The 72,089-nt window shown below is 40.4% G+C and overlaps 1 long non-coding RNA gene across 1 annotated transcript; it reads left to right on the forward strand.

The window, feature by feature from the left end:
* The first annotated feature begins 3,062 nt into the window (after positions 1–3,062).
* LOC123800703 (uncharacterized) lies at positions 3,063–57,551 on the forward strand. The gene is made up of 3 exons (XR_006781986.2): positions 3,063–6,068; positions 16,815–16,913; positions 57,474–57,551. It is a non-coding gene; the product is annotated as an uncharacterized LOC123800703 (long non-coding RNA).
* Positions 57,552–72,089: the final 14,538 nt, after the last annotated feature.

Raw genomic sequence — 72,089 nt, forward strand, 5'->3', positions numbered from 1 at the left:
ATTATGACTAACCAGTTGACTGTGACCTCACTGAACCAGCATTTTGCAAATAGAACAAAAGTCAACTTTAATACATAAATTTTAAATCATAACAAATGTTCTTTTCTATAGAGTACATTACATAACAATATATGTATTAACTTTCAGATATCAAGTGCTACTTTTGAAGATGAAATTTTATATTGGATATTTAAGTTTGGCTGTAAGAAGAAAAAACTTTTTGATCTTAAAAAATAAAAAAGCCAGTTATTTTACCAATAGAATGAGTTTATTTGAGAATACCCTAGGAATTGCAGCTTGGGATAAGCAAATTATGGCAAACCATAGGCAAGTCCAGAGAAGAGAGGAGAAGGTCTTGCTTTTACAGGGGAAAGGAAGAAGCTGTGTGGAGCTGTTTTGCTGCATTCTCGTTGGTCTGTTGCTGGGGAAAGAGAAATCCTTCCTTCCTCCTGCTGCAGTCTGTTAAGTAAGCTATTTCTTGTTGGGGAAATTGAGGTATTCTTCTTACGGCAAGTGGTAGTGCCTTCAGGTTTCCAGACTTCCATTTTAAATTATGTTTCCTTTTTTGATCAAGATATTTCATCAAAAGCATAGCTGATTGAGAGTATCTTTTTGTGTTTAGAGGTTTCATTCCCGAATGCCAGGAAAGACCTCTCCTGATTGTCATATCCCACATCAGGGGGGAAACGCATAGATTAGAAAGCACTAAAGCCACATTTGAGTAACGGGTAAGAATAGGAGGGAGGACTATCAGGCATTTCCCATCTGCGATAAGCACTGGAAATCATCCCAAAGCACTGAGCTAGCATTACCCTAGTGGGCTTATCATTTCTATTAAGTTTTGACAGGCAGCAGGTGTAAAGCTTAATAATGATTATACAGAATAAGATGAGAAGCAGACATTCTTCAAGGAACCATCCCAGGCCAACGTGTCCCTTCTAAAAGCCTTGCAACAGTTAAATGGTGAGCTCATTTGTATTTCTCTTGGATACAGGGGAACACTGTATTTAAATAGGGCAGACTAAGGGATCTCTGGCATTATGAATTGGAGTTTCTGGTGACAGATTGGAGTTTCTGGTGACAGATCCAATAGTCAGGAAGGTTTTCCCCTTTTGCACTATGTTGGGCCAAGAACGAAAGGGAAGAAATAAGGTAAGAAGCGACAGTGAGGAAAAGGTATATAGGCCTAGTCCAGTCATCTTGGGAAAGCTGTCCCCTTCAGCTGTTGTTTGCTTCAGTTCTTGGAAATCTTAGTTTTCAGGTCATCAGTTGGTGTGTATGTCAACTCAGGGTTTAGTGCTTTCTCTAGATGTGACACAGGGATCCAAGAGCCTACTTCTTGGAGTTTGATAGCACAAGAGTGGGTTAACAGTACCTGATAGGGGCCTGTCCAGTGGGGTTGAAGAGTCTTTCTGGAGAGGTCTTCCTTAATAGATGAAATCTCCAGACTGCAAGATGTGGTGTTTAAGGTCTTTGTCTTTTGGGAACATGCTGCTGATTCTTCTACTAAAGCGTGGTTATTCTCAACAGAAACTATTAGGCCTTTGCAATACTGAGTTATATCCCCACCCTTTACCATCTGTAGATTGGAAGAAGCAAGAGCCAAGTACACTAAGCATCCTATGGTTATCTCAAAGGGTAAGAGTTTATGGGTTCCAAAGAGGGTAGACCTGAGATTTGAGGGAGGTTCCACAGCTAGGGGTGTTCTTTCCTAGCAGGAGTTTAGCACAGAACTAGCAGTGGCTATCTCATGGTAAGACTTCAGTTCAATGAGAAAACATACAAACCATTACCAAGACATATTTATATCCATGAAATGGGGGTAGCTGAATAAAATGCACTTGCCAAATCTCAAGTAGTCTGTTGGACAATTTAAAGTGTCTGGGAGCAGTGTGAACAGGTTTTCCTGAATTGTACTTCAGGCGGGGGGTTAAGCCAAGTAGACACCTTTTGCAGGCTTGTTAATATATCCCCACCAGTATTAGTTCAGGAAGTTTATCATTTTATCAATAGACCAATGATTCAACGTATATACAGTAGTAATGGGCACTTTAGATAGTCTCTGGCAGAACTGGATTATTATTTGATCCAAGCCAGAGTTGTTTCTTTTTTAATTGAACCAACAGTTATTAGATTTCCAAAATTGTTTTTCCTTTTTGGGGGCCAATTTGGGCATCTCTAGTCAATTTTTCTAGATTATCACTTGGGGGAACATTCCTTTGGACCATGGCATAGGCTTGGTTGTTCATTCCTTTGAAAGCATGTTCTTTGAAGAAATATCAGCAAGATGGTTTCCTTTAGCTTCCAAGAAATCATATCAGGAATGCCCAGGTACCTTGAAAATGGGTAAAGCAGCTGGCAAGGATCTGACATCTAATAATTCATGGACATAAAGGCTGGTTTTTGGTTTTTTGTGGGTTTTTTTTTTTTTTTTTTTTTGTCCTCACTGGAAAGGAGGAAGCCTCACTAATTCCATGTCATTCCAAAGTCACGAGCTACTGCAAAGGCATACCTTCTATCCATATTAATGTTTGCAATTTTTGCCCTTGCTGAAATGCAGGCCTAAGCTAGAGTGTACAATCCAGCCTGGTGAGCCAAGGTAGCCGAGGTTAAAGGTTCTGCCTCAACAACTTTGTAGGGAGTTGCCATAGAATACCCAACATTTACCATTTTCACCTTTTAAATAAGAACCATCCGTAAATCACAAAAAGTCAACATTATCCGAAGGAGTTTCCTGTAAATCATCACAGGGGCCGGGAGGTGATCTGTCAGTCATGAGGAGTGTCATCCATAACAGAGGGAGGAAGGGTGACATGGTTGAGACTATTCCAGTGACAAAGAGTTAAATGAGGAGTGGTTAGCAAGAGGATTTCATAGGAGGTGAGAGGACTGGCCAAAAGGTATTGAGTGTGATGAGAATTCAGGGGGGGCTTCCATTGCAGGGGGTGCTAGATTGTTAGAAGGGATCCCATGACTAGCTCTCCAGTGACCTTGACTAACAGGGTGGTGGCAGGAATAGTTCTGAGGCAAGGGGGGGGGGGTACCTTTGTGCCACAGGGTCTCGCTGTTGGCTATAATACCCTATCAGTAGTTGGTGGTTCCATGTTTTGGGTGAGCACCCCAAGGCGGTTCCCTTCCCTTTCCGATACAAAAAGAAAAAATGGAAGTTGATAATGGGTATGTCCAAGGGCAGGGGAATTTATCAAGCTTTCCTTTAGAGCTTTCAAGGTTAAGTTTACCCTGATCTTCCCAAATAATAGGGTCAGGTTTTTTGTTTTTGATAAAACATATAGGGGTTGGGCCATAAGAGGGAAGTTTAGAATCCAGTTTTGGCAGTGGCCCACTAGCCCAAAACCTCATAACTGGCACTTAGTTTTGGGTTTAGAAAAGTTTAGGATGCCATGAAACCCATTCGGACCTAAATATAGCCCTTGCTCTAAAAGCAGCTGCTCCAACTATCAAACCTGAGTATAAGCAAACCACAGTTTCTCTTTGGAGGCTTTGTTGTTCCCGTAAGGCTAGAAATTTTAACAAGTGGATGCTGTCTTCCTGCCGAGGCCTGAGAAGGGGAGCAAAGAAGTCATCTATACATTGTCATAAAGCAGAGCCTCTAGGTAACTTTATACATCTAAATCTGCTTTTAAAGTTTGGAAAGGACTCTTGGTAAAACCTTGAAATATTACTGTTAGGTGTATTGTTTTCCTTCCCCAATAAAGGCAAAGAGATACTGGCTGCCCTTATCCACACGGATGCTAAAGAACGCACTACGTGAATCTAATCTAACAGAGTACGGGGATTTGGAACAACAGGGTGATGAAAGATAACAGTATTGTTTATGGCTTAGAGATCCTGGACAAATCTCCATCTGTGGCCATTGGGTTTACTCACAGGCAAAATAGGAGTATTACAAGGACTAGTACAGGAAGGAGGAGGCCCTGAGCCTTATAATATTCTGTTGTGGGCTTGATCCTTGAAGGGTTTGTTTATAGGGTATTGATTAATTCCGGGTGAGGTTTTGAGGGATATATTTGGATCTGAATAGGAGGTGCACTGTGGATTCTACCACTATCAGTTGAAGAGTTTGCCCATAATGAAGGTGAAAGTGGATCCAATAGGAACAAATTGTTAGTGTCCTTAAAATTAGCTCCAGTGCCATCAGAGAGGGAGCAAACAAAAGATGTTGAAGGGCCATTTGATTCACCTGGTTGGCTATTTGGTTGCTGCTATCAAATTCTAAAATTATCTCCCCCTTTGGGGAGAAACAAATTCCAGCAAGATAGTTCTCTAAGAAATCACAGCTCAATATATGAATAAAGGTGGAGGAACAAAGGATAAAATGATGAGCATCTTTCAGAGGGCCTGAACAAAAGGAAAAAATGGGCTTAGAGATTGGAACCTGTTGAGGTTTGTTAGAGACCCCCACTATTTGAACCATGTCAATATTTTGAGGCAGGAGCTGTTTAATAACAATAGGGTTGAGTACCAAGAGTATGACTCCAGTGTTAATGACAGAGAAATTAATTCCCAACCTTGAGAGTTATCTATCCAAGCTGGTTATGAGGAAGGATTGGAAGAAGGCTCTGTGATTCCTTGGAGTCCCCAGATAGGAAGTTAGGAGGCCACTGGAAAAGCTGGTTAGAGGGCTGAGGGGACCTGGAGTGCTTAAGTTTGTAACAATCTTTCTTCCAACATCCTGAATTTTTGCAATAGTGGCAGACACATTGGGAGGGGTTTGGTTTTGTGTAGAGGCCTCCATTTATTGGAATTGAAAAATAAGGATTTTAGTGGCCTTCCTGTTAATCGAATCCTCTAGGGTGCAGCGAGATGATTTGCATTTTCACTAGAAGGGAAAGATTGCAGTTCAGCCCATTAACGAACGTAGAGTGGGAGGCTACCTGAGTGGACTCAACATCCAGAGGAAGGCCAGAATTTTCCTTGAAAACAATTTGGAGTTGACGCTAACAGTTACGCACAGCTTCACTGCTTTTCTGAGTACAAGCCTGAATCTTATTTCAATCAAAAGGTTTTGGAAAAGTGCTGGGATTTCCCAGGTGAAGTAGTTTAGTGCTTGCTGAGCCTGATCATATAACAAGGCCGTGACATGCAGAGCTGTAGAGATTTTGAAAACAGAATCCTCTCAGCTGTTTCATCCACTGTTGGGCTTGGCCTTCACCACTGAGCGTGTGAGCAAATTGAGGAACCTGGTTAGTAAGTCTGGGTGACTAATTAAGTCCTTGACAAATTTATGAGGATTTTCAGTAATTCTAGGAAAATCTTTGACTATGGCTTATAGTATGGCCTTAGTCCAAGGGACATAGGAAATTAGGGGCTTAGCATGAGAATCCTCAGAGGATCTAATTTTAAAAGGGCAGGTTCTAATGGGTTGGAGGAGGAGGGAGCAGAGAGAGGTTCCCCAAAACAGGAAAGTTCAGTGAGAGAATTAGAATGAGGAATTGGATGGTATAAAGGAGGTAGAGATAAAGACAAATGGGATGGGAGGGGGGAAAGGCCTGAAAACCTTCTTAAATTTCTTTTGTTTGTGTGCCTTGCTTAGTTTAGAAATGGTACTTTGTAAAGAGGTGATTTTAGAGTCCTGAATATCACACTTGGAAGCCTCAAGATAACAAATGAAATAGGCATCCCATTCAGTGTGTCTTATTTCACAGTCACGGCCTTCTAACTTGGTTCTAAGAAAAGCAAGTTTGAGGAGATCAAAAATCCCCCAAAATGGCCACTCGAGTTCTAAATTATGTATTGTTACATTGGTCCAATTAGTTAAAAATGTGCATGAGACTGAACTGTAATTTTTAAGTGTAAAACCCAGACAGAGGATGCTCCTGAGAAATTTTAACAGATTGGGATACCATTACTCAAAACCAGATCTTCAGAAAGCAGAAGAGCACTCACCAGGAAGGACAACGCCTTCATAAAAATGACAACAAAAAAACAGATCCTGAGTAAAGTCAGACCAAAAGCCAACCAGAAGGAGCTTGGATCTAAGAGGAGACTCCCTGAACCGAAAGGAAAGAGATGACCCATGGAAGCAGAGAAACAGCTCAGGAGCTCATGTGAGTACCTCACACAGTTCTGGGGGTTGTTAGTCTCATAGGGGTTATCTATACCTTTGTGGTTGCCATGTAATGTTGACCTAAAAAACAGAAGAGCCAGTTATTTTACCAGCAAGATGAGCTTATTCAGGAATAACAAAGGAATTTCCACAAGCAAACTCTGACAAATTATAGACAAGTCTACAGAACAGAAAAGAGGGACTTGCTTTTATAGGGCAAAAGAGCTGGGAGGGGCTGTTTTGCTGTATTCTCATTGGCTGAGCTGTTGCTGGGCAAGGAGAAATTCTTCCTTCTACATGCTGTGGTCTGTAAAGTAAGCTTCTTCCTTTCGGGGAATGTGAGGTATGCTTTTATGGCAAGTGGTAGTATGTGACAGCTCCCCCTTCGGGGCTTCCAGACTCCATCTTTAATGGAGTTAAGCTGCATGGTTATACAGTTACACAGTTACACAGATTAAGTTAAATTATACAGACCTATATTAAATTGCCTGGCTTATCTTCCATTTTAAATAATTGTTACACCATTTTCCTTATTAAAGTTGAATTGATGGTTGAAGACATCACCTTACAGACCTAGCTATATAGTATTTACTACTCGTTGCAATTATATGTAACTCTAAAGAGATAAGTAGATGAGATTTTAATAAACACTTAATAAAAGGGGAGATTAAGATGAATCAATAAAATAAAGATGAATCAATAAAATAGAGAACATAGAGGAAAAAGCAGAAAAGCTTAAAAGGAAATAATTTAGTGATCAATAAACAACAGGTAGAAAGTTTAAATGATTTAAAAAATGCTTATACCAATAAGATAAAAATCAAAGTGAGGTTTGTCTCAAGTATGGAATTCACTATTTCAGTTTGGGTCTCCAGAAAAGCGGGGGCCAGTCCTTTTCTTTATATCTCTTTGGCTCAATTCAGGCTTTGTTAATGGTAGAAAACTTAAACTTGTCAATTCATTTTGATTCACTACCTTCTTTTTTAAAACATAACCACTTTTGTCTAATGGCTCCGTTCATTTGGCATTGTCTCTCTCCCTCTTTTCCTTGCCTTCTCCCTGGGATGGCCTGAGGCCCCAGCGGCTGGCATGGTGTCCTGACCCTGGAGGTGGGACACCTGGGGGTAGTCCTGCCTCTGCCGTCACTGGCCTCTGCCCTTTGGGCTCAGCCATGTGCTATGTCCACCCAACTCCATTGCTGATGTCTTCAGCTCCACTATGGCTTGCCATCAGCAAGCCCACACACATTGCTGCTTCTTTGTCGCAATTGTGAATCTCTCCCATCTGTAGCTTTCTCTCAGTCTACCTCTGTGTTCTTCTTCAGGGAAAGTGACAATTACAGAGGCTTTCCATGCCACCTGGGCATGCATGGGTCTCTGTGGGGTTGCTGTCAGGTCTGCTTACCCAGATAGTGCCCTCAGCATTGCTAATTCATTACCTTGAGTCAGGCTGGACTTGGTGCTTCTCTAGGGTCCTTCTCTCAGTTTCCTCAGGCCACATCTGGGAAAGGAGGTAAAAACAAAACAAAACAAAACAAAAACAAAACCTCCTCTGTTCTGGAGGCCCTCAAACTCATCAGAAAGATCTCATTGACCCTACAACATTGGGGCTCAGCCTACAGAGGAAGCAGCCTGCCTCTAGGCTCTTTTCAGAAACCATGCATCTCTGCTCATGTCCTTTTTACATGTCCCTCTTCAGCCACTGGTCGAATTCTTTTTTTTTTTTTTAAGATTTTATTTATTTATTTGACAGAGAGAGACAGCCAGTGAGAGTGGGAACACAAGCAGGGGGAGTGCGAGAGAAAAAAGCAGGCTCCTAGCGGAGAAGCCTGATGTGGGGCTTGATCCCAGAACGCTGGGATCACGCCCTGAGCCGAAGGCAGACGCTTAACGACTGCGACACCCAGGCGCCCCCACTGGTCAAATTCTTATCTCTTTCTAGGAGGGGAAACAGCTCTGATATCATCATGCCCTTCTCCCCACAGAGGGACATAAATGGCTTTCTCTAGAGCCTCCAGACCCCCAAATTGGAACAGAAATAAGGCACCTCTGATTCTTGACAAGTAGGAGACTAGCTTAGGCTGCTGGTCTCCTCCAAACCTGATGGGAGGCCTCAGGGAAGAGGAAAGTGTGTGGAGCTGAGAAAAAGTAAATAAAAGAATAAATGAATAAAGTAAATAAAAATAAATGAATGAAATAGTTAATGACCAGAAAATAAATGAATAAAGTAAGGGAAAATTTGAGTGAAACCTTCATGGGCAGTTATAAGGGTAAGGTAGCCTGGTATGAGCAGGATAAAAACAGAAAACCTGGTTGGATATAGGCAGACCTCTAACCCCTGAATATTTCTCCTCTCCTTCCATTCCTTGAGACCTAGGGGAATAGAACAAGGAAGAAAACTTGAAATAGAACACCTTGGGGTAGAAGACTAAGTGGGGGTTCCTGAGGGACCCAATTGCCTTGTGAAGAGAAACATAGGAATGGTAATTCCAATCTATGTCATCCTACGCGCTGGCATTTGCCCTGAAACCTACCTCTTAACCTACCTCTAAACCTTGCCTCGTAAACTTACCAGGAGGACACAAACTAAGTCCCTGGCATCAGCCCATCTCCTGGAGCATGTTGCTAATCAGGGAAGCCATGAAGATGACTATAACTTGTCTACTAATATTCATTTTTAATTTTTCCTAAGTTAAGAAAAATGATCCATTTTTAGCTAGACACATGATTATCCAGAATAAAAACTATGTTCCTCAGCCTTCTTTGTAGCTAATTGTGTCCATATGACATAGAATATTTTTTACAACTAGTTGCTAATAATACATTTGAAACCTATAAAAGTGAATTTCTAGTAAAAATAGAAAATACTAATATTGTCACAAAAAGATAACTAGAACAGGCTAAAAATAATCAGTAAAGAAATGAAAATGGTAGTCATCAGGATCTCCCCCAAACACCCTAAAAGCTCCAGTCTCAGAGAGTATGATGGTTGAATTCCACAAAGCTTTTGGGGCATCGATAATACTTGTTTAATATAAGTTATTTCTGAAAATAGGAGAAAAAGATACCCCAATTCTTTTTCTTTTCATGAGGTTAGTTTAACATTGTTCCCAAAATTGAATAAGGAAAGGAAAAGGAAAGAAAGTTATAGGCCCATTTTCACTAATTAACAAAGAGTTAAAATTTTATAAATAAACTATTAGTTAATTAAATCAAATAGCATATTAAAATATATTGTGATCAAGTAGCTTCTTTCAAGAATGCAAGGACATTCTAAAATCTGAGAAATCTATTAATATAACTCATTACTTAAATAAGAGAAAGACTAAAATGACATGACTGTTTCAATAGATGTGAAAAGAGCATTCGATAAGTTCAACAACTAAAATAATTAAAAAATAAACTCCAAGGAAACTAGGAGTAAATGAGAGCTACCTTAACTTCATGAAGTCTATACACCGAAAACTAATGGTAATCAATTTTCTAAATGAAGAAAAGTTATACACATTCCTTTTTTAGATCAAGAAACAAAAAAGGGGAGAGGGATGATTGAGAGAATCCAGAAGAATTGACTGACACCTTATTGGAATTAGTAGTGGAATTCATCAAGTGTATTTGATAAAATATTCTTAGGCAAAAATCAATTACATTCCTTTATACCAGAAGTTAGGTCTGTGTATTTTTCCTTTTATTTTTAATTGAAGTACAGTTGACATGTACTATTAGTTTCAGATGTACAACAGTAATTTCACAATTATATACATTACAAACTGCTCACCACAATAAATATAGTTACTCTCTGTTACCATACAAATTTATTACAATATTATCTACTATATTCCCTATACTGTACTTTTCATCCCTGTGACTTGTTTATTTTTTATTATTTTTTAAGATTTTATTTATTTGACAGAGCACAAGTGGACAGAGCAGTAGGTGGAGGGAGAGAGAGAAGCAGGCTCCCCACTGAGCAGAGAGCCCGATACGGGGCTCAGTCCCAGGACCCTGGGATCATGACCTGAGCCGAAGGCAGACACCCAACTGACTGAGCCACCCAGGCACGCCGTGTGACTTGATTATTTTATCAATGTAAATTTCTAAAATAAAAACCAGGTTTAAGGGCAATAAGAAACAAAGTGCCAAGTAACAAATATAACTGAATATGTATGAGATCTTTGAAGTGCTTTGACATTTTATCAAAAGATATTAAAGAAGACCTAAATAGATGGAAATATTTATATCTTTTGTGAATAGGTACTCCACATTAAAAGGTTGATTTTTGCCAAATTAATCCATAATATTAATACAAATCTTGGGTTGATAAGTGTTGATACAATAAAAATTCCATTTTTTTGTGGAACTTAATAAGCTGACTCTAAATTTTATATAAAAGAGCAAATTACCAAGAAGAGTCAAGAGATATGTTAAAGATAAACAAGCAGGGAGACATGCCTTATCAGATACCAATATTTATAATGAAGTTAAGTAATTAAAACAGTGTGATGTAAATGCAGAAATAAACACATGGAATAATGAGACAGAGTCCAGGGACAAGCCTATGCACTTAAGAAAACTTGCTAAATAAAAAAAATGGTAATACAGATCAGCAGATGGACGATGTGGGAAGTGGTCCTGGGGAAAACTGTGTATGGGGGAAAGATACAACTAGAGTGCCACATCTCACCATACACAAATGGGACTCCTGCTAATTTAGAACTGGATGTCCAAAGCAAAATTTTAACTCCTTTGGAGAAAAATTTAGGAGAATTACTTTGTGTCAGGACATAAAAACATATTTTTAAGGTAAGACAAAATAAGTTTAACCATAAGTAAGAGATTGGAAAATTTGACTAGATTAAAAGAAAAAAGAATCTTTATTACAGAAGATACCATGGAGGAAACGATAAGCCACAGGCTGGGAGAAGGTATTTACAGCGCAGGTGATAGACAAAGGATTAGTACTTAATATGTAAAGGATTCCTAAAAAGACAAAAGTAACAGATGACACAGTATAGAAATGGTAAAGGGTATAGACAGGCCATTCATAAAAAACTTTAAAAAGGAGTTTAACCTTAAGAGTAATCAAGGAAATGCAAATGAAAACCACAGTGAAGGTTCTATTTCACATCTATCATATTAATAAAAATTTTTAAGTTTCACTTGTCTAGAAGGTGGGAACAATATTAGTTAACACTGGGGCGCCTGGGTGGCACAGCGGTTGGGCGTCTGCCTTCGGCTCAGGGCGTGATCCTGGCATTATGGGATCGAGCCCCACATCAGGCTCTTCCGCTGTGAGCCTGCTTCTTCCTCTCCCACTCCCCCTGCTTGTGTTCCCTCTCTCGCTGGCTGTCTCTATCTCTGTTGAATAAATAAATAAAACCTTTTAAAAAAAAAATATTAGTTAACACTGCTGGGACGGGGCTGGGGAGTATAAATTAGAATCATCACTTGGAGCAATTTGGCAAAATGCAGCAAAGTTGAGAATGCTTATTCCCTATAATGCTGAAATTCCACTTGAAGGTGTATACCCTAGAAACTTGGCACCCTAGAAGCAGAGGCACAAAGAGGCATATACAGGATGCTCACTGAAGCATCATTTATAATGGCAAATAACTGGAAATCTCATCGATGCCTGTGAACAGAAGAACAGATAAATAAATGATGTGTCTTCACACTCATTCATTGGCCACATGTGTTTCTGCACCTAATGATGAGGATCACAAGAGTACCTATCTCAGTAGAAAAGGTTTTTGAGGATAAAACGAGTCTGTGTTGTAAAATACTTAGAACAGTGTCAAGCACAAAATAAAGTCTATTAATAGCAACAGCAGAGCAGTGGGCCAAAGTGGTAGAGACAGCATTCCCAGGGAGGAAAACAGGATTTCATCAAAAAGATCCAGGCTGACGCCAGAAAAATGACAGGCTCTAAAGGGCAAAGTACTACAGACCAATGTCAAAGATAAACAGGGTCGAAGGCTCAAAAGCAAGAAAGAAACTAAGTTGTTCAAAATCAAGCCTGTTGAGAATGAATTTGTGTTGGAATTCTCACTTGGGTGGCTTAGGGGAGTTCACTTATAGACAGGGCATCTGGAAGGAATTGCTTCTTAAATTACCAAATGCTTTATCTTTCTTTCTTTTTTTTTTTTAAATTATGTTATGTTATTCACCATACAGTACATCATTAGTTTTTGATGTAAAGTTCCATGATTCATTGTTTGCGTATAACACCCAGTGCACCAAGCAATACGTGCCCTCCTTCCTACCCATCACCGGCCTAGCCCAATCCCCCACCCCCATCCCCTCTGAAACCCTCAATTTGTTTCCCAGAGTCCATAGTCTCTCATGGTTCATTCCCCCTTCTGTTTATCCCCCCTTCATTCTTTTTTTTTAATAATTTTTTATTATATTATGTTAGTCACCATACAGTACCTCCCTAGTTTTTGATGTAAAGTTCCATGATTCATTACTAGCCCCCCTTCATTCTTCTCTTCCTTCTCCTGCTGATCTCCCTGCTATTCCTTATGTTCCACAAATGAGTGAAACCATATGATAATTGTCTTTCTCTGCTTGACTTATTTCACTTAGCATAATCTCCTCCAGTCCAGTCCATGTTGCTGCAAATGTCGGGTAATTGTTTTTTCCCAAAGATACAGACATAGTGAAGAGAAGGGCCATATGCACCCCAATGTTCATAGCAGCGTTGTCCACAATAGCTAAACTCTGGAAGTAGCTGAGATGCCCTTCAACAGATGAATGGATAAAGATGTGGTCCATATATACAATGGACTATTACCAAATGCTTTCTCTTTCTATCTGGAACATGAGATCCATCCCTTCATCCCTTTCCCATTCATCTCCTTTTTCTCCTGTCTTCTCTTTTTTTCAATCTGGAGAAAACTTTATATATGTTCTGCCACTCAGAATGTACAAATGTTAATATATTATTATATTTACTTCAAGTATTTTTAATCAACGGGAATTATAAATAAACTTGTCCCTCTCCTCGGTCCTGTTCATCTCCTTCCCTGCCCAAGCACATCTACAATCATGAATTTGGTGTAGATTCTTCTAGTCCACTCTTTAAAAAATTGTGTTATTTCATTCATTATCAGGAAAATACAAATCAAAACCATGATAAGATACCACCTCACACCTGTCAGAATGGCTAAAATTAGCAACACAGGAAGCAAGTGTTAGTGAGGATGAGGGCAAAGGGAACCCTCTTGCACTGTTGGTGAGAATGCAAACTGGTGCAGCCACTCTGGAAGACAGTATGGAGGTTCCTCAAGTGGGTAAAAATAGAGCTATCCTACAATTCAACAGTTACACCACTAGGTATTTACCCAAATGATACAAAAGTACAGATTGGAAGGGGTGCATGCACCCCGATGTTCATAGCAGCATTATTAACAATAGCCAAACTGTGGAAAGAGCCCAAATGTCCATCGATTAATGAATGGATAAAGAAGATGTGGCATGTATATACAATGGAATATTAACCATCAGAGAGAATGAAATCTTGTCATTTGCAATGACGTGGATGGAGCTAGAGTGTGTTATGGTAAGTGAAATATGTCAGAGAAAGACAAATACCATGATTTCACTCGTATATGGAATTTAAGAAACAAAACAGATGAATGTAGAAGAAGCAGGAAAAAGAGAGAGGGAAACAAACCATAAGGGACTTCTTTTTAAAGATTTTGTTTATTTATATGAGAAAGAGAGAGAGAGAGCATGAGCAGGGGGAGGGGCAGAGGGAGAAGCAGACTTCCTACTGAGCAGGGAGCTCGACCAGGGGCTTGTTCTCAGGACTCTGGGATCCTGACTTGAGTGGAAGTCAGACGCTTAACAGACTGAACCACCCAGGCACCCCACATAAGAGATTCTTAATGATAGAGAATGAACTGAGGGTTGATGGAGGGAAGTGGGTGGGGGATGGGCTAAGTGGATGATGGGTATTAAGGAGGGCACTTGCTATGATGAACACTGGGTGTTATATATAAGTGATGAATCACTAAATTCTACTCCTGAAATCAATATTACACTATATGTTAACTGAAAATAGAATTTAAATAAAAATTTGAAAAGAAAAAAATAATTTGTTACTATACATTTATTTGCCCACAAACAATATAATGTATTGTTGTGTGTTTTAAAAATAGAGTAGTGGGGGGCGCCTGGATGGCTCAGTTGTTAAGCGTCTGCCTTCGGCTCAGGGCGTGATCCCGGCGTTCTGGGATCGAGCCCCACATCAGGCTCCTCCTCTGGGAGCCTGCTTCTTCCTCTCCCACTCCCCGTACTTGTGTTCCCTCTCTCGCTGGCTGTCTCTCTGTCAAATAAATAAATAAATAAATAAAATCTTAAAAAAAAAAAAAGAGTAGTGGGGCACGTGGGTGGCTCAGCTAGTTAAATGTCTGACTCTTGATATCAGCTCAGGTCTTAATCTTAGGGTCCTGAGTTCAAGCCCAGCATGGAGCCTACTTAAAAAAAATAGAGTAAATACGTCATACTGTGCATATTGTTGGACAGCTTGCTTTCGTCACTGAACATATTTTTCAGCTCAAACCATGTTTATATATGTTGATTGAGTTTGTTCCATTTAACTGTGTCTATTCCATCATACATTATACCACATTTTATTTATTCATTCTTTTCTTGATGTGTGTTGTGTTTTCCAAGTTTTTGCCATTATAAGCAATGCTACAGTGAACATCTTAATATCCAGTTCTTCTTTAGCAATGAAACAACAGTTTCTAGAGCAAAAGAAGAATAAACTATAATTCTGATCTTTTTTGTGTGCATTTTGTGGTAAAGGACTAAGAGGCATCCAAAATTAAATTGTTATGAGTTAGATGTGTCCAGATTCTACCAATTTGTTGGCCCTAGATAAGATCCCTTATCTTGACAGAATTCTCTAGTGTGTAAGAATACAAGCTTGAGATCCAAACTGCCCAGGCTTAAATCGTGTCTTAGTTTCCAATTACTGAGGCTCATTGGCTAGTCAGAAAAATCTTTCTCCTTCTAGTGTCAGCTACAGAGTGGACTCAGGTCCGTTTCTGTTGGCCATCAGTACCTTTGAACATTTTTCTCAATGTTTAGGTAGGGGAGTCCCCATTTGAGTCCCTATCTCCCCCTACAGGAGCTGGAGCATTGTCATGTGTCCTGAGATCCACCAGTCAGATACCAGAGTTTGAACCCTAGAGGAATGGAGGCGTTAATTCTGGCAAGGTTGGGGGAGGCTGTATCCTGTTTTCAGAGGGGGTGACACTGCAGGTTCTAATGTGGTACCCAGGCCTGTTGTCTAACATCAATCATCTTGGTGATGCAAGCTGCATTGTCTAGCATCGGTGGTGAGCTCTGCAGTGTGATTCGGGGCATGGTTCCTGGTGAAGTTGCCTCCAAATCCTGTTTCTCTGGCTATCAAAGAAACTTAAAATCCGTTAATAAATTATTTTCCTATTTAAAAGGATCAGAGGTGCTTTCAGTTTTTTGCAATTAAGACTCCTTTCTAAAAGAGGGTTGATTCCACAGAAGACTGTTTTGGGTCTTCCCATTATATCATGCAACCTTTTTTTTTCTCAGGATGCATTGGCACTCTGGTAAGGGTGAGCTAGAAGAATTCAAGACCGAATTCCTGTGGCTCCCAGATACCCTGTGTGTCTAACATTCAGGTCTGGCAGTGTTCACTGGGTTAGATTGTCCTTCTTATTTCAAAACAAAACAAAACAAAACACCCACCTATTTCCTCCTCTGTGATTTGGCTTCTGTGGCTCCTTCCAATCCCAATCAACTATACCAAGGACATGTACATGTTATTTGAATTCCAATACTCTAATTGTGGAGAGAGCTTAGATTCTCTTGCAGTAGGGCTTCTAGGCTCTAGAGAAATTAGAGGAGTTGGTTAGATTCCTGTTTAACCCTATTTGAGTATCTCATGCCCGTTAAGGAGTGTTTCATTAAAGGTCACCGTGACCACGAGATCTAGAGCTACCCAAGTCTTCCTTTGACCACAGCTCCCCCTCTTCTTGTGGTCTCTAAAGGAAGTACATATACAAGGAAAAATAGCAAGAAAAAGAAAGTCACGCTTCAATTTTTGTGTGTCTTAGAATCTAATCCCTATTTTAGAGAATTCTGGTAAGGTGGGCTGCTTTGTGGAGCTCTCTTTTATATAAGCTATTAGGCAGTACGGCCTCAGGCCGAAAAACCTGTGAGACCTTTCTTTTTTTCACCAATTACATCCTTCTCTACCATTCCCCTTAACACCGTTGGTTATCTTGGAGACTAACTCAACACACATCTGCCAGCACCTGACCAGATGACACCACAGAGAAAATGACATCCATGTGCTTCCCCATAGTGTGGAGCTGAGCAAGGCCACAGCTGGGGCCTAGTTCTGGCCCAGCCATGTGGAAGGTTGGGGTAGAGGGAGAGAAGTTGATTTTCTTCCATGTGGGAACAGATTCTGACTTAGGATTCCAGCCAAGAGGAAAAAGGAGTTGAAAGAAAGAGAGCCATACCCTATATGGCTTCTAAACCTTGTGACTGTACCCATTAGAAAACTAGGTCAGGGGCGCCTGTCATGCAACTGTTGATCTCAGGGCCATGAGTTTGAGCCCCACATTAGGTGTAGAGATTACTTAAAAGAAATAAGTAAACTTAAAAAAAAAAAAAGAAAGAAAGGAAAGAAAACTAGGTCAAAACAGTGCCCTGACAACTGACCAAACCAGATCCATATCCTTTCTCCGTAGGGTGCAAGAAAAAGACTAGAAGAGCTAGAAGAGGAGTTTTGCAAGCTTCTTCTGCCCGGGCCAGATGCACAGAAAGGTGTTACCAATTCCCAGATCCTGGTGAGTTTGGGTCCCAGCTTCCTCTCAAGTTAGGACACCTGTTATAATGGTAGAGTTAAATCTCTCACCCCAAACTATCCTAGGAATCTTCAGGATAGAGAAAATCGAATATGCTTATAGGGACACTGAGAGAAAAGGTAAAGGATGTTAGGAGTTTGGGTTTTAGTTCAATTCTATTTATTTAAGGGGGTGGGAAGTTGGTGAACAAGTCTTTCATTCTCCTATCTACATGGCAGTGAACTGAATTAACTAGCATGTTTGTATGAATCACTAACCATAAAATCACATCAAGATAGGTAAAATCAGTCTTAAAATATTAAAAAGGGGTACCTGGGTGCTGCAGTAAGTTAAGCATCTGACTCTTGGTCTGGGCTCAGGTCATGATCTCATGGTGGTGGAACTGAGCCCCAAGTCGGGCTCTGTTCAGCAAGGAGTCTGCTTAAGTTTCTCCCCCTCCCTCGGTCCCTTCCCACCTGACCCCTGCATTTGCTTGCTCTCTCTCTAAAATAAATAAATAAATCTTTAAAAAATATATCTTTAAAAAATGACCCCTTCATGTCATTCCAGGATCATGTTTTAAAGACTTGGAACTGTTCTACTAGCTGGCTCTTTCAAGTCCCCTAGGATTTAGACACAAGATTCAAACCTTTAACTAGTGACCTGATAGTGATTTATAATCCTGTGGCTAGGATAATTAAGCTATCATTGATATAGAGATGGGAAGCAATATAAATTCTTGGATATTACAATGATCTTAAAATAATTTTAAAATAATACATAAGGAAAAACTTCTGTTTAACGTTTACTAACACCAATGGTCCTTGTTTTTCAGAATGTCAGAATTTTCCTTATGTTTGTTTTTGTGGGAGTTTTTTTCAATTTTTTGAATGGGTTTAATTTTTAGAACAATTTTAAGGCATAGCAAAATCAAGCAGAAGGCACAGATTTCCGATATACCCCCCTGCCCTACATACGCACAGCCTCCCCCATTATGAACCTTCCCCACCAGAGAGGTACATTTATCTGTATGTTTTCCTATTGCTTCTCAAGATTATGAATCAACAAGGTCAGATCTTTTAAAGGCTTTGCCATCTAGTTGGGTCATCACCAACCAGATGGCAGTTTTCACTGACAAGCTTCAAATACTCTCAGATCACTTTACCAACCCCCTTCCCTGCCTCCATCTCTTCTCCATATGATGGTGAACTCATTATAATCCTCATATATGTACATACACATTATAAATACACATGGAAAATATACATTTTACTATGTACACAATATATGTATGTTATGTGTCTTTTTTACATGCATACGTGTATAAAACATGCATGTTATTAATCTGTGATATATTATTTGTAAAATTCTCCCCCATCCATTACATTTCCCCTACCTAAACTCATAATTCTTGTCTTGTGAATTTATGGTCAACTGCTGGCGAGGGGGGCGGGGATGTAGTGGTTGTAAATTGCAGATAATGACTTTGGGGGGGCTTCTGAACCCTTAACTGGAACTTTTGTTTGGTTATTTTGCTACTACTTTAGACTCCATTTTTACAGTTCTGAAGCTTTAGTAAAATTTTATTAGCGTTCTGGGAAGGGATGGGTTAATTAGAAATGTTGACAAGGAAGAACTAGTCAATGTAATTTATTTAGATTTTCAAAAGGCTTTTGACCAATTTCCAAAGCAAATACTGTACTAGAAAGATAATTATAAATTGATGGAAATATTTTGTTATGAAGTGAATGTTGGCTTAAAAATAAGCTCCAGCAGTGTATGGACATTTTCAACATAGATAACTATAAACATTTTAATAACATCTGTTTCCTGAGCCACATGAATGTTTTAAAGTGCATTGAGTAATGAAAATAGTGTTATTTCCAGAATGTGTCTACAAGCTTTAATTAAAAACGAGAGTACTTTCTTTAAATGCATGAGAGATCTGGGGACTGACCTTTTCTCCCAAATCTCATCCTGTACAGGCAATATGTTTTCATGTGGTTACCATTGTCAACTGTGAGCAAATCTACCAATGACCTTGATCTACTATTACCAGATCTGAGAATTAAGTCTTATCTTTACTTTCTTTACCTATACTGCCTTCTCTTCCATCAGTCTCCTGTTTATTTTTCCCTGTTTATGTTTTGAGTTTTAAAACATCTTTTAAAATATTTGAAAAAAATTTAAATAAATCTCTATAGTATATCTTAAGATAATTTAGGGATGAACTTGAAGATTTCCATTTCTCTATGGTAGCATCAGTTTATGTGTTATTAGCAAAGTTTTGTTGGTTTCTTTTTGTGATATTCAAATCTTCATAAACGGGCATGAGAATATAGCCAGTGCAATGTCCACTTAGCAGAGTGGTCTTAAATAAAGTGCAATGTCTTTTATATACTAATAGGACTCTGATTTATATTAACTCACAAGACCAGAAATATGAAAGGATAATTTGGCGAACATACCTTTCTGATAGGTATAGGCCTAGATGAAACAAAGCATAATCACTATACACCATCTGGACACTTGCAGCTCAAGAGCCTCACCAACTCTCTGGGGGAAGAAGATATCATTTTTCCCTTCACAAAACTTATGATTTGTTTGGGAAGACAGAATTGGCACATAAGGAACACAAGGGAATTGTGCAAGGGGTTATGTAATTTAGTATTAGCTCTGTGGAATATACAGAACTGTCCTGACACAAAATTTTGGCATTTGCTTAGCCTTATTTCTCTCAAGTCCTTATTTCTCTGCTCCTCTCCTCCTCCCTGGGTCTTCCTCTCTAATTTCCCAGACACCCAGAGTGTACTTCCCAGAGCGTTCCCACCACATCTGAACTCAAGTACCTATTTATTGAATTCAAGATGCCATCACTTATAAAACATACTACAATTCTTTGTACCACTATGAAAAAAATGATGCCAATTAAGTTTTATCACAATGCTTTCTTATTTAAAAATTGAAATCATTAGAATTACACTTGTTTTTACATATAATGCTTTTTTGCATACAGAAAAAGGGAAATAAAGTTAATTAAATAGTTGAATCATTAAGATTTTCCCAAACCTTCACAACTTCCAATAAAATGTTATTAAACTAATTTGTATTGAGCTATACATGACTAGTCCTTGATTCAATTTCATTTTAACACACTTCTTGATCAACCTGAAGTCAACACACCTACGTATTTATTGAACGTTACTACATACCCAGTACTACATACAGAGGGTCAGGCAAGTGCAGATAACGTTAAATAAAGAGGGTAAGATCTGAAATGGACACTGTAGAATAAATGAGATTACACATTGGGGGGTGAGATGCAAGTGGTGGAAAAGGGGGAAAGTTGAAAAAATAAACCTCTGTGATGTTCGATTATTCAGCTGTAAATGAGATATTACAAGAACCAGTTTTAGATCAGAAACAGTTCACTCAAGAATAAGTAAAATAAAAAACATGTGAACTCATGGTTTCCCATTAAAACTACCTATTAATATCAAAATATCCAGACGGAAATAAAGCTCCTAATCACAGGTAATAGAAGAAAGAATAAAAGAATAGAAGCTGTCACATGGAATGTTATGCAGATATGTGAAAGTGGTATCATTTAGTATTGAGTAAAAAAGTTGGATACGGGACACCTGGGTGGCTCAGTCGATTAAGCATCTACCTTCGGCTCAGGTCATGATCTCAGGGTCCTGGGATTGAGCCCTGCATTGGACTCCCTGATCAGCAGGGAGCCTGCTTCTCCTTCTCCAGCTCCCCCTGCTTATTCCCTCCCTCCCTCTCTCTCTCTGTCAAATAAATAAATAAACCTTTTTTTAAAAAAGTGAAATACAAAATTACACATACAGTGTTGCTACAATAAAAAATACATTTGCTTGTAGCCCAATTTGCATAAAGGACTTAGGTAAGACTATGTATGGTTCTCCCTTCTATATTTTCTTTAATATAATCTTATAACCTCTTTTTAATAATTGGTTTGAAGGTACATGTGAGGAGAAGTGGCATGAACAGGTTGGGATGGAAGAATGATATAATATGTAAATCAAAAGGCAAAGATTATAAAAAGAAAAATTACTATCAAAATATTTTTTCAACTTTAACATGAACTTATGCTTCTGATTCATGTTAATGGAAGATTCTAATAAGTCACCAAAGGAAACAGAAAAAGTGAAACATTGGATAATAGAGGTTGCATTAGTTAAATACCATATATTAGTACTTCATAATCAGTTTTTTTTTTATTCACAATGCTCAATTTTTTTTAAAACACAAAATTAGAAAGCTACAGTGGCCATTGACCTACTGACTGCCTGAAGCTTCTACATTTGGATTTTCAGATATATGTTATGTTTTCAGAATCAAAAATGAATTTTCCATATTATATATTACCCTTTTGCATAATCTTTATTCCTTTGTATGAATCTAAGTTTCCATCTGGTATTATTTTCCTTCAATGTGAACATTTCATGCAGTGCAGGTTTGCTGATAAGAAAATGTCTTTATTTGGCCTTCATTTTTGAAGAATGTATTTGCTGGGTATGCAACTGTAGGTTGATAGAGGTTGATAGATTCCACTCCCTCCCTTCCCAGAAATGTTTAAATGTCATGCCATTGACTCCTGACTTGCATTGGTTTTGATGACATCAGCCATGATCCTTATCATGTTCCTTGTATGTAATGTATCTTTCTCTCTGGTTGTTTTAAAGATTTTCTCTTATCGTTGATTTTCAACAATGTAATTACAATATGGCTCGGAGTGGTTTTCTTTGTGATGATCCCTCTTAGTGTTTGTTAAACATCTCAGACCTGGATGTTGATAATTTTCCTCAAATTTGGAAGAAGTTTCAGGCATTATTTCTCCAAGGATTTTTTTCTTCCCCACTCTTCCTAGAACCCTCAACTATGCATATGGTACACCACTCAATATTGTTTCAAAGGTCACTGAACTCTTGGTCATTTCTTAAAATTAATAAACCATTTTTAGAGCAGTTTTTGGTCTCCAGAAAAATCGAATGGAAAGTACAAAGCGTTCCCGTATACCCCCCTCATTCATGCATATGGTTTCAAGTATTATTAATATCTTGGTTTTTTTTTTTTTTTAAACTATGAGACTTTATTATATTATGTTAGTCACCATACAGTACATCCCCGGTTTCCGATGTAAGGCTCGATGATTCATTAGTTGTGTATAACACCCAGTGCACCATGCAATACGTGCCCTCCTTACTACCCATCACCAGTCTATCCCATTCCCCCACCCCCCTCCCCTCTGTGGCCCTCAGTTTGTTTCTCAGAGTCCATAGTCTCTCATGTTTCATTCCCCCTTCTGATTACCCCCCCTTTCTTTATCCCTTTCTTCCCCTACCGATCATCCTAGTTCTTATGTTCCATAGATGAGAGAAATCGTATGATAGTTGTCTTTCTCTGCTTGACTTATTTCACTTAGCATTATCTCCTCCAGTGCCGTCCATGTTGTAGCAAATGTTGAGAACTCGTTCTTTCTGATAGCTGAGTAATATTCCATTGTATATATGGACCACAACTTCTTAATCCAGTCATCTGTTGAAGGGCATCTCGGCTCCTTCCACGATTTAGCTATTGTGGACATTGCTGCTATGAACATTGGGGTGCATATGGCCCTTCTCTTCACTACATCTGTATCTTTGGGGTAAATACCCAGTAGTGCAATGGCTGGATCATAGGGTAGCTCAATTTTTAACTTTTTAAGGGACCTCCACACTGTTTTCCAGAGTGGCTGTACCAACTTGCATTCCCACCAACAATGTAGGAGGGATCCCCTTTCTCCACATCCTCTCCAACAATTGTTGTTTCTTGCCTTGTCTATTTTTGCCATTCTAACTGGCGTAAGGTGGTATCTCAGTGTGGTTTTGATTTGAATTTCCTTGATGGCTGATGATTTTGAACATTTTTTTCATGTGTCTGTTAGCCATTTGTATGTCTTCATTGGAAAAGTGTCTGTTCATATCTTCTGCCCATTTTTTTATTTATTTGTTTCTCGTGTATTGAGTTTGAGAAGTTCTTTGTAGATCTTGGATACCAGTCCTTTATCTGTAGTGTCATTTGCAAATATATTCTCCCATTCCGTGGGCTGCCTCTTAGTTTTTCTGACTGTTTCCTTGGCTGTGCAGAAACTTTTAATCTTGATGAAGTCCCATAAATTCATTTTATCTTTTGTTTCTCTTGCCTTTGGAGATGTGTCATGAAAAAGGTTGCTTTGGCCGATGTTGTAGAGGTTGTTGCCTATGTTCTCCTCTAGAATTTTGATGGATTCCTGTCTCACATCGAGGTCTTTCATTCATTTGGAGTTTATTTTTGTGTATGGTGTGAGATAGTGGTCAAGTTTCATTCTCTTGCATGTAGCTGTCCAATTTTCCCAGCACCATTTATTGAAGAGACTGTCTTTTTCCCACCGGATGTTTTTTCCTGCTTTATCAAATATTAGTTGCCCAAAGAGCCAAGGGTCCATTTCTGGGCTCTCTATTCTGTTCCATTGGTCTATGTGTCTGTTTTTGTGCCAGTACCATGCTGTCTTTGTGATCACAGCTTTGTAGTACAGCTCGAAATCCGGCATTGTGATGCCCCCAGCTTTGTTTTTCCTTTTCAACAGTTCCTTGGAGATTCGGGGCCTTTTCTGTTTCCATACAAATTTAAGGACTGTTTGTCCCAGTTCTTTGAAAAATGTCCTCGGTATTTTGATCGGGATAGCATTGAAAGTGTAGATTGCTCTGGGTAGCATGGACATTTTAACTATGTTAATTCTTCCAATCCATGAGCATGGAATATCTTTCCATCTTTTTATGTCTTCCTCAATGTCTTTCAAGAGTGATTTATAGTTTCTAGAATATAGGTCCTTTACGTCTCTGGTTAAGTTAATTCCAAGGTAACGTATGGTTTTTGGTGCTATTGTAAATGGGATGGATTGCCTAATTTCTCTTTCTTCGGTCTCGTTATTCGTGTATAGAAATGCAACTGATTTCTGAGCATTGATTTTGTATCCCGCCACGTTACTGAATTGCTCTATAACTTCTAATAGTTTGGGAGTGGCTTCTTTTGGGTTTTCCATATAGAGTATCATGTCATCTGCAAAGAGAGACATTTTGACTTCTTCTTTGCCGATTTGAATACCTTTGATCCCTTTTTGTTGTCTGATTGCTGTTGCAAGGACTTCTAGTACTATGTTGAATAATAGTGGCGAGAGTGGGCATCCTTGTTGAGTTCCTGATCTTAAGGGAAAGGCTTCCAGCTTTTCCCCATTGAGAATATTTGCAGTAGGCTTTTCATAGATGGCTTTTATGAGATTGAGAAATGTACCTTCTATTCCTACACTCTGAAGGGTTTTAATCAGGAAAGGATGCTGTATTTTGTCAAATGCTTTTTTGGCATCGATTGAGAGGATCATATGGTTCCTGAGTCTTTTCTTGTTGATATGATGTATCACGCTGATTGATTTGCGAATATTGAACCATGCTTGCATCCCAGGTATGAATCCCACTTGATCGTGATGGATAATCCTTTTAATGTACTGTTGGATTCTATTAGCAAGTATCTTGTTGAGGATTTTGGCGTCCATATTCATTAGGGAAATCGGTCTGTAATTCTCCTTTTTGATGGGGTCTTTGCCTGGTTTGGGGATCAAGGTAATATTGGCCTCATAGAATGAGTTTGGTAGCTTTCCTTCTGTTTCTATTTTTTGAAATAGCTTTAGGAGAATAGGTATTATTTCTTCTTTGAATGTTTGGTAGAATTCCCCAGGAAAACCGTCTGGGCCTGGAGTTTTGTTATTTGGAAGGTTGTTTATCACTGACTCAATTTCTTCATAATTAATTGGCCTGTTTAAGGAATCAATTTCTTCCGGTTTCAATCTTGGTAGTTTATAGGTTTCCGGAAGGATTCCATCTCTTCCAGATTGCTTAGTTTATTGGCATATAGCTGTTGATAAAAATTTCTAATAATCCTTCCAATTTCAATGGTGCTCGTCGTGACCTCTCCTTTTTCATTCATAATTTTAATAATCTGGGTCCTTTCTCTTTTCTTTTGGATAAGTCTTGCCAGTGGTCTGTCAATTTTATTGATTCTCTCCAAGAACCAGCTTCTAGTCCTGTTGATCTGCTCTACTGTACTTCTGGTTTCTGCTTGATTGATTTCAGCTCTAATTTTGGTCAACTGCTTCCTCATGCGTGGATTAGGCCTGTCCCTCTGTTGCTGTTCCAGCTTCTTGAGGTGAGAATATAAAAACTGCATTTTAGATTTTTCTATTCTTTTGAGTGAGGCTTGGATGGCTATGTATTTCCCCCTTAGGACTGCCTTTGCAGTATCCCATAGGTTTTGGACTGTTGTATTTTCATTCTCATTGGTCTCCATAAATTGCTTAATTTGATTTTTGATTTCCTGGTTTATCGAGTCATTCCTGAGCAGGATGGTTCTTAGTCTCCAAGTGTTTGAGTTTCTTCCAAATTTTTCCTTGTGGTTGAGTTCCAATTTCAGAGCGTTGTGGTCTGAGAATATGCAGGGGATAATTTCAATCTTTTGGTATTGGTTGAGACCTGTTTTGTGTCCCAGAACATGGTCTATTCTTGAGAATGTTCCATGGGCATTAGAATAGAATGAGTATTCTTTGGTTCTGGGGTGTAGTGTTCTATATATATCTATGAGGTCCAACTCGTCGAGTATGGCATTCAAAGCCTTTGATTCTTTGCTTAGTTTTTGCCAGGGTGTTCTGTCTATTTCTGATAGTGGAGTGTTGAGGTCCCCTACTATTAATGTATTTTTATTTATATGTCTCTTTATTCTGGTTAAGAGTTGGCTTGTGTATCTTGCTGCTCCCCTGTTGGGGGCATATATATTTATAATTGTCATATCCACTTGTTGAATACTTCCCTTAAGAATAATATAGTGCCCTTCTGCGTCTCTAACTATAGTCTGTAGTTTAAAATCCAATTTATCTGATATGAGAATTGCTACCCCAGCTTTCTTTTGAGGTCCATTTGCGTGAAAGATGGTACTCCATCCCCTTACTCTCAGTCTGAATGCATCTTTGGGTTTGAAATGAGTCTCTTGTAGACAGCAAATGGATGGGTCATTTCTTTTTATCCAATCTGCAACCCTGTGGCGTTTATGGGATGGTTCAAACCATTTACATTAAGACTGATTACTGAGAGATATGATTTTAATGTTGCCATGTTGCCAGTAAAGTCTTTGTTTGTATTGGCTGTGACTTTCTGTTCTGTATCACTCTTTGGGCCTTTTTACTTTTATAGAACCCCCCGTAATATCTCCTGTAGGGCTGGTTTCGTGGTTACAAAATTGGTTAGTGACTGGCGATTCTGAAATGCCTTTATTTCTCCATCAATTCTGAATGACAGCCTTGCTGGATAAAGGATCCTTGGCTGCATGTTTTTCTCTGAAAGAGCTTTAAATATGCTCCCCCAACCCTTTCTCTCATTCTAGGTCTGTGTAGACAGGTCTGACGTAATTCTGATGCCTTTGCCTTGGTACGTGAGAAATTTCTTTGCCCTGGCCGCTTTCAATACTGTATCCTTGCATCTAATATTTGCGAAATGCACTATGACGTGACGTGGCGTAGGTTTGTCATGGTTGAGCTTGGGAGGGGTCCTCTCTGCCTCTTGGACACGAATGTTTGTTTCCCTCGCTAGATTAGGGAAGTTTTCAGCTACAATTTGTTCAAATATCTCTTCTAGACCTCTGTTTTTCTCCACCCCCTCGGGGATGCCGATGATTCTAACATTGGATCGTTTCATTGAGTCAGTAATCTCCCGTAACCTACATTCGTGGGCGTGGATTTTTTTAAGACCATCTTCTATTTTCATTTTTTCCTCTATTAACCCATCCTCCAATTCACTAACCCGTTCCTCTGCTTCTGCGACCCTGGCCGTCAGAGCCTCTAGTTTTGCCTGCATTTGGCTCATAGAATTTTTAATTTCTGTCAGATTCGCTCTCATTTCTGTCCTTAGGGATTCTATATTCTCAGTAACCTTTTCGTTAATAGTTTTTTCAATTCTACTCATCATTTTGACCATCGTTACTCTGAATTCCATTTCTGATACTTTGGTTACATCCATATCCATTATTTCTGTGGCAGAGGCCACTGACTCACTGTCTTTTCTTTGCTGGGGGGGGGCTTCTCCTTCTTGTCATTCTGATGAGGAGAGGTTGAGGGGTTTCCAGAGCCCAAATTATTGACGGGGTCCCAGGCCATGCCCCTTGTTTTATAGGGATCTTAGGGATGTGGGCTTCTTCTTTAAAGATTTTATTTATTTATTTATGTGGCAGCCAACCAGCGAGAGAGGGAACAGAAGCAGGGGAGTGGGAGAGGAAGAAGCAGGCTCCCAGCGGAGGAGCCCGATGAGGCTCTCCTTTCCGGAACGCCGGGATCACTCCCTAAGCCGAAGGCAGGCGCTCAATGACTGCGCCACCCAGGCGCCTCGGGTTGTGGGCTTCTTGATTTTTCAGCCTGCCTTCTGTGTTCTGGGGGAGGGGCCTGCCGCGCCGATACTCAGGCAACCCTGTTTGGGTAGAGTCTCCGTGTCCCCTGCGAGGGGGGATGGGGATGGGCACTCCCTGAGCCGGTATTTCCAGGCTTTTGTTCTCTGGCGGCTTTCCCTGGCGGCCGGCTATGCCTCTTCTGAGAGTCAGAGCAGCAGCGGCTGAATTTCAGCCTCTGTCTCAGAACAGAGGGATCGCGGACCATTCTCCGCTGATGTTCTGGCCACTTTAACTCTGTTTCTGTTGGTGCTGCTCAACCCTGCAGCATCCCGGGATGTGTGCCCCACACCCGGCGTCCCAGCCCTCACTTCCAGGGCTGGCGCGTCTCTGTCCTTTGTGTTTCTAATACCGCCAGCCGCCAGCCGCCCCGCGCGCGCTCCCGGATCTCCCGGTCTCAGTCTGGATCCAGTGAGCGCACCGGGATTCCGGTGTTCCGCGAGATGCCTGGTGGCACGCGCACCCGGCTCACGGTCTCAGTCTGCTGTTTTGCGGGTGCCGTCCGCGAGCCCCGCCCGCTCTCCCGTGCAGGTGGCCCGCCAGCCGCCCCGCGCGCGCTCCCGGATCTCCCGGTCTCAGTCTAGATCCAGTGAGCGCACCGGGATTCCGGTGTTCCGCGAGATGCCTGGTGGCACGCGCACCCGGCTCATGGTCTCAGTCTGCTGTTTTGCGGGTGCCGTCCGCGAGCCCCGCCCGCTCTCCCGTGCAGGTGGCCCGCCAGCCGCCCTGCGCGCGCTCCCGGATCTCCCGGTCTCAGTCTGGATCCAGTGAGCACACCAGGATTCCGGTGTTCTGCGAGATGCCTGGTGGCACGCGCACCCGGCTCACGGTCTCAGTCTGCTGTTTTGCGGGTGCCGTCCGCGAGCCCCGCCCGCTCCCCCGTGCAAGTGGCTACCGCTTCCCGGCGCCCGAACGCGGCGGCTCCCTCCCCCTTCCGTTTATCTTCCGATATCTGTGCACAGTTTCATGGCTCCCCACTTCGTACCTCAATACTCAGCGCTGGAGATGTTCATTTGTTGAGATCCAGATGCGTCTTCCTGCGTCTCAGGCTGGTTCTGTGGTGTTTAGGCTGGTCTGGTACCTATCCAGCTCGACGCGGGGGACCGGCTGAAAACGGTGTCTCCTACTCCTCCGCCATCTTAACTCCAAGGACAGTTCTTTAAAATGTCAACCTGGGCCGGACAGGGCGGGGACCTGACCTGGCCGGGCCGGGCTGGGCCGCGTTCTGTCTCTCCTCCGCTCTCGCCCTTTAAGAGGTTCCTGCCGCTTTGCCCCGCCGGGGGCCTCCACCTGCACTGACCTAATATCTTGTTTTATCTTGCATATTTGTCAGAGCAGCTTTGGTGGAAGTGGGTGGGGGCAGGGAGAGAGTGACCGGATCCAGATGACCCACACTGCAGTGTATTGAAGAGCAAAGGGAACTTGAGGAAGTGAAGGTAGGCGTAGATAATGCCGAGAGGCTTGGCTGAAGGGAAAGAGACGGTGATAGAGTAAAATGTAGGTCGATTTTTTTTTTTTTTTTTTTTTGGTCAGTTGAGAAAGTTAAAGCACGTATTTAATGCTGGTGGGAAACGCCAGCAGAAAAGACATATTAAAGACACAGAAGCGGGTGCTAATGTCGGAAGGAAGGCTCCTGAGGAGGCAGGAGGGGATGGAAAAAGAACAGAGGAGAAACCAGCTTTGTAGAAGCAAATGCCTCATCCAAGCTGAGGGCAAGACAGCTACAGATGTGCAAACTTGATTGCTGGGGCTCAGCGATTTGGGGTACATTCCATTTGATGGCATACAGTGGAAGCTGAGCTCATCCACTGAGAGTAACTGGGGGAGGGGCCAGGGATTTTTGAAGAGTGGGTAACGAGGTTTAAAATAGGTTTTGTGGAGAGTAGGAGAGAGAGCTAAGAGGCTCTGAAAAGGCTTGAAGAAGGAAAGGTTAACAAAGGTTAGAGACGGACATTCTACCGAGGCACCAATCTGTGCAAGGAGAGGATTTTCTTTAGCCACAGTCAAGGTACTGGGTGCTTCTTGTGTTTGTGTGTATGAAATACATTTTTTAAAAAGCTTAAAGGAAATGAGGAGAATTTGTTGTTTATTAGTGTACTCTCTTGGCTTGGTGGTCTTAAAATTAGATAACCACGTTTTGGGAATCTGAGAGGGGAAGTTCTGGATTCAATGACAGGTCTAATTAGGGAACTCTGCATGCTCTTCTGATTCAAAGATGCTCTAACGATCTAGCCTCAATTAATACCAAATGCCTTAACTAATCCTATTTTCTCTCCTCCTACTCCACAGCATCTCAATCTGTAAATACTGGTCTTGCATACTAATACTCTTACTACTACCAGGCAGCTTTCAGCCAAATCCGATGGCTGGACCTTCCCTGCAACAGCCCTGCTGAGGCCGGATTATGGATATGGAACAGCCTGGAGGGACATGCAGACTTTTATGCCAGTGGGATCAATCTCAGAGAAATTGGGTGTGTTCCCAGTAGCTTAAACTTCATTAGTTCCTAAATCAGTCTCAATTATGCTTTTCCCTGGGTGGTGACAATTAGGAGTTTATCCTTTACTATATGTGGATTGTAAATATGTATTTATATATGGATTTGTGTGTGTGTGTAGATGTCAGTGATGAGAAAGACTGTTCACTCACAGTTCCCAAACGGGCAAGGCAGATCAAAATCTACCCTAATCCCAAACCTCAGAAACTTCCCAGTGCCTTCTGAATTGGTTGTCCTGTGGAAATGTAGCCAGTGTTGTTTATTTTCCACTTAAGTCAAAGGGAAAAAAATTGTTACTCCCAGGAGAGGGCCTTATCGTATGTAAACTAATTATGGAAGCAAGGGATAATAGTTTTCCCCTCAAAAAATATCTATGACATTTACAAAATACCGCAATCTAGATATGAAATAATTATATCTTTTTCCCCTTAATATTAGAAAAAATACTTTCTAAATTCTGATTTATTTCTGGGGCCCCTTGCCTAATTATACTTTCATAGGATGGAAACTCCCTTCAAATTTGCAATAAAATGAATTATTTTCTCCCTTCTTTTGGAAAGTAAATGGGATAAGCAAATCATGATCAATGACTTCTTTTTAAGTGAGCCGCACACAGATTTGTGTGTACTTTTTCCCAGAAGACAAATTATATATATTGTAATGAAGAGAGAAAACGGAATGCTTAGCAAATACCTAAGAGATGTGTTGATTTTTTCCTAATTTAAGGTACTTTACAGAGAGCCTGCCATTGACTTGGCCTCAAATGACCTGGCAGAATTATGACTGGATGTGGCCCTGGGAGGAAACAGCAAGTGTCAGGAGGCCTCCCCACCTGGTATCACTCTTGGAGTTTGTGTTGCAAGCAAAGTTACCTGTGTCTGTCCTTCTTTCTGGATGGTTGAATATTTCATCTTGGTAGCGGAGACCGGAAGTTAGCATTGTCTTAGGTAGAGGTAAAAAGAACAGTAGAATAACCCTTTGACTCATCTCTTGGTATCCTGAAACTCTCACCTCAGCACTTACTAGAAAGTGTGGTTTTCTGAGTAGGTCCCAGACCAGCAGCCGCATCACCTGCAAACTTAGAGATGCATATTCTCAGCCCCACCCCTGACCTACGAAACCGGGAAGTCTGGGGGTGGAGCCCGGTAATCTGTGTTTTAACAAGTTCTCCCGGTGATCCTGGTGTATTCGAATGTTTCAGAATCCCTGATGTAACGAAAAAGACCCAGCCTGGCAGGGGGCGGGGGGCACACGGAAGGAGCCCATAGAGAGCAGAGACTGACAGAAGGAAAGGGGTTGTTATCAGTACTGAGGCTCCTACAGGTGGGAGCTGGGAAGGGTCCAGGCACATGAGAGGACAGACTGGCCTTGGCAGGGAGAGACATTGCCCTCTCTGAAAAAGGAGATTTGGGGACAAAAAAATTTTTTTTAAGTTTAGAAGTATAAGGGAGGAAAGTTAAGGACTTCATACTTGACCACCTCTATGTTCTTGGAGAGACAGGTGAGCAAATGAGGAATGGAGTGGAGTTGGAGGCTTGTGTAGACTTTTGAACAGCTGGTGAAGATTTTTGAAAAGCGTTAATATTCACAGTCTGCCTGGCTCAACGTCATTAATCCTTAGGGAAATGTAAATTGAAACCACAAAGAAATACCACTTCTCACCTATCAGAACAGCTAAAATAAACAAAACACATGAGCTATAGCAAGGGCTGTGGCAAGGAGACAGAGCAGCTCTCATTCATGGATATTTGGAATGCATGTACTTACAATACAACCTGCCAGCTCTACCCTTAGGTATTCACCCGAGTGACAGGAAACCTAGGTTCATACAAAAACCTGTAAGCAGATGTTTGTAGTACTTTATTCATAATGGCCCCAAACTGGAAACAACCCAAACGTCCATCAAATGGGGAACAGAAAACCAAACTGTGGTACATCCAGATAGTGGACTATTACTCAGCAATAAAAAGGAATGAATCATTGATATTTCAACAACACAACTGAACCTCAGGGCTAAGTGAAAGAAGCCAGACTCAAAAGGCTTATATGCTATGTGATTCCCTTTGTATGGCATTGGGGAAAAGGCGAAACTCTTGCGATGTGAACAGATCAGTGCTTTTCAGTGATAAAATTGGGAGGACTTGACTGCAAAGGGTTAGCAACGGGGGAATTTTGTCCCGAGGCGGTAAAGTTATTCTAGATCATAACAGTCGTGGTGGCTGCATAATTTTATATGGTTGTCAAAATCCGTAGAACTGAACATCACCAATAATGAATTTTATTGTATGTTAATAAATAAAAGAAAGAGAAAGAGAAACTCCGTGGAACAGCCCCTCAGCTGTTGAAGTAGAATTTGATTATTCAGAGGGCTCTTTCAGAGCCCAGTACAAATGTTATCTCTTAGGAAACATTTTCCAACTCACCTTTTTATCTCTGTTTTCATCAACTTACTTAGCAATTCCCACCCCCCAACCAAAAATAAATATGTTACATAAGAGAAGGGAATATGAAGGGTCTTCACCTTGTTGGTATGCCTGGGACCTGCTTTAGCACCTTACCCACGGGGCACACCTGAGAGTCAAAAGGATGAACAGATGAGTATTTTGTCTGTCTTCAAAACATTTTTTATGGAAAATTTCAAATATATTCAAAAAAGAGAGAAAGAAGTATAACAAACCTCTATGTTATGCAACAACTGACTTCACACTTCCCACACCCCATAGATTATTTTAAGCAATTTTCAGATACTATATCATTTCTTCCAGTAATACATCAGTCTGTATCTTGATTAAGACAAAGCCTCCCTTTTATTTAATATGACCACAATGCTATTTTCCCTAAAAATAAACATTTGAAACATATTCTTAATTTCCTTAATATCTGTTATACTTTACATTAATAGAACTCAGTATTCAAATTTTCTAATTGTCTCATGAGTATCTTTTTTAAAGTTGATTTGTTTGAATCAGGAGGCAAAGTCCATGTGTTGCGTTTTGTTGATAAGTTTCTTAAAATGTCTTTAATCTACACCAGTTTCCCCTGCAGGTCATTTGTCCTATAAGATTGCCCACATTCTGAATTTGTGACCTAGGTTCACAGGTGGTGCTCTGTATTTCCTGTTGTATCACACCAGGAAGAATCGATACCTGGCTGGCTGTCTCTTTGTGATGTTAAGATTGAGCTGTACCTTTAGGTGTTGTTAGACTAATACTAAATCATCCATTATGACGTTCCTTACCAGCTTTTTACCTAATAATTTTGGCAGTGAAGATCCATTTTTTCATTAGGGGTGATAAATAGATGATAATTTCATTATATCATTCCATCTTGTATTAGCTGGAATTCCATTTATATAGGAAGGACAGAATAAATACTTGCTTCTATCCTTTTATTTACCGTTTTTCATATTAATGAGTTAGTGTTCTAGTTATTTACTTTTTTTTAAGCATTAACCCAATTTATTTAAGCATAAAGGAACTTATATACAGTCTTTTTTTTTTTAATTTTTTTATTATATTGTTAGTCACCATACCCTGGTTTCTGATGTAAAGTTCGATGATTCATTAGTTGCATATAACACCCAGTTCTAGTTATTTACTAAAATGACCATTGATTTTTTTAAAAATATATCATTATGGACTCATGGGGTCTAACATGATATATTTCAAACCTTGCATTACTTTTGACCCTTCAGTTGGTCCATCTTTGATTAGTAGGAAACTTTTCAATTTGTAACATTCTTTGATTGTTTACTTTCTTTCTGATGTGACACATATTTCAGATTTATCTTATGCTAGTTGATTCTCATTTTAGTGGTTGGGCTGCCATTGCTTCTAGGCCTTTTAAGTAGACGGTGATGGAGAAAACATCATAACTTCATTTACCATTTTTAAATGAGGGGGAAAAATCATAATTTGGCCAGCTTATTGGTCTTAGATATCACTGAAGGAAATTAGTGGCTAAGATAAAGTGCTTACTAAATATACATTTGGAACAAAATCAGAGACCAGCAGAGAGCACAATAAATGGAGTGAGATCTCATAAAATATGGATAAGTTAGTGGTACCGAATAACCCATTGCTAAAATAAGAAGTAGAAAATTAGAAAAATTAAACACAGCAGTGCTCTCTGCTCATGATATTAACTCACTAAGACACTACTTAATATTTTTTGGAGAAATTCCTATTGATTAAAGTACAGCACATCTTCCAACTAAGTGTTATCTTTGTCAGCTGTGGATTCTACCCCTGTTTTCCTTGTTAACAAGATTTAGGTTGAAATTCTTGAACATCTTGATACGCTGTAGAGTTTTCAAGTGGGAAGTGAACCCTTGCCTGTACAGGTATTTAGTGTCTGACATGCAGAAGCAAAGCCTTCTTAATATCTTATAAAATTATAACTTCAGATAATTTCAACCAAAACACCAAACACATTTTATGAAAATATGCATGTGTACAAATCTTATTTTTGATCATCTATATGTCTTATGTTTTATATTAGACTTTTTATTTAAAAATACTATTATTTTCCTTCCAAATAAGCAAAAGGTATAGTATCAAAACCAAAATTTACTGGCTGTGGACTCACCATTCAATCTATAATTTCATTAGTCTAGAGATAATTCATGATATTAAATGTTTGTTCTTCTCTGACACAGGAATTGAAACAGGATATTGAACCAATTTTAACCACAAGTTCTCTGCTAAAATTTTTTTTTCGCTAAAAAATTACTTTTTATAAAGAGGTTGCCTGAAGAAAGATGAATCTCATATTCAAGTTAGAAACAACCTAATAAAAAAAATTGGGGGGAATTTTTTGTAACATGGCTACAAGATCCAGATTTGAATAAATTCATATACTTAAAGAGAATTCTTTGGGCTAACCAAACTCAAGGCACTCAGAGCAGCATAAAATGAATTTTCAAAGGAAAAACACTTCCTTGGACATGAGTTCCTGAGCAGACAGTCAATGTAGTTCAGAAATACTCATAAACAATCCTTTTTCAATATAAAGGTGACATTCATCCTTAAAAGTTTATGAAAAAATTTTGGGGATTTCCAAGGTCAAATAAAAATCACAGAAAATGTCCAAAAGTACTAATTTTAAATTTCTTTTGAGGAAGACAGTTGTTTTTTAAGTACCAAATATTTCTTATAAGACGTGAACATCCTGAAATTTACAAAAATAGAAAGTTTAATAAAGGACAACACTATATCTAATATGTTCATAAAAGGAAAATATTTTGTAAAGCTGGGCTCTCCCTGGCTAGAGGACATAAATTCGGAGCTAGACCAGTAAGCATCTTGAGTACCCTTCACAGAAGCATCATGGTGATAAGTCAATTAGACTGAAGTAAACCATCCAAGCAGCAAAAGAAAGAGTACAAAAAACAGCCAGAGAATAAGGAAGAATAGCTGAGCGCAAGCCATTTTCCAGGGATTTGCTGATTACTTCCCAGTTTTTCCCTAACTGCACATTTTTAAGCCAGTCCATTATGTAATGTTATTCCTGTCTTCCCATACAGTTAGATTTATACTAATGTCTTGATTTCTTTCTGGAAACTAAGACCTAAATTGCTTAGAATTTTAATTAGACTCTTGGGCTTCTATCCTCTTGAACAAACAGCAAAGAAATAGAAACTCCATTTAAGCAACACTAAACACACAGCAGGTGTGAATTACAGTTTTGCTACGGACGGAGTGAGTGAGGCAAGCCCTTGATCTTCCTGGGGGACTTATAAAACTCAACATTAATGTCATCTGTCTTTGTGTGTGGTCAGCCCAGGAGAGATAACACATGACAATTATTTCAAGTTTTCAAGAAAAAAAAAGTGCTAGTTTGATGCAAAGTGGAACTAATGTTAAATATGACCCCATTTCTTGGGTAAACTGGTCACGCCGAAAATCATACAATGTGTGCTTTTCAACCAGAACCCTAAAAAAAAAAAGTCCAAAGTGGCTTTGTTGGTTTTCTTCTTACAAGAGTCAGCTTACCATGGTAAAATAATCCTAAAAAACAATGACCTTTTTTTTTATTATTTCATTAGTATTTTAAAACTTCTTTGACTTTTTAAGAAATTAAATAATCCAAATATCATGAAAGTAAAAGCAAAATTCAGGGAGTTTCTTGATGTTCCTTAGAAGGGAGTGTTGGGAGCAGCTGTCCTGTTCCACTGTTGTCCCCTTGTTGAAGTGGGAACGGGCTGCCTCTCCTCTGTGTTTTCCATTGCTTTTGCAGGCTCTTCCATGGCCATGGCTTAGCACGTCTTCGTTGCCATTCTGTTAGTGCTAACGGTATACTGGGAAATGATAGAGTAAGGCCATACAACTCCCCTCTCTGCTTCTGGATAACTAATTCTCTCACCCACATCCCTCGTCCCGGGTCCCTCATTTTTCTCCATCTCCCTGAATCTTCTTATCTTTCTCCTCATCCCAAAGCCACATTAACCCATGTGAGCACCGTGGAGGTAGCTAAAACAATGAGCCCTATTATGGGTCGAATGGTATCCTCCCAAAATTCATATGTTGATGACCTAACACCCCAATACTTCAGAATGTGACCTTATTTGGAAATAGGTTCACTGCAGATGTAACTAGTTAAGATGAGGCCATACTAGAGCAAGAGGGAGCCCTAATCCAATATGACTGGTGTTCCTATAAAAAGGGGAAATTCAGATACAGAGATAGTCATGAACACAGGGAGAAGGTCGTATGAAGAGATAGCGGGAGAAATGGCCGTCTACAAATCAAGGAATAGCTGAGGAATATTTGTTATTTAAGCCATTCAGTTCATGGTACTTTGTTACGGCAACCTTAGGAAAAGAATACAGAACCCTTCATATCAACATTCTTTAAACATTTACTGATGCTTATTTTAGAGAAGGCAATGTCAGCTCCCATTGAAACAGGTCCCATTTGTGTTTCCCCTGTAATGCACTGGACTTGTTCCTTACTTCTGGTTTAAAGGAGGGACTTTTTTTTCCTCATAAAGTTCAACACTTCCTGGACTCAGCCCAGCTTCCCAGCTTCTAATTCAGCTCTTCAAATCCCAGATGTTTTGCCTCAGAGTTTTGCTAACCCAAGAGCCTGTTGACCTCTGGTTAATTTACAGAGTATCTACTTTTTGTCTGATTTAGAGATGAATACTGTTTTAAGGTGTTTTGTAGAATTACGGTTCTCAACAGTACCTAGGTATCAAAATAATCTTTGGAGCTTTATAAAGACACCAATGTTGGGTCCCAGGCCCTGAGTTTTACATCATTGAATGTGGACTAGTACCAGGCTTTGGTGTTTATTTAAAAGCCCCCCACCCTTTCAGGGGTCATAATGCATAACCAGAATTGGCAGCAGCTGAAGAGTCAAATATGTAGCCCTCTGTCTTTTCCTACCTGGTCTAAATTAAAGAGAGTAAATCGAGGCATGGAGGAGACTGTACTGCCATTGTTGTTTTATCTCAGACTACATTCTTTTTGTTATTAAGACAAAAAGGAAATGCAATGCATACCGTACCTCGAAAGGACTATGTGTCCCCCCCCAAAAGAGAGAAATAATGAGATTATTGTTGAACAGAGAGTGAAAAAAAAATGTCAAATGTAAGAAACAGGTGTGGGCAGTGGGAAAGGGAAGTAAGATGGTAGGTCAGTGAGAAACATCATGGGTAGCCAGGGAGTCAGCTAGCACCAAGACATGTCACCAGATAGTAATCCCAAGCCCTGGATGAACGCCTAACTTTTAACTCTACCACTGGGAGCATGATTCCTCCCAAAGTGGGAGGGGATTAGGCCATGAGGAGAACCAGCAGTTGATAGGTGGGTATGGTCCTGGTGGTAGCAGTTTTTGGTGTCCCTATCTGTCCCACCCTTCCCCTCTTAGAATCTAATTTTGGTCAAGAAAAGTAAACCACAGATACTGTGTGGCTCACATGTGGGTTGGATGAGGAAGGGTGGGAAGAGGCATGATGTACAACAGGATACAGTGGAGATAAGGCAGTTCCTACAGAGATCTGTGGTTCAAGTGGTAATTTTAGTTTTTAAGTTAAACTTTTAATTTGGGGGTAATTGTAGATTGACATGCAGTTGTGAGAAATAACACCAAGTGATTTTCTGTACCTTTTACCCAGCTTCCCCAGTAGTAACATCTCAAGGCTATAGTGTGCTATCACAACCAGGATGTTGACTTTGATGAAGTCAAGACGTAGAACAGTTCCATCACCACAAGGATTGCTCATATTGCTCTTCTGTAACCACCCCCACTTTCCTCCCATGCCTTCCTCTTCCTCAGTTCCTGACAACCACGAACCCGTTTTCCATTTCTCAGTTTCATCATTCCAAGAATGTATTATATTATAAATGAGATCATGTATTTACACACATGTGAAAAAGGCCTTTTGAAATTGACTTTTTTCGCTCAGTATGATTCTTGGTAGGTTCATTCAGGTTGTTGCATGTAACAATCAGTCGTTCCTTTTTATTGTTGAATATAATATTCCATAGTATGGAAGTACCATAGCTTAATAATTCACTCATTGAAGGACAGCTGAGTTGTTTCCAATTTTTTTGGCAATTGTGAGTAAAGCTGCTGTCAACATTTACATACAGATTTTTGTGTGAACTAAGTTTTCATTTCTCTGGGCTAAATGCCCAGGAGTGCAATTGTTGGGTATGATTGTTGCATGTTTATTTTTTAAAGAAACTGTCAAACTCTTTTCTAAAGTAGTTGTATCATTTTGCATTCCTACCAGCAATGTACACATAATTTTGGTTTTTCTACATTGTCTCTAACATTTGGTATTTTCTTTCTTCTTTTATTTCAGCCATTTTGATAGGTATTTAGTGATATCTCATTGTGGTTTTAATTTGCACTTTTCTTGTGACTAATGGCATTTAACATCTTTTCATGGACTTACTTGCCATCTATCTATCTTCTTTGGTGAAATGTCTTTGTCCATGGATTGTTTGCTTTTTTACTGTTAAGTTTTGAGAATTCTTTATATATTCTAGATACCACTTCTTTATCAGATGTATGGCTTGCAAAATATTTTTCCCACTATGTGGCTTATCTTTTTATCTTCTTACCAGAGCTTTCATGGAGTAAAAATTCTTAATATTGATAAAGTTCAGTTTATCAATTTTTTTCTTTTATGCATCTTGCTTTTAGTGTCAGGTTTAAGAAATCTTTGCCTGGCCCTGGATCTGGAAGATTTTCTCCTTTCTTTTTCCTAAAAGTTTTATAGTTCATTTTAACGTTTAAGTCCATAACCCTTTTTAATTTTTTTAATAAGGTGTGAGTTAGGCCATGGTTCTTTTTTTGCCTATGATTGTATGGTTGTTTTGGTTACCATTTCCTGAAAAGGCTATCTTTGCTTCATTGAATCGCTTTTTTCATCTTCATCAAAAATCATTTGAACATATTTATGTGGGTCTATTTTTTGGTTTTCTGCTCTGTTCTATTGATCTATGCATTTCTCCCACTCCAGATGCCACACAATCTTGTTTACTGTGGTAACGTAGTAAATCTAAAGTCAGGTAGACTGATTCTTCTCACTTTATTTTCCTTTTTCAAAGTTATTTTAGTTATTCTAGTGGTTTTCTTTTCCATATAAATTTTAAATAATATTACCTTTATCTACAAAAAATCTCATTGAGATTTTGATAGGGATTATATTAAGCCTCAATATCAATTTGGGAGAATTGACATCTTTGTTAGAGTGAATCTTCCAGTCTGTAAATTCAGTATGTCTCTTCATTTATTTAGATCTTCCTTGATTTCTTTCATCAGCATTCTGTAGCTTTCAGCACACAAGTCTTGCACATGTTTTGTTAGATTTATACCTAAACATTTCTTTTTTTAAACAATTATACATGTTGGTGTCTATGTGTATATTGCTAGTATATGAACATACAATTGATTTTTATATGTTTATCTTGTATGTTACCACTTCATCGAATTCACTTATTAGTTCTAGGAGTTTTGTTAGTTAGTTAGTTGGTTTGTTGCAGTCCTTGGGTTTTTCTGCATATGTCACCTGCAAATAGGGAGGACTTCTTTCTTTTTCTTTGTTGTGTATGCATCTTATTTCCTTTTCTTAATGCACCAAATAGAAATCCCAGCACTGTGCCAAATAAGAGTGGTGAGAGTAGGCACCCTTGCCTGGTTTCTGATCTTAGGGGAAAAGCACTCAGTCTCACTATTAAGTGTGATGTTAGCTGTAGGTTTTTTATAGATGCTTATTGCAAGTTGAGGTAGTTCTCCTATACTTCTATTTTTCTGAGAGTTTTTCTTAATATCATGAATCACAAATGATTTTTAGATTTGTCAAATGATTTTTCTGTATCATTTAATATGGTGGATTTTATTGACTGGTATTCATACATTGAACCAGGTTGCATTCCTGGAAGAAGACCCACTTAGTCACGGTGTAAGTTATTTGTATATTGCTAAATTCTGTTTACTAATATTTTTAAAGGGGTTTTACATCTATAATCATGAGGGAGAACAGTCTCCAACACCACTTCTAGGGGTGCCTTTCTTTCTAGGATAGGAGGTGGGCCATGAGTAGCATCAATGGTTGGTTGGTGATAGTCTTTCTTCCTTCTTCCTTCCTTCCTTCCTTCCTTCCTTCCTTCCTTCCTTCCTTCCTTCCTTCCTTCTTTCCTTTCTTTTTCTTTCTTTCTTTCTCTTTCTTTCTTTCTTTCTTTCTTTCTCTTTTTTCTTTCTCTCTCTCTCTCTTCTCTCTCTCTCCCTCTCTCTCGCTCTCTCCCTTCCTCCCTCCCTCCCTCTGTTCCTTCCTTCCTCCCTTCCTCCCTTCCTCCCTTCCTTCCTTCCTTCCTTCCTTCTTTCCTTCCTTCCTTCCTTCCTTTGTCATTCCCCCATTAGAACCCATTTTTGTTTGGAGGAGATAAGCCACAGACACTGTGAGGTGTGCATGGGGTGGGATTGTTGGGTGAGTGGGGACGTGGAGGGTGGAGGGCAGTGTGATGTAGATCGTGATTAGGTGGAGATAAGGCAGTTTTTACCAAGATCTGGGGTTAAAATTACACTTCAAATAGACACCCCCTCCACCTCCACTATACCCATTACCAGCACCATCACTACCATACAGGCACACAGACACATACACAGGTCCACAGGCACACACTCAGGTCTCAACAGAAAATGGAGAAATGGAAAAAGGTACTGGAAGCAAAAGTTATGTGTTCTATTCATTTCTCTTTCTTAAACCCCCGTAAAAATAACCTATGAATCTAAGATTTTGAGAACCCCCCAGTTTAGACTGACCAGAAGGAATTCAAAGCTCCCTGTTCCACTGTTCAGGGAATAAAGCTCTGATGACTCTTGGACCTCAACTGAAGTTTTCAAAAAACATAAACTTTAAAGTTATTCATACTCATTATTTTGATGGGTATGATGACCCTCTGGGTGAACCATTTCCTGTGTTGGTTCTATTAATCTGATTGGCAAGGCTAATGTTCTCTTGTCATTTTGTGTGTTTGTGTGTTCTGCCCAATGTTGAACACATCATTTTGGGACCAGTTAGAATGTCCATTGTCTTTATATGTAGGTGTGAACATGAGTTAATGTTTTAAAAATTCTATGTAAAACGGACTCAGAATAACTTTAATAATACAATAGTGTTTCTTCTAGTCTTCTGTATTATATATTGCCAAGTAACAAAATAAACAAAATAAAGAAAGAATGGTGTTTATTTTATGTAACAGCCAAAATCCTGAGGTATGAGCTGAATGTAACGGCATGTTCAAGTTCATTGTTTTTGTGTCAAACATGAAAATACGGTATCGTTTTGTCCTATTGAAATCCATTTTGATAACCTTATAAATTAGCCTCTAAAATGCATTAAATGACTAACAAAAATTCAATTCTCATTTTTGTGTTATGCTTGATTAATAAACACCAAACAACCCACCAACCCAGCCTAACCCTAAACATGCACAAAGAAATTTAAGCAGATTTGGGACATAGGGGCACAGCCTCTCAGCAGGGGCTAATTTTCTCTTAGCTTTCTCAGGACTATTTAATTTTAGCTCTTTTTCCTGTGTGGGGCATGTACAAGCTGACCAGATTTTATGGGGCTTTTCTCTTTCTTTCTTTCTTTCTTTCTTTCTTTCTTTCTTCTTCTTCTTCTTCTTCTTCTTCTTCTTCTTCTTCTTCTTCTTCTTCTTCTTCTTAACTTTACTCACGTCTTATATTTTATTTCTTATCATTAATGGCTAATGAAAAGAAAAAAGTGATTATAGCATCCTACTATTTTAAGACCACAACTATAACCCATTCCATAAAGCAGGGAACCTTTCCCTAAAGCAGTAGTGAGCATTTATTTAAGTTTCTATGACACCTTCCTTTAAGATAAAATATAGAAAGCATACAAAATTGGGTATGGAGCCTTGAAAGGTACCCGTGCAAGGAGACCTGAAGCATTAGCTTTGTTAGGGTCACAGTAAATCCATTACTCTGGTACGTGGAAAATGGATCATGTGTTCAGATGGTGTCTTACAAATTTCCTGAAATGAGCTATTTTTCTGCCAGATAGTCATTAAATGTTTCTTGCCTCACTAGGTAAGTATCTCCCACTCGTTTTCTTTTTCTCTCGGTTACTTGTCAGTTTGATAAAGCTAATCCTTTAAAATCAACCAAAAATGCACCAAGAGCTTTTTTATTCTGAACATTTTGCTGAAAAATATCTTGAGCGAAATAGATTCTTTCCTATTGTCTGTGCTTTTATCTCATCTGTAATCTCAAGTGACTCATCCACTTGTCACAGCTGGTGGGCGGCAGAACTGGGAACAGAGTCATCATCTTCCAGCCTTGGAGTAGCTGGGAATTTTTTTCTGGAGTCCCCAAGGACTCTTATCTCATATACATTATTGTTCATTTCTGAGCCTAGTACAAATTCCTAATTGCTCTGATGACAGACCTGGCTTTGTATTTTTGAGCAAATCGCTTGATTTCATTAAGCTCAGTTTCTTCACCTAAAAAAATGGGGATAATAACAGGCCCCGCTGAAAGGGCTGCTATAAGGGTTAAGTGCAGTAATATGCAAGTTGGCCCTTAGGAAGGGGAGCCTGTTTGTTTGAATAATCGTTCCCTAAGCTGTGTATGAAAGACATTGAGCTTTTCTAGTTTTGTACATTAACAAGGAATAAATGTAATGCTCTGGACAATGAAATGCTCACTTTTTTCTTGGTCATCTAGATACATTAAGTAGAATTGCAGCTGCTCAGACCATTTCCTATTTTCATATTCCTTCAGCCAGTGGCATCCCAGACTATAATTCTAACAAACACTTTTCTCAGGAAGCTCGGATTTTTAATTATACATGGTTTCTCCAGAATTATGAAAAATTACCAAGATTGCTTAATGTGTGGCCTCTAATATTTTACCCTGGAAGGGAGTGATGTCAGCCTTGGCTTTTAAAGGTCCAGATTAATGTATTCCTCAAGCAAATGTGTAATTGCATGCCTGTTGTATGTGAAGCATTGTTTCAGACACTGGGGATACATGGGTGAATCGGATTGACAAGCTCCTGCTTTCACGGAGCTACGAATCTAGTGGAGATGGCAGACAAAGAGAGAGAGAAGGAAGGACAGGAGGGAAAAGGGAGAAAGAGAACGTACCTAGAAGAGGAAATAACGGGAGAAAGAACCGAGAATGGGGAAAAGCTTGTGTTGGAGGCCACTGGGGTTGGTGAAGAGGAGGCCTGGGGCAAGGACCATGTAGGGACCAGATCATAGAGAGAGCTTAACCCCAAGTCTGAAGAAAAGCCACTGGGGAGTGTGATAGGATCTGATTTTGATTACATCATACCCACCTCGATATTGCCTCATTTATGCTCAAAGTTGATTCACAACCGTTGTATCAGGGCACTTGATTGGACAAAGATGTGGGCAATATCTGAATGTCTCACCTACCATTCTGCATTATTGCCGCTTCCCTCCTGTTTAGCCCAAAACGGAGATTGACAGAGGGAAAGACTTGCTAGCTGATAAAAAAAAAAAAAAAAAACCTCCTGCCTGCACTGCCCCACATCTCCACTAAAGAGAAGCTCTAGGGGAGTTTATAGAGGTGACAAAATGTATTCTGAGGGTTGGTGGCAATGTTTCTGGATTAAGCAGTTCATTCTGAATTGCTAATGGGCAGAGTTGTGCCTTAATCACCTTGACATCCGCAACACCCAGTGCCTTCACCAGCATGTCACTGTGTGTAAGCATTTGTTCTTTGTTAGGTGAACTAATCACCAATGCATTTTAGGACAGGGTACTCATTAATTTCAGATATTTATTGGGTATCTAATATGTGTCAGGCACCATTCTAAATGCTCTGATATAGCACTGAACAAAACAGACAAATATCTCTGTCTCTGAAGCTTACCTTCCAGTGATAAACGAATATGTCATGACTTTCACATATTCTTGGGTATCCTGGGTTGCAGTGGTGGCAGTGGTATGTGTGTATTTTCTGGGGAGCAGTGGGGGCAGGGAAAATAGTGGAGATTAAAAGAGATACTTTCCAAGAAAATAATAATCAATCCAAAGCAGCAGAAACTACGTTATGCAGAGTTTCAACCCTATACACTCTGATTATAGAATAGGGGAATCCCTAGGGTCTGGAGGTACCGCGAAGCCAGCATTCTGGTGGTCCCAAGGACAGCATTTTCAGCATCAAGTTAAGATCTCATCTGGAAAGAACCTGAACTCTCTTTTATCGGCCAGAGCTCTTAGTTGCCAACCCAGAACCTTTTCTAGCTCGTTCGAGCAGGAAGAGTATTTACTGAAGGATCGCTCACAGAACACTAGGAGAGCCAGAGAAACAGTTCAGAGGCTCTAGGCTAATTGCTAGACCCCCATTGCCCGCAGGGCTGCTCCTACAGAGCACCGCAGATGCCAGGGCTTCAGCTCACACCGCTGCTCAGGGCTCGGGACAACTACAGAGCTGCAGTCTGCCTTCTCTAAGCTCCTTGTCCCCCCCCCCCCATCTTTGCCAGAATTGAGTTAAAAAAATTATTTTAATGAAGAAAAATGCACAATCAAAAAAATGCACAAAGCATAAAAGAATTATTGCAAAGCAAGCTTCCATATAACCATCACCAAAGTCAGAAATAGAACTTTAAAGCATCCTAGAATTTCCTCCTCCTCCCAGTCCCTACCTCTATCCCTGTCTCTCCTTAAAGGAAGAACAGCTCTTCCTGACATTCTCTTCTGAGTCAAAAATCTTTCATCTGATTGAAGGAACCTGGGCCACATTCATATATTCTAGTCTCAAGAAGTCTGAGAAAGTTAGTTTCTGGTATTACCCTAGGGAGAACAGGATTTAAAAGACGGAAATTTCCCCCAGTATAGGAAGGGTTTACACGGGTTTCAAACAACTTCATAGCACAAGTGGTTGCCGTGTTCTCCGATGGACAAAGAAACATCTCGCCTTGTTAGGTTGAACCAGGTGGAATTTCCATTTTTGTAGGTCAAAAACAATCCTTTGGCTCAGCCTAATAGGACAGTCCAGGGTCAGAAAACAGGAAATATCTGAGGGAAGTGAAACAAGAAGTACTGGGAAAGCTGGGGAAATGCTTCAAGCCAGCCTCAGTGAGTAATATGAGGCTTTGCACCCAAAATTTACCTCGTGTATTACCCCCAGCTTCTATTAGAAGCGTGTGGAAGTGAGATCGATGGCTCTGCATGGTACAAGCGTGCATTGTTTAGCAGTGATCACAGCAAGGCAGGAGCACTGTGGGAGATTTAAAGGGACTGGCTGTGAAACCATTAAGACCAGAAGTTTCACGCCTTGGCAGGTGCCAGTGGAGAAACTGTCAAAGCAAGGTGGAGCTAACAGTTTTGTTTGAGACCTGCCCTCAAGGCAGGAGGATGGGTAGTGCTACATTTCATAACAGTTCTATTTTTTCTTTCTTTTTTTTATTAAGTTTTTCATTTTAACACCAGTATTGTTAACATTCAGTGTTACATTGGTTTCAGTTCTAAGTAGCCATGGTTAAAATACACATCTTTAATTCAGGGAAATCTTCAGATGGCACAAAGATGGGCTATAATTAGATTCAGCTCAACATTGCTTATTAGGGAAAAAAATAGAAATGGTCTAGATGTCCAATTAGAGGAGATTTGTTAAATAAATTATTATTTATCCATGCAGTGGAATGCTAAGTAGTAGCTAAAAATGGTTTTGCAGAAGCATATGATAAAATTGAATGAAATAAATGATAACATATATAAGTTAAACATGTCTCTATTTTATTGGTGATTTGAACACCAAGCAGAGACGTAAGTACACAGTTATTTCTCCTTCCCCTTACTCTAGCATCTTGTATGCATAGAGGAGAAGTCATCACAGGGTAATGGGTGAGCTGTCTTTCTTTTTTTAGTTTAAATAAGGTGGATACAAAATGTTTTTTCTATTGCAGGATAATGATGAGATTATCTATAATTTCAAACAATCCCTCATTACCCAGAGGTTTCGTATCAAATCAATTTTAAGAGTTTCATTTACCAAAAAAAAAAGTTTCATTTACCAAAATTACTCTGTCAATTCTCCACTTTACTTATTTACATTCCTCTTTCCAAAATGAACACCATGGCAAAGAATAGAAAGGAAACTTAGTGGGGAAAATCTAAATAACATTTATAAGATGGACATATAGGGTACAAGCAACAGGAAGTGGGTTCTGTTACATGTAGGTCATCTGTTTGGTGTATTATTTTTCTTGGCACTTTTGGATATAAATCTGTTGACCACACTGTTGGTGTGAATATAATTTGTTAGAGTCGTACAGAAAATATGCAAGGTGTATTCAGAGCTCTATAAATAACAAAATAACAATTGGGTACCTAACTTAGGTTGCACTCTTCTTATGAATCAGCACTAGTAAGAGTTTTATTTACATAATCTTGTTTAATTCTTACCATGGAAGGTACTACTGTTAACCTCATTTTACAGAAAACCAAAGCTAAAGATACGAAGTAATTTGCATAGATCCCATAGCTAGTAAATGATGGACATGAGATACAAACCAAAAAAATCTATTACCAGACTTTCACTTTTAAGGATGGAGTTAGGTCCACTGATTGATGATGGATAAAGAAAATGTGACCTATATACATATATATGGGGAATCGTTTATTGTAAGAAATAGGTGAATTAAGAGAAATGAAAATCCATAAATACTACATTATCTGAACTAAAACCAGTTGTTAATTACTGTAAGAAGTGCTTATTGAATGACAAATACTCACAGGCACCGTTCTGGGCCCTAGAGCTACAGCAGGGAACAAATAGTATCTGTCCCTCTGAGAAGCACACTCATCCTAAGGGATCGCAGTGTGCTAAGGAACCAGGAGAAAATGCTTGTATACAGGGTCTTCCACTGAGTATTGGAATATAGACTGAATAATTGTTTACATTTATTAATATTTTTACAAGCTTACATTTTGCATTGTTTACTCTTATCCTCAATAAAACAGCAGAATTCTATAACAAAACAAATATATCAATAATAACTGCATTTTATGGCGAAACAGAAGAATATGATAAGGGAAGCAGATCTCCAAGCAGTATAGAGAGTCGATTAAAAGCATAAACTTCAGAGCCAAAATGTTTTGTTTGAGTCCCAACTCTGCCACTAATTAGTTGAGTGAGTGGGCAAGTTCCCCATCCGAGAAATTAAGAGGTGATCCACCTGGAGCACGTGGAAGAACTTCTGAAACATGTATGTGTCATCCACTTTTATGATCATATTCTTAAGGAAATTGATGAGGTTTAAAGCATAGTGGACCCTAAAACATCATCTGTCTGGATTTTTGCTCCCTTTCAAAATTCCACTAAGATTACAATAAAGGAATTTTAAAAAGGGAAATTCCGCAGAGACAAAGAGAAAATAGAGAAGCAGCACATACAGATGCCAACTGGCATCACGTCGATATTTATCCAAAGTGAAGGCTAGCACCAAATATCATCACCACTGATTGAATTCCCAGGATACAAAAATAAATCTGAAGTTTTATCAAGTGATGAATAGTCTTTCAATTTTATTACAAAAAGTGTTGGTAGTTAAATATTAGAAGTTTGACAGTATTGTGCAGAAACATGATTTGTCAGCACTGCCAAATGTGTATGGTTCCTGGTGTCACTCTATTGCAATACTAAAGAGACTGCTGGCTGGTAATTAGGTCGGGGGAGTAGCAAGATTGGAGGAGGAGGAGGGGGAGGGGAGGATAGGGGAGAGGAGGAGGAGGAGGAAGCATAGCAGCAGCAGTTGTAGTAATAGTAGTAGTAGTATTTTGACTACCTCTGCTAGTATAGGATATTGCTGGTTGTGATGTCATCACCGAGTTATCAATCTTTCTCACTCTGTAAAAGTAACTGCCTAAAGTAAAATGTTATCTCCTCTTTGATTCCTGCACGTTAAAACTTGAGTGATGGTGACAGTGCAATCTCATTGAAGCAAGCCACTTCCTGAGAAACATGCTTAAATATTTTCAGAAACAGACCTAATATCACTGCCCCTAGTTCTCCTCCCACCCCCCTCCCTCCCTTTTTCTTTTTTTTTTCTTTTTCTTTTCTGGGGATAAGCGGGCATTTGATGGTTTATCACTTGGAAAAAAATGTGTCCTTAAATCCTCATCCACAAATGTGGCAATAGGTCAACACAATTGGCTCTGAAAGGTTAAAAATAGATATATCTGAATCGCCATCTGTATCTCAGCTTGCATTGCATGCCCTCTAATTGCAGCACTTCCCTGGATAGAAGTATAGAAGGCTCTTTACAACAGATTTCTTATAAAAGATACTTGCCATCTCGAGGCATATCGGTTTGGTGTCCTTTTTGGCATACACCAGGATGCTAACTACTTTCTCTGAAAGCAACCGTTGAACCGTGGTCCTGTTAGGCTGCGCCCCCAAAATTCCTGAGTTATAGTCAGCTCTGTTATTTTACAGTGTGCTAATTGGGCATTTTGTATCAGTTCCTTGGACACGTCCTGTGTGACTCCTTGATGGATGAGTCCCGATTATTATTGAACTTTGCTTCTAATTTACTTGGCTGCCAAGAGAGTTCTGGATCTCACAGGACTAAAATCACAGTGACTCTGACTGAAGAAACATTTATATGATGGACACCTAGTGACTTAAAGTGTCAGGTAATTGTCATTGACAGTGTGACACCACAGGAGAGACTTTGGATTTAGGAACCACAGGCAGATGGTGTTCTCTGCTCATAGCCTTTAGAAAGTAAGGATAGTGCAGTGAGGTTACAGACATCTTAGTGGTCAGCAGGAAGCAAGTGGGCCCCTCCTGCTACTCTTCAGCCGACCCACCTGAATAATAAGGAATTAGGGAACTGCTTGCCATTCACCCTCTTCATTTAAGATAGAAATAGAAGCTGTTGAGTGTTAAAGGAGCTGTTTGAGCACATTCAAGTCTTCACATGAACTTTGTATATAATATTCCCAGCCCAGCAGGACCAAAAGTCTCCAAACTGATGTGCCTAATTTTTCTAGAAGGCATTTTGTACTTAGACTCCATAGCTCAGGCAAGTTGCAAAAAAAATCTTGTGCGTACAAAAACAAAACAAAACAGAAAACTCTTTTGTGTTCAACTATTGAAAATGTTGTCAGTAGCTAACAGTCATTTGGACAAGTTCCGTTTACAGTCTTGGCCTCTATAGACTCAAAATCATGAAGCGTTGTCTTTGTTGTTTGATAACTAGAAACAACATGTTTGATTACTAGAAATATTTCTCCTTTTCTTCACATTCTTTTTACTCTTTATTATGATTAGGTAAAAGATGACGTATTACGTCTGCTGTAGTTCAGAATTTAGTTTTTGCTTTCTTATAAAAATTTGAAGGGGCAACATTGATGTTCTGCTTCCTACTCATCTTCACAAGATGGGAGCAGTTCACAGAGCATGTCCATGGAAGACTCAGGCCTAATGGAATTAAATAAGGAAAAATGAAATGTAATTCCTCTAAGTTACTTTGTCTAGTTTTACAAATGTCTGTACATTCAACAATTCAGCAAAAGGTTAGAATTATAAATGTTTCTATTATTCTGCCTTGTGTTATTATTTAAATTCTCATATATATTATTGTTTCAAAAGGATGTATTTTGAGGTGCCTGAGTGGCTGTTGGTTGAACCTCCAACTCTTGATTTTTGGCTCAGGTCATGATCTCAGGGTTGTGAGATCTGGCCACATGTCAGGTTCTGCCCTCGGCATGGAGTCTGCTTGAGATTCTCTCTCCCTCTCCGTCTGCCCCTCCCCCCATTCACACACACAATCTCTCTCTCTTAAAAAAAATAAATATTTTTAAAAATATTTAAAAAGGATATATTTTACTTCATAGCATTCTCCAGCTAATGTATCTTCTCTTAATATTCTCATTAACTTTAATCTATATCCGTTAATTTAACTTTTTGGAAGTTTTGTCATATACATAAAATGGATAGCTTTCACAAACAATTATTACAGCATTTTGCTTTTAGAGTAATAAATATGTACTTTAGTAAACTAAGAATTTCAATCTATAAAATACATAAGGAGATTTTCTACCTCAGATTGCAACTGCATATCTTAAAGTGACTATTTAGATATTAACAATGACTTAACGACTCGTCTTGCTCGTGTTACTAACATTGTAAACTTCATCTGATATGATGTTAGCTCAATCACCTGATCACTGATCATACAAGGGTTCAGAGATGACAGAAATCATGTTGATACAGCTGTTTGGCTTTTCGGCCTTTCAAAAGCCAGGACTAAAGCCAAACTCCAGCAGTACATTTGGTAAATAACAAAGCCAAAGATCAACTTCAACGTATTGCTATAGAGATTTGGAGAATGAAAACCAGTGGGTGCGAGATGGGAATGAGTTGTGGAAAGGTGACCAATATAGCAGTGCAGAGGAGCTTGCTGCCTGGAGGCCTACAAAGAAGACGAGAGGAGCAAGTCAAGCAGCCCCCCAACCTCCGGGTTCCTGGAGAGATTCAGAACATGGCCACACTTGTGCAGAAGGTGGGAGAATGGGATGCTGATGACATCAAGAGAGATCTAAAGGTGCAGAAGGTGATCCAATCCCCCAATCTCTACTCGTCCTGTAGTAGGACACACATTCCTCACCTCTCACCCCTTGCTTCACGTGCCTTCTCAAGGACATAGGACATTTCTTCGCTTTATGTAGAAGTTGAGAAAGGCTACACACCTAGGAATTCCAGATATAGAGGAGTAGAGGAGTGGGGAGCAAATTCTTTTTAAAAAGGGGGAAGGGGGACGCCTGGCTGGTTCAGTTGGTAGAGCATGCAACTCTTGATCTCAGGGTCATGAGTTCAAGCCCCATGTTGGACATAGAACTTATGTTAAATAAATAAATAAATAAATAAATAAATAAATAAATAAATAAATAAATAAGGGAGGGTGTTAAGTCAAAGTCCACACATTAAAGAGAACACCCGTCCTCCCTACCACCCAACACACACCGCCAACACCAGCAGCCCTCTTTCCTTATCCTGCTTCCTGTGTGTCCCCTAAAGACAAGAGTGAAGTTTCATTTTCTGGAGAGATGATGTTTAGGCACTGACATATATGTGGGCCCCCAAATGGAAAAATCCTGTTTGTCAGCCATCACCTTGCAGCAAAGCTGATCATTTGACCAACCCCACCGTCGTACATGGAGTTCACAGCTAGCTTTGCAGACCTTGTTCTTAAATGTGAAGAGCTAGTCAAAACTCCAAAGGCATTTGAGGAAAGACTGTATCCAAAAAAATATCAAAACAGATAAACAGAAAAACAAAACAAAACAAAAAAAACCCCACAACCTCAGGAGAAACACAGTAATGCAGAAAGTGGAAGAAAACTTGAAAAAAAAAAACCCAGCAATCTATAATTCATATCTTTAGAAAGATAAAAGAAATTGTATCCATGAAATAAGAGCTAGATGTTATCAGAATAAATAATTAGAAAATTGGAATATGATGAATTTTACATATTCAGTAGATTGGTTGGAAAATAAAGCTGAGGAATTCTTCCAGGATATAAAATAAAATATTATAGCAATGGACAATAGGAACCAAAAAATACAAAAATGAAAGTTCGATCAAGGAGTATCAACATCTAGAGGAAAAAAAGAACAAAGAAAATGAATGGAAGGATAATTATCCAACCAAGAGTATGAGAATGAAAGGACATGAGTTTCTGGATTGAATTGGCCCATAAAATGTCCAAGACACACACACAAGCTCATGAAATACCCACACCAAATTATAATACCATGACATTTAAAAACACCATTGATGAAGAGAAGAGCCTAAAACCTTCTAGAGGTGGAGAAAACAGCTACAAAAAAAACACAACAAAATACATACTAAGGGCAGGGAATCAGAATAATATCAACCTTTAAAATACCCAGATTGGGAGGGCACCTGGCTGGCTCAGTTGAAAGAGCAGGCAACTCTTGATCTCAGGGTCATGAGTTCAAGCCCCACATTGGGTGTAGAGATGACTAAAAAAATAAAATAAATTTAAAAAATAATAATAAAATACCAGCTTTGGCAGGTAAACAATAATAGAGCAACTCATAAAATTCTGAGTCAAAAATTATATTTAACTATTAATCAAAGGTAAAGGTAAAATAAAGATTTTTTTTTATTATGCAAAATTCAAAATATCACCTGTCAGTGCTCTTTCTCAGGAAGCTGATGGAGGAAGTGGCCAGGGTGGGAAGAGTGGGTTCACAAGATCTAGAATAGTGTCAGCAGTTTCCCAAGGAAGTGAGGGGCTATGATCTCATAGGGGCTGTGACTGGTACATCCAGTCCACTATCCGTTAGTCTAGATCATTGCTTTCCAGTAGAAATTTAATGTGAGCAATATAATTTAACTTTTCTAGGGGGCACATTTTAAAAAGGATAAAGAAATGGGTGAAATTAATTTTAATAATATAATTTAAACCTGTATATCCAAAACATTATCATTTCAACATTAATCAATACATAACTAATGAATAATCTTACACTTTTTCCACACTAAATCTTCACAATTTGACATGCATTTCATACTCACAGCACACCTCAATTCAGACTAGCTACATTTCAAGCATACCATAGTCACATGTAGTCAATAGCTACCATATTGGACAGCATGTCTTAGGATACTTTACGTTTTAGCTGATGTGAAGCATGGCAAAATAGTCTTTGAGAGACTAGGACATGACAGGCAAATAATAATAGAAAAGTCTGGAAAATGGTGTGCCCAGATAGGGTCCCTGGAAATGGGGATTCGGATCTGTGGTCCCAACTGCTGAGAGAGGGCCTAGGGAAGGAAAGGGTCCTTCCTCCATACTTTCTTTCATACCATGGGCTCCAATTCCTGTATCTTCTCAGGAACATTTTCCCACCATTTTTTCTCTCTTCTGTATCTTCAGCTTCACCCTCTTTTTGGCACCCACATCTCCCACGTTCCTTGTTCGTAACCAACCCTTCTCCAGCTGCTGTCTCTTCTTGTGGGCCCACTCAATTTCAACTGAGAATCCCCCTTTTCTCTTCATTTCACCAAATTCCATTGACAACAGATTGTTGCCTGCTATAGACATTTTCAGAAATAATAAGGTGATGTAGGTTAATTGCAGCTCAAGGAAGAAAACAACAATTGGACATCAGACAGTACAATGTACACATTTTTTTTTAATTGATCTACCGTCCCATCTCTAGGAAATTTCCCTCTGGTCCTACGTACTCTCTTCTGGATGTCTTGAACTGCTCCCTCCATCTTTCTCCCAGTTATCTGAGGACTACCTCCTAATTCATGGGAGGCACTAGAACTCTCTCCCACCATTCCAAATGAGGCTGTGTCCTGACTTTGCATATATAAGAATTCATTTTTGGCTCAGCTAAGCAAGGAATTATTTGCTTTATGACTTTATCATGAAAAAATACAAAGAGCTGGCAAAACATTGGAAACTATAGTTGTTCTTTAATATAATCCAGGATCAAATTCTTCGGCACAGATATTACCCACAGAGGTAATCAGAGGATATCAGCCCACAGGGGTTCGGGCTGTTTCCTCCTTATATGATGATCTTGCAAACTTTAGAAGTTATTGTAATTATGTTTGCTCAGCTGTTCCTGCTGCTTTAACGGTACGCCAGTGCTGGCAAGCTAAAGGGAAGCTTTTCTCTGGATTCCATAGAATTTTGGTTAAGCTTAGATTCTGTTTCTAAGTGCTTGTAGAGATTTTATGTCCCCAAATAGGTTGGTTTTCCAAAGTAACAGTCTCCTCTATTGAAGACCGTCAGCCTCAAAATTCCATCATCCTTTGGCCAAGGGCTGCTGAAGTCTGCCCTGATATCTTCCCATCCCTAAAATGGTAAGGTGACGAGGTCTTCTTACCATTACTCTTTAACGTAAAGGAGGCCTCAGAGATGACCTAGACCCACCTTTTACTTCGCTGATGAGGCCTATGGAGACAGTTAGTTGGTGATAGATCCAGAACTAAGCCCAGAATTCCTAGCCTTGATTTCATTATTCTTTCCACTCTACAGGATATATGAGTGGGAGGAGAGTCAGGGAGGTAGGAGACATTCCTACAGCCTGCAAAACAGCACAGTTCTGGGTGAAAAGGAGAGAAATCCAGAGGACTCTGAAAGGCCGCTGGTTTAAGAGTCGCCAGACAGATTCCTGCCATGGAAATGAGAGTGCCACTGGGAGCCTGATAACTTGTCTGCAGAGTGTTCCAAGAGCAACATTTCCTGACCAGTCCAGGCCACCATTTGTTCCCCAGGGCCAGACACGACTTCTGGGCAAAGAGGGTGATTCTGAAGGAGGAGCTGCCTCCCCAAGCGGAGCTGTGGCCGCAGAGATGCAGGAATCAATGAAGCAAAGGAGGGAGGGCTGAAACAGGACTTTCTCCCAGGTCAGCCGGAGAGGGAGGAGGAAACTACGGAGGACAGGGGGCAGCCACAGGGAGGCAGGACTTGGACCAGGACAGAGTCGAGTGTGGGAACCTAAGACGCTCACGAAATAGGGCCCAACATGCCAAACGCTGCGGGAATCAGAGGAACAGGCTTTGGAGGATTGGAAAAGGTTTTCATCCAGTTTGTTGTGATGGGAGTAGAGCCAGACTGTGAGAGAAGAAGTGAGAGGCTTGTGAGGGGGTGGGGGCAGCAAGAATTCACTACTTTAAGCAGCTGGTTGCAGCATTATTCACCATATCCAAGACATGGAGCAGCGTAAGTGCCCATTGACAGATGAATGGATGAAGAACATGGGAGATAGATAGATAGATAGATAGATAGATAGATAGATAGATAGATAAAATATTAAAATATTTAGCCACTAAAAGGAGGAAATCTTGCCATTTGTACAACATAGCTGGACCTTCAGGGCATTTTGCTAAGTGAAATAAGTCACACAGAGAAAGACAAACACCGTATAATCTCACTTATATGTGGAATCTAAAAACAAAACAAAACCAAAAAACAAAGTTCATAGATATGGAGAACAGATTGGTGGTTTCCAGAGGCAGGAAGCTGGGGGTGGGCAAAATGGGTGAAGGGGGTCAAAAGGTACAAACTTCCAGTTCTAAGATAAATAAGTGCTGGAGACATAATGTATAGCAGGGTGACTATAGTTAACGATTCTGTTTTGTATACTTGAAAGTTGCTAAGAGCATAGATCTTAAAAGTTCTCTTTATAAAAACACAAAATTGAAACTCTATGTGGCGATGATGTTACCTAGACATACTGTGGTGATCATTTGGTAACATATACAAACAGTGGATCATTATGTTGTACACCTGAAACTAATATAATGTTGCATGTTAATTATATCTGGATTGAAGAAAAACAGCCTGCTGTTGAGAGGAAATAGACATCTAAGAATGTTTAACAGATAATCTTGGTGTTTACCAATAACAGTTCAATATATGATTTTGAGACTTACATGATACAAGGGCTGGGGAAGCTTCTCCTTCCAGGAAGGGGCTTGGAGAAAATCCGCCCTACTTATAATTTCAGGCCAACCTACCTTTGACAGAGGATGGGCAACTGCCCTTTTATTTCCATAAGGGAATGAATGAATGAACGAATGAATGAATGAATGAAAACTAGAATGACATTTCTGAAAGATTACCAACACCTGGTGTAAACCATGTAAGGAACAGTCAGAGACTGAAAGCCCAGGGTCAAAGCAGAAGAGGTGGGGGAATTGAGTGTTGGTCTCTCGGCTCTTCCAAGGCCCCAGAAATGAAATGTGGGGAGTTGAACTCCCCACTGGCAGCGGCCTCTGAATTCTCCGCCTTGGAATTCCATGAGGAATGTGCTTTTGTTTCTATCACAGCTTACTAATTGTGTCTTAAAGTATGCCCAGCAAGGCATGGGAATGTTGCCTATGAAAACATTCTGCTGCTTATTTGAGCTTTCAATTCAACAGATGGAAACTCGGAGAGACTAGATGGCTGTGTCAACAGGGGACAATTTCAGATGTTTGATATGTGCTGTCTTTTGCTGCCCATTTTAATAGGACCAAGCAATGGGTACAAGCAGAACTGTAGTCTTCTGAGTGAAGACTCATGTCTATTTTTCTCTCAGGCAGGGCAAATGGGACCAGGAAGAGCTGGGCTACTTGCCGAATGGTCCAAGGACAACTATTTGACCTTTGGGGAGGTGGTGGTGGGAAATGGAGCCAGGTCAGTCAAAGAGTAGCTATAATATTGCCAGGAAGTCTTTAGTCTTCCATTATATGTCCCTCTGGTGGTATAGCATAAGTTCAAAGCCTGGATTTGACATGAACTGTGCCTTGTACAATTTCCTGGATATCCCAGATGTTGGTTTCCTTGGCGGTAGACTGACCCTGCTCTTATCCCCAGGTGGCTGCAGACTGTATTGAGTGTACAGAGTGTGCAGAGTCTCAGGCTCTGGGGGCAGATAGACCTGGGTTCTAATTCCAGCAGAGCCATTTGCTAGCTATGGCACCTTGGGAGGAATCCCAGACCCCGCCCCCAGACCTGCTGAACCAGAATGTGTGGAGGGAGAGCCTCCACTATCAGTGAGCTTTCCAGATCTCTTAGTTTCTAAGATGTGAGACCACTGTCTTAGGGTTCCCCCTTTTCCCATCCTTTTCTATCCAAGTTCTTAACATCAGTTTCTTGCAGTTTTTTTTTTTTTTTAAGATTTTATTTATTTGTTTGTCAGAGAGAAAGAGAGCGCACGCACAAGCAGGGGAAGCTGCAGGCAGAGGGAGAAGCAAGGTTCCCGTGCAGCAAGGAGCCCCATGTGGGACTCGATCCCAGGACCTGGGATCATGACCTGAGCCGACTAAAGGCAGATGCTTAACCAAATGAGCCCCCCATGCGCCCCTCTTGCAGTAAATTCTTAATGTAAGTTCTTGGAGCAAGTGTTGTTTGTTTGCTTGTTTTTAGCCTAGGGAGATGGACTGTTTGGAGAGAAGAATTCAAAGGTCATTGATCTTGGATAAGAAAAAAAAATACTTCTTTTCAGTAACCTCAGGCTGAAATTAGGCATTTCCTTCCCTTAGGAGCAGAGGAGACACACTGCAGCAGCAACAGAAGGGCGTCTGACGCTCTGGCCAGGGGAGACGCAGGTTATTTCCAGCACACATTACGGTTGGTGCACACCTCTTTAAAGATCATGAATCCCATCAGGACTTTGACATGATGGTAGCTATGAGTTAGTAAAGAAGCACATATATTGTACCACAATTTTAAAAAATGCCTTTAGTAACTCTATTTCAATATCATTGGTTTCCTTTGTTTTAAAACATGCATTTGAAAATGCTATTCAGAGAAGGGGTCCGCAGACTTCCCCAGACTGTCAGAAGGGCCAGGGCACAAAGAACGTAAGAATCCTTGTACTAGACAGTGTCCGACTCCCGGTGCCGCTCCAAGACGCAGCTAACTCCGCTTGTCCAGCTGTCCTCCTCTCTAACGGAAATCAGCGTGAGGAAGATACCGGTGATGGGAATGGCCGTGAGGGTAGGAGCTTTCTCTCACCTACAGCTTCTGACCTGCACTGACCAGCTCCGGAAGGCTGCAGGGGCGAAGAACAGCGCTCGCACGTTTACTTGAGCTGGACGGGACTCCCCGACCCTCTGGGGTCTGGCCCTTCAGGAACACCCATCGGGCATCTGCTGGAGCACCCCGGCGGTGGAGAAACTCCTCCGTGAAAACGAAAAAGGAAGACCGGATGTTCGGGCGTCCCGCTTGTCATGGATCCGTGGGTCTGCGGAGGGTTTCCGTGCACGCAGTCGCCCCGTCCTGTGCAGGTCCTCCATCCCCGGGAGAGCTAGATGCAAACACAGCTGATTAGCCTGACAATGACAACAGCGGCAGCCGCTGCAGCTAACCGTGTGTCAGGCACCACCCTTACTGCTTTGTAAATATTGCCTCTACTTAAGTCTTGGACTCCCCCCCCCCCAACAACATGCATGATGCCAGTGCCGTTTTACAATCATAGGAGGGGCAATGATAAAAAGTTCACCACCACTTCCGTTCTCTCTCTATTAACTGATATTAACGTCGTATCTGCTCTGCTCAGTTACTGCTGGATGCTGGAGACCAGTGTGTGAAGCACTGCGCAGTGAGTTACAGATGGTATAACGCGCACGTGGGCAGGTGCAGGTGTGGCAGGGGGTAGGCACGCAAGCTCTTACGTGGGAATCGCAGGGCTGAAATTCTGACTTCACTCCCGGCCTTGGGCAATGACTTTTCTGTGCCTCCGTCTTCATCTGAATCAAGGAGATAACAGGGTCTTCCTCAGTGGGAAGTGGGGAGGACAAAAGGAGATAACCTATTAAAGCATTCAGCACAGCAACTTGCACGTAGTAAGTTCAACATGTTAGTCATTATTACCATAATTCATACTTACGCGTTTGTTACGAAAGGCACCAGGAAGTTGAATATCTCCAAGATCTTTGGAGATAAGAAGATAGAACATTCCAGGCATGCCTCGGAAACAGAGAACAACTGAAACATAATCAGTTCAGACCGTTTTAGTGTGCATCTCTTGTGTTTGCCTGTACAGCATATGCTCTCCTCCCCTGGTAAAAGCACCGAGCTTTGCTTCAGGAAATGGCCCTTCTCCATGCCACGGAGTTCTGACTTGGTGCCTCCTAATCCCAGGCCACAGGGACTCGTTTCTGTTTCCCTCTGGCTTTGCAGCGTTCGTGGAGTGAGCAGCTGGACTGTTGACAGTCCTTTTACCCACGCTTGGAGAGAGCCTGCTCAAGGCATGGAGAGCGAGACCAGCTGCAGGGAGATCATCTGAGGCTCTGGATCCATGTGTGCCCGAAACAGCACACGCACCAGAGCCCCCGACTTGTGATTGAATAGTTCTCTTTTCTGCTTATCCTGTTTGAATTCAGCTTCCATCTTTGTCACTGAAAGAGGACTCCAAAAATAGTTATATATCCCTAGGTTCTGGGTATACTTCAGTTTCATATTTTATTACTTATGGAATATTTTTGTCTGCTCACTGCTTACTAATAATAACAATAACAATAATAGTTCCTATGCCTGATCTCTCTGCCAGCCTGGCAATAATTATTAGGTTAAGTAATTTGTTTAAAGAATGAGGAGCAGAGGTGGGATTTAAACTCGAATTTGTCTGATTGTACATCTGTGAGTTTCCTACTACAGCAAAGCTCCTCTTCACCTTGAGGTAAAAATATTTTCCATCTGAATGCATCTTTGACATTACAATGAAAGTCAGTAAATAAACAGGTTAATTTAGCAAAATTCACTCTAAATGTCTTTTTTAGGTCAAATCCTTTTTGAGAATTATGACTGGAAGTGGTGCTTTATATGACGCCATTCAAGTCCAGCCTGCCAGTAGCAACAAAGTCCTTGTTTCCAAGAGAAAAATACGAAATTAGTGCATATTTTACAGTGGCTTCTATGCAAGGTAAACTAGGAGAGATAGGGCTGGACGTGTCCTTTGCCTTCAAGTAGCTTGAACTCCAGTGGGGCAAATCCACATACAATGAACTAAACCTCTAGCAGGCCAGTTAGATAGAAGCTACCATCAGTACGAGTAACGGGCTCTAATCACAGAGAAAGGGGCAAGTATTAATGGGAACGGGTACCTCAGGGAGGAAAGATTCCAAGGAGGGGGAGCTGTTGAGCTGTCTGCAAGCATGAGAAGAATTCCTCAGAAGTATGTGTACTCCGGTGATCCAAGAGTTCAAAAACAGTCAAAAGCTGGATCCTAGAGCACTCTAAGATTTCACTGTGGGCCTGCCATCTTCAAATACTCACTGGGAGCAGGAATACAACAGGAATGTGGACAGTCCCAGCCTCCCAGCGCTCACCCGACAAGGGTATGCAGCATAAAGCCATGAGTGTGAAACTAGGGGTAGCTGTGGGATGCAGTGGGAGCGTGTGTCTGTGGAGCTGTCTTCGGTGGTCAGGACAACTCACGTGGCATCTGAGGGGTGAGTGCAGAGAGCACCACAGGGGGGCACTCTTCAGAGGCTGTGGAGCCGTGGAAGCCAGTCCGGGAAACTAGTGATAACAGTTGGGGGAATAATTCGTTGTTTGCTAGAGCATTTCCAGGTGGGCTGGAGCCAGGCGAGGCAGTGGGAGAATATGCAGGGACCAGAAGGAGCCAGGCACTGAGGAGCCCAGGAAGGATTTGGGATTCCCTCAGTCCCTCCCTGCCTCTCACGTGAACATCACTGTCAAGAATTCCCATTCTGTGAAATGGATTAGAAGCTTGGACAAAGGACTCCAATTGGCTCCCACTTCTTCTTTTTTTTTTTTTTAAGATTTTTATTTATTTATTTGACAGAGGGAGAGGGCACAAGCAGGGGGAGAGGCAGAGGGAGAGGGAGAACAGATTCCCCACTGAGCAGAAAGCCCAATGCGGGGCTCCATCGCAGAACCCCGGGATCATGACCTGAGCCGAAGGCAGATGCTCAACCAACTGAGTCACCCAGGTGTCCCTGGCTCCCGCTTCGTATTTACTCCCTCCTAACTCAGCTCAGCCTCGCAGAGTTCTGAATTTCCGTCTCCGCCTTTGTAGGTTGTTACTTATGGTTCTCAGCTTACCTTAGCTTTGCACCCTAGTTCCTTACCTATGAATAACTCTGCTTCATGGGCTTCTGAAGACCAGAGGCACATGGCTTCCCTCCACCCCCAACCCGGCCGCCATGACGTGTCTTCCCTTTTCTCTCTCCCCATCTTCTCTGGGCTGTGCACAACAGCTCCCCTCAGCCCTGGGAGTGGTTTGCTTTAGCTCTCACCTCAGCACAGGTAGTTTAGCAAGAGGGGAAGAAAGACGGATGTGGGTAGGGTAAAACCCAAGGCCCAGGGCTCTGCTGCTCTCTTTGCCTGTGGCCCCTGCCCCAGGTCCTGCTTCTTCTCCCCTGTCCCTCATTTCACCTCAGGTCTGCTGTTAGGCACCAGCTTCAATGATACATGGACACCTCTGTTAACCCTGGTCTTCAGGCTTCTCTCAACTGTCCACATCTGCCAATTCACCATGAAGTGTAAAGAGGGCAAGTATTAGAACATCTCTGTGTGTCTTTCTCCATGAGATCTCAATGCAAACAGAATGAGGAACAGAGGACAGCTTTTTAAATCCTGGGTTAGCTTCCCCTTTATTACCGCACAGGAAGACACTTAGAATCCTTTTTTTTTTTTTTTTAACTTGCTTTGAGCATAGAAAACTAAGAGGAAAAACTCTAGGACTATTGTTTGCTCCTCAATGAAAAGGTAGCAAAGGTTTTCACAGATACAGGCCCCTGTAGGCCCCTGGGAGAAAAGGGGTGGCAGGGAGTCAGTCCTCTGAGAGTTAAGTAGACCAGTTATTTTCACCAGAGTCCCTATCCTCAGCCTATATCAGGATGACAATTTATTCTCCTGGGTTTTAGTCACTAAAGGATCAAACACACTTGGATCTAGACGTGAATGCGGGAAGTATGGCGTTAAAATACTGCCCCTGCCACAGCAAGGAGGAAACCGATTCTCCTTTGTCTCACAGAACAGTCCTGGGGGTAACCAACTGTTGTATTGACCCTTGACCACTAGGGGGCAGAAGAAGATAAACGTTCTTGTCAGAAGGCTCCTGGAACATTGGAATAGTGGCCTCCCCAGTTCTTTTCCAGCTTTCTCTCTCTGTATGGTCTGTTTCAGGCTAACTCTCTCAGGGGAGGTGTTAGAGGAAATTGCAGTGCAACCTTTGAAGCAGGAAGGTTGAGCAATGATTCTCAAAGTGTGGCTCCCAGATTCTTGAGGGTCACTGAGACCCTTTCAGAGAGCCCATGAAGTCAAAGTATTGTCACCCCAATATCAAGCCATTATTTGCCTCTTCTCTGGGTTGATACCAGCACCGACAGTGCACAAACGACAGTGGTTGAATGATCATCTCGGAGAAAGACACTCGTGCAGCCTGAAGAGGAGGCCCTTTTTTTTTTGGCAATGCCGTTTTTACTTAAAAATAATAATAATAGGGGCGCCTGGGTGGCACAGCGGTTAAGCGTCTGCCTTCGGCTCAGGGCGTGATCCCGGTGTTATGGGATCGAGCCCCACATCAGGCTCTTCCACTATGAGCCTGCTTCTTCCTCTCCCACTCCCCCTGCTTGTGTTCCTTCTCTCGCTGGCTGTCTATCTCTGTCGAATAAATAAATAAAAATCTTTTAAAAAATAATAATAATAAAAAGGTCTGGCAAACAAATGGTGGTTTTTCAAACTTCAGTATTTGGCAGATATTTTCTCAAAAATAAAGGGAGCTTATTCCTTTAAGGAAGCACCTAACAGTATTTGTGCCAGGATTTGTGGTAAAATTTGAGCTTTCAAGTGAAAATTCGAAATCCAGAAAACTCGCGTCTACACAGTGAGTTTCGTGGGTTCTCCATATTTGAAGACTTTTCTGATTAATTTGATCATGGTGGTGATATTGATGACTTTGGTGTTTTATATTGTGTAATTAAATGCGTCAAAAATTTGGAGATCTGTATAACTCCGCGAACCACTGTATTACCTTATGCATGGGTAAAAGGTCTGTTCAAAGTGCAAGATAGTTCAACGGATTTCAGTGTAACAGAGTACAAAAAAGTCTCAAATTCTATATTGTTACTATTCTTTAAGAAACTAACACTTGGTAGTTACTTGTAGTATAAAAGCTCAAAAGCCATAGGCAAGGTACCTGGCTGGCTCAGTCAGAACATGTGATGCTTGATCTTGGGGGTGTGAGTTCGAGCCCCAGGTGGGTGTAGAGATTACTAAATATAAATAAATAAATAAACTTAAAAAAAAAGAAACAAACGTATTACCCATCCCCCACCCCTCCACCCCCGGCAAAATAAAAGGAAGAAAGTAAAAAGAGCCACAAGCAAGTCTGAGAAGCTGCTGAAATACCTTTCCCTTTCCAACTTCTTATCTGGGTGAGGCTGGATTTCTTTCACGTGCTTCAACCTAAACAATTGAGCACAAACAGACTGAATGTACCAGCAGAGTGTGAGACTCTGATAACCAACAACCTCTAACTCTACCATGTTTTGAATAGACGTTCAAGGGATAGGATATCTTTTTTTTTTTAAGATTTTTAAGATTTATTTATTTGACAGAGAGAGAGGCAGCGAGAGAGGCAACACAAGCAGGGGGAGTGGGGGAGGGAGAAGCAGGCTTCCCCATGAGCAGGGAGCCTGATGCGGGGCTGGATCCCAGAACACTGGGATCATGACCTGAGACAAGGCAGACACTCAACGACTCAACCACCCAGGCGCCCCAAAGGGATAGGATATCTTGATTTGCTCCCTGTCATTTAATTACTACAGATAAACTTGGCTTCCTTCTTTGTTTACAAACCTTCCTCTTTAGAAAACAAAATATCTTGGTCAAGATAATTGTAAGTGGCTTTGTTATCAGCAGTATGATTCTATCACCTTACACTGTAAATATTTTGTAGTTTATAAAGACCGTACACTCAAATACCAAAACAGTCCACTCAAATACGCCAAGGAAAATGAGGTCAAGATGGGATTTATCCTTAGTCATACAGCAACTAGCAGAAGCCTAACTAAAACCCTGGCTTTATGATTCAAGGTCATTTGCTGCCTCATTACACTGCTGGAAAGTAGTTCTCCACAGGCGGTTTGTTAGAGGAGGGAGGGGAGAAATGCAAGAGGCCTGTTGATTTTGCATTTGAGAAAGCCCAACTGTATCACACACAGATTGGCAGGACTGAAGAGAATGGGATTCTTGGGTGACGTAGATGGCGGGTCCAAACTCATGCAAACTGTTCAGATTCTTTATTCAAGTGACTCGGACTTGTGGGGGTAGGGGGAACATCGTATCTGATTCATAATCAGATATAGTGCTCCTTTTCGTTGAACCCTCAAGAGGGCCCCAGAGCGTTTAATCTCTGCCAAGTGAGAAAGGAGCCTGATACTGGTCATGGGGTACTGGGCTTCCTTTTATTCTTTGCTTCTATTTTTTTATTGATAGAGATTTTTATTCTTAAGTAATCTCTACACCCAGCATGGGCTCAGATGCACGACCCCAAGATCAAGAGTCTCGTGCTCTACCAACCAGCCAGGTATCCCTGGGCTTCCCTTTAAACTGCCGTGTCTTCACTCTGTCCATGTGTTACAGCTTTGTTCCAAGTATAAACAGACAAGCAGAGTAAAATCAAGGCAGGGAAGCTATGTATTTGGTCAGAATGATGATTTTTCTAGAAGCTGAGAGTAGTTTATATCATGTCACCAGTGTCTCTTCCATTTATTCTGTTTTCTCCTTTATAAGACTTCTCCCTAAAGACTTGGCAACTTGAACAATATTTACATTTGTATGGCTCCTCCCAGTTTTCAAAGTATTTTCACAAGATTTGTCCACTGAGCCTCGGAAGCTTACCTCTATGAGGAAAGTAGGCTAGGTATTCCTGGCCTGTGGTGCCCCTGGTAAGCAGAATTATTTAAAAGTGATATAAAAGATCCCTCTAGACTGCCTGCACAATGAGCTGGTGGGGATAGAGGGCAACTACCCCAGGGCAACCCCTGCCCAGGTCCTGTCCCACCATCCACTTGGAGAAGAGGAAACACCAGAACTTGGTGTTCGTCAGACCAAGGCCCCAGTGTTTCTGATTCAGTTCATTTAGGGCATAGCTTGAGAATGTGCATTTTAATCAAATTCCCAGTAGATATTTCTGGTCATGGGATGACACTTTGAGAATCTCTGCTTTGACTCACACCATATACATTTGCAGAATTGGTTCACAACTTTGTCCATGAAGGAACCTCATCCCTGTCCATGAAGGAACCCACCTTTTATGAATGGCTCTTTTTATGGCTGAGGAAGATGAATAGGGATTAAGTGATTTGTCCAAGGTCACACTGATAGAGATTTGGTAGAGTCTGAAGTAGCAAGGTCTTCTGATTCCTAATCAAGGGTAGTTTCTAAGGCTATTAGTCTTTTGTAACTTTCTTTAAGAGCAGACAGGGATGATTGGCAATTGTTACAAAGTGTTCCATAAATACATGTTTAGTTGAACTTTTGGCTCAGTGTGATCTAAGGAAATAAGAAAAGAAAACGAATCCTTCCTATGTTTATTCATGACACGTGGGAGATAGAAATGTCCTTTTTATACTTGAGAACATCAAGGATAGAAGCATATAAAATACTTAATTTCAGCTCTTCAGAATGGCATGTCTACACTAAATGCTGGTGGGTTCTCAAAGATAGTAAGTTTCAACACAAGTCAATAAAAAAACATTTTTGATGTTCACTGTGAGAAATATCTCTGCTGGGGCTGTAAGTAAGATCTGGTCTTTGACTTCAAGGAATGTGTAGTTTAGTGGGAAAAAGCAGAATGTTGATAATTAACTCCAGTGTTACACCGGATGGAATGTGATATCTACCAACATGGAGATCCGCACTGTACAGAACAGGGAGCCAGAGGAGAGAACAAGGTTTCACTTAGCAATATTAATGAAAGATTTGTGGAGCATGTGACATCTGGACTGAGCCTCTAAAAGGTAAGAGGATCTTGTCTGGTAAAGACAAAGAGGAAGAATCTTCTGGGCAGAGAAAACCGCATGGGAAAAGATGCAGGTAAGCCCAGAGCTTGCTTGAGGAGTAGCTGCTTCTCCATGTGGTCTGGGAAGGGCACACACATGCAATGTGAGATGCCACTGAAATGTCAGTGGAACAGCCAAGAATGATGGGACAGTTCTGGGCCAGGAGAGACACGATCAGAGGCGAGCTATAGAGAAGGTGGCTGTGGCAGGTAGCAGTATGGAGGGACAAGCTGGAAGGGATAAGAAGAGACCAGCAAGGAGGACACCTCAAGCTGACATGAGTCAGAGAATGCATTATGAGTCTTTGGTGGTAAACTTGGTTTTGAACCTGGTTTCAACGTACTACCTCTGTTACCTTAGGCAAAACGTAACTCTCTTCCGTCTTCGGTTTTCTCATCTGTGAAAAGAGAGGGTCGATGCTGGCTGAAGTCTGTGTACTGCAAACTTTCTGTGATTCTGGGAATCTGACTTGTCCTCTGCTGCAAATCTGATTCTGGATGACTTGGGTCACTTTTTAATCCTTCAATTTTGCTAACATGATTGTGGCTCCATTTGAGATTACAAAGTTCAAATAAAATACAACCGAAGGTCCCATTGATCTGGCCATAATTTGGCATAGAAGTGTGAAGACGAAATTCTTATTCAAACCTGCCTTATTTAGAACTTTTTTCAACTATACCAACTTTTCAAGTAGGGTTGCTTTGCAACAGAGAAAATTTTGTCTTGCTGAGTTTACAAACTCATGGGACAGGAAGCATGATTTCAACTCTGAAAATGTGGTAGGTTACTTAGGTTACTTCTTATAAACACAAGGGTTTGCATCAGGGGTAGAGGCCAGATTTCATGACGATGACTGGAAATATTAGGGAACAGATGAATCACATAATACATCGCTTCAGCCGGAAATTGAATGTATCCTACTGTTAAGAGTTTATCTCAAAATGTTCTGTGAAATCTAAGGGAACTGGAGGAACCCTCAGCCCAAGGTGTGGGATGTCATGGTCTATCTAGCAGAGACTCCAGCCAGAAGACCAAATGTGGCCTTTTGTTCTCTCCTGGGGGATGGGAAGGATATGGAAAACAATGCTCTGGCCATGGAGAAGATTCAAGGGAATAAAAATGAATCATCGCTGGCCGCCAGGAAACACTAGGAGTTCTCTAAATGGAACGAGGTCCTCCTGTACCTTGGGTGGGAGGAAAGGGAGTGAAGGGAAACAGCAGCTGGTGGGGGAGATGGAAGCTGGAGAAAGGGACACGGCATTAGGCCTTAGGCTCGCACCCAGCAACCACTGTAAAGGAACAAACCCAAAGGCGTGTGAGACTATGCTGGTTTCCTGTGGTGTCCCTCAGGGAGGTTGTTTTGTGTTTTTTTTTCTTGAGCTGCCTTTGGTGATTTCTTAATCAGCTGCCCCAACCCCCAATCTCCACCCTGTGCAATGTCATCTGCATAAGAATGTGGAGAATGCGAACCGCTATTCACGCGTGTCCGGAAGGGCTCTGTGAATTATGAGGCTGCACGTGTAGCCTGCTCCACAAAGGGTCTCCAACCAGCAGGCTGGGAACACAAATTGCTGCCTTAGGCAAGGGAGGCCCCAGGGTCAAGGGACATCTGGAGCCTGAGCCCAGGCCCTCAACTGGGACTTTGGAAGAATTTCAGGCACATCCTGCTCCTTGCCGGACCCTGAGGCATGGGATTTGGGCTAGATTCTCTGTTGCTTCTTGTGTTTCTTTAATTAACTAAATGAGTTAATTACTTTTTAAGCATCCTTCTATCTCTCCATTTATTTCAGACTTCTTTAGTGTTTCTAAATAATGTCCTTTTTTAAACCTTTTTTATTAATGTTATTTTCAAACATACAAAAAAATAGAGGATAGTATATTGAACCTGTACCACCTAGCTTCAATATTTATCAATATTTTCCCAAATTTGTTTCACTTATGTCTCCTCCACATTTTTTTTTTATCTAGAGTACTTGGTATTAAAGCAAATACCAAATATGATATCATTTCCATTGTAAAACTTTCAGAATGTATTGCTAGCAATAAGGACTTTATTTTTTAAAGTTCTAGGCAAATCTTGGTCTTGAACTCATGACCCTGAGATCAAGAGTCACATGCTATACCAACTGAGCCAACCAGGGACCCTAGATAAGGACTCTCTCTTTTTTTTAAGATAACAATACTACTATCCTATATCATATGTAATAAAATTAGTAATTTTTTAATATCACATAATCATGGACAAAGACCAAATATATTTCTTATTATACCACAGAATCCAAACAAGATCCACACATAATACGTATTAGTTCCTCTCTCTCTCTCTCTTTTTTAATGGCATTTATTTGTAGGAGAAATTGGGTCATAAGTATCTATAGAATTTCCCACATCCTAGATTTGGCTCATTGCGTCCTTGTGGTATTTTTCCCAGGATCCTTACTTCCTTTTCATTAGGAAGTGTTATTTAGAGACTACCATCTGGGCATGAGGGATAGTCTTTGCCAATGAATTGTCATTGTTTTATGAATTTTTCAGAGTAAATAATGAGAAAATATTTATTTTTAAAAATGAAGAAAAACTGAGTTCCTGCTAATATTTACAATTTAAGTTCATGGTTACAGGATTTTTACTTAACTTACTTGATTTTATATTTGTATCTTATTTCTCCTTTGCTGAAAACTTGGTTCCTATGATATTACCATAATTACTTATTAGCTCTAGTTCACAACACATTTAACACAGGTTAAGATTTTCTTGCAGTAATTCCACGGAAGCAGTATTGTCTCTTATGTCTCTGAGGATATCAGTTATAGTTCCTTTTTGCATTAGCGTTTTCTTTTATTCCCCTTATTGTTTCGCTTTCACTACCTAGATTTTCTTAAACGTCTGATGAACCTTGGCTACTGATTCAAAAATAAGAGATACTAAAACATCAGTATTACTAATAACAGTAAGATTACTAAAATAAGAGTATAAAATCAAAGAAATTAAGTAAAAATCCCATAATCTTCCATTTGAATAGGAAATATCAGTATGAATTAATTTTTTTCCTTAAAATAAATAAAAGATACATACTTCATTGCTCTGTCCCCAAAAAGGCTGAGAAGCAATGATAATTCAGTAGTAAATGCACAACAAGCATTCCGATTCTGGTCTCTAAATACCATTCCCCACTAAGAGAAACCAGAACTCTTTGGAAAAGTTCCTGATTCCAAGTCCAGGGCAGGAAATTAACAGGTAAGTCTGGGACACCATTTTATGTCAAGGAAGAAATAAGCCTTTCAAAACAAATGGAAGGGCACATCAAAAGGCCACAAAAGCCACCTTTGAGGCTCCCATTTGCCAAAGATGGGGCAATTTGAGCATGAAAAAGAATCGGATATACAAAAATTCCTGAGTTTATAATGGTTTTCAAAAATATTTCATTGGTCATCTTTGGAGGTTGCTAGGGCACCAAGTCATTACTCAAAAATGTATTGAAAAGGAAAATATGAAAGATTTATCCTGCCTTTCCGGTGTGTACTGTGTTTCAGGGTCACCAAATTCTTGATGTGGAAAAGGTCTTTGTAGGTAATTCCAACCAGTGAATGCAGAAAAAAGTGATAGAATTCAAAAAGCATCCTGTTGTACCCCCCAGTGATCTAGGCAATGATCATAGGTGTTTGCTAAAACAATTGGGTTAAAAGTCAACGAAGGACTTCATAATGGAAGCATCATCTGAACCCACTGATACCCATCAGGGGTACCTATCTTAGTATCATTAAAATAATTGGACTATATATAGTGATGTCCTATAATAGGAAAAACACAACACCGCTTAGGAAAATCCTGAATGAGATATTCTTTAAGTCAGATGAGAGAGTTTCTCCACAAAATCATGGCATAAAACCAGAGGTATGGATTGTTAGAGAATACAAGATACTTCCAACAACCAAGTCCAGCGTATGGACTTTGCTTGGATCCTGCTTTGAACAAACTCACTATAAAGTACATCTTTGCGATAATCAGGGAAATTTGAATATAGGCTTAGAATTCAATTATATAAAGGAATTATTTTAAGTTGTATTAGCATAATGGCGTAAGTGCCATTTTTAAAAGTTTTGATCAGCAAAAGATAGATGCATATTGAACCATTTCTAGATGGGTTTAAAAATTGGTGAAACTGGGTAATAGGTACATGGGAGCTCCTTATTCCGCTCTTTCTACTTCTAAGTTCAAAATTTTCTATCGTTTAGGTTTTTAAAAAAATAAAGAATAGGGTAAGTTCTTGGTGAATAGTTGAAATCTAAGTTATCTCTAAATAAGCATAGTTTTAAGAACAATAGGAAAGATAAATCTTAGTTAACATAACATGGACAAAAAAAGAAACCTGGCTATTTCCAGAAGGTAATTTAAATGAACAAAATAATCTGATAAACTAGCCATCTCCTCTACCTCTGTCTTGCTTGATTTCTATGCTGTCACTATCAATGTCTAGAGCTCAACTCCCTCTCTTCCATACGACTCTGGTAACACACAAATTCCAATTTTTCTGCCTCTTTTTTCCTAGAACTATCGCCCTTCTGTCTGTATTTGTAATGCTGCCTAATCCATGCCATGGTGAATTTCCCATGATTAATGTAATTTGGAAGACTTCAGTTTGTCTTCCGTGGCTGTAGGTTAGATTTAGTTTTCCTGCAGTCACTCACGGAGGCACCTGAATTGCATAAGGAAATCCTGTTTGGATCATAGTGCAGGTTGGGGCACAGCTCATTCCTTCTAAGCTAGGTTGGCTCTCTCCAGTGATGATTCCTGAATTTGTCCCTTCTTCCCTGACACTAAATTTGGGGCCCCTTTGTCTCCCAAGCCTATTACCCACAGTTTACTTACTATAGTGACTTTAAGAGGAAATGAATTTTTCAATTTCTGAAAACTAGCCTTTTCCACAACACAGCTAACTAGGCTGACTGAAGAATGAGAACTCTCCCAGTACAGACTTCTTCTTTTCAGAGGCAAGTGCTGTGGGGGGAACAAATGAGCCTTGTGCTCTGCCCTTAAGGTCAACAGACTGAATGTGGCCTTGTGTGTGTCGTGAATGTACAGTACATGACATCATGCATATTCAGTGGGCTTTTCCAACTGACAGAGTCCCACTCATGACCAAAATTCTCTTTTTAAAAAGGCTCTCCTCTGACTTTTGAGGTTATTTTACTGTCCTGGTGCTTTTATCTTTTTTTTTTTTTTTCTGTCATGACCATGATTCTTCTTCCTTCTTCCTTGTTCCTTTTCCCTTCTCCTCTCTTCAATTCTGCTCTCCTTTTTCTGTCCTTTCCTTTCTTTTCCTCTCCCTGACTTCCCCTCCTGTCCCCTTCCCACCTTTTTCCTTCCTCTCCCTGTCGCCCTTTCCATTCTTCATGAATAAAACTAATAAAGATGCGTGACCTCAACTGTCAGTGTTAGGTGGGTAAAGTGAAACCTTCTCTGTCACTTTCACCCACATTCCAATCCTGCATCTTCAACAGACTAATTGATATTTATATTTGGATATCCCATTACTAAATCCAAAATAAAACTTAGACTCTCCCAAAGAGATCTCCCTCCGATTTTCTTTGACTTTGTGAGTGACATTTCTGGTCTCTAAGCTGCCCAGATGTGGTGCCCCATATCCATCAGTTGTTCTTTCCTTACCAGTCTTTTGAGACAAGGAACACGTTTTTCTTCTCTCAATCTTTGGAACACATCTTCACCCATCTCTCCCCACCATTTCTACCAACACCACGGTGAGCTGGCCCCTTCTTTACTGAGTTATAATAATGACTCCTCTAGGGCCTTTTTCCCCTCTATTCATTTTTTCCCTTGGGTCCCCTGGGCCCACTGCCACCCCAGACGATTCTTCCTCAAACACTGTGTGACTCATACCAGACCTAAAATGTTGTGTGAATACCTAACCTTCCATGTAGGAACCCACATCCTCAGGCTGGCATTTGAAACTTTCTATAATCATTTCCACCCGATGTGCCCAACCTTCTCTCTGTCCAGAAGAGCTTTCTCCTGACCGTGTATACACTGCACATTTCCTGTCCAAAACTTTCCTTATAGTCTCATCCTCATTTCAGATGCCACACTCCTTCCTCTCCACTG

This window comes from Ursus americanus, chromosome 26 (genome assembly GCF_024610735.1).
Source record: "Ursus americanus isolate L20-20 chromosome 26, mUrsAme1.1.p, whole genome shotgun sequence".
Classification (NCBI taxonomy): domain Eukaryota; kingdom Metazoa; phylum Chordata; class Mammalia; order Carnivora; family Ursidae; genus Ursus; species Ursus americanus.